The sequence below is a fragment of the Macaca thibetana genome, chromosome 6 (assembly GCF_024542745.1).
Source record: "Macaca thibetana thibetana isolate TM-01 chromosome 6, ASM2454274v1, whole genome shotgun sequence".
NCBI classification, from domain to species: domain Eukaryota; kingdom Metazoa; phylum Chordata; class Mammalia; order Primates; family Cercopithecidae; genus Macaca; species Macaca thibetana.
The window spans coordinates 33393228-33465316 of record NC_065583.1 but is presented as its reverse complement, the minus strand read 5'-3'; the positions used below and the strand labels follow the sequence as shown (position 1 = coordinate 33465316).

Here is a 72089-nt window from a genome sequence, read left to right as displayed (position 1 = left end):
TTGGAATTTGAATCAGATTCTCTTGGCATCACATTTGATGTTTGTTCCATAAAACTAGACTGGAGGATGGATAATTGCATTAAATATTGGTTTTGCTTTCCAGAATAAAGGAATATTTTCCTCCCCTTAGTTATTATTACAAATAAATTCAAATAATTAAAATTAAGACAATAGGGAAAATGGAAAGTCAATGAGAAAATCTTTGAAAATATGTAATTGAAACTTGGAATGCAGAAACGTATGTTTCTGGTGAGCTAAATACTCTTCAAGAAGGAGAATATCTTTGGCCACTTTATGACCAAAGCACAATCATACTTCAAGGTTATGTTTTTCATGACAGAGGCATCAGATGAGCAGGTCCATCATAAGCTATTTCTTTCCATCCTTATTCTTCTACTCTTTCACATTGTAGGGGACAAAGCAAATGCTAGTTTTTAGATCCAAGACCTAGTTTTATCTCTTCTATTCATGGCCTGTGTCACTTAAAGAAATATCATAATACTCTGAGATATTTTCTCATCTGTAAAATACTAGAAATAAAACTAAGCCCTCGGACCCTCCATATCTTATGTATCATTTATGTGACAGTAGCAGATGAATTTTACTACTATGCAAGATTTTAAATGGCTGTACAAGTAAAAAAAAATCAATGAGATTTAGTTGAGAGAGAAGCCAATGTTCACTGTAGCTGGTCATAATTACATAAACAAATACACTTAGAAATTAAGAAAAAAATGGATAAAGGATTCCTGTGATATTATGGAGTAAGCTTGACTACTAAAGCCAAATAACCTTAATGGGTAGTTCAATCAGCTGAGATGGCAGAAAAATATAGATCTGACTATGTAAAGTTTAGTTGCAAAGATAGTCTCAGAAATCAATTGTTATTCCCTTTTCTTCTCTTTACAAAGGTGAATTGAGGTTTAACAGGATCTGGTTGACTAGCACAATTTACCAAAGCATGGATGCTTCACAGACATACTAGATAGTATTTGGGAGGCCATAGTGCCTAACGGCCTTAATGTTGAGGCAGAGTAAAGTGAATTTTAGCCCTGGCACTTTCATTATATAGCTTTGTGAACTTTCTGATGTTTGTTTCACTCATATATAAAATAAACACATAAAGGACTATCTCTGTATGGAGAATTAAATGAGAAAAAGGCATGTATAATGCTTAACATAGTAGATGGGGTATAGTGCATGTTTAACAAATGTCTATTAACATTATTGCCATAATAAAGTTTAATAAAAAGAGTACTAAATTGGATTCTGTCATTGTGAATATTAATCCTTTTTTTGCCTTGCCACTTCCTACGTATGAGACATTAGACAAATCTCTCCTCTTTTGATGAGAGATTGGTACAGTAGAGAATTGACTGAAAATTATAATAATAAATTGTCCCTGGCTATAAAAACCACTTAGAGTTTAAAAAATATAGACTGTCCAGGAACTCTCTGATTTTATATAATAGAATTTTTAAGTGATTGCCCTAAGAATTTGTCATGTTAATAATCACCCATATTGCTAGTTATAAATCAATGAGGCTAGTAATCACTGCTGAAAAAATGAACAGTAACCTTCCTTCACATTAAAAAACAACAACTTGTTTTCTCCTTATCTTTATTATTAGAGATTGTGCTTTAAGGAATTTGCAGTTGTTATCCCATAAGTGTTGACCATCATTGGAGATAGATTGTGCTAATCCACACTCTCTTTGTGGTGCCCTTGGGCTTACATGGAGAGGGATTGGGAAAGGTGTCCCATAGGAATGGCCACAGATCAAAACTCAGCAGCCCATTCCAAGACTGGACTGAGGGATTTTATTATTTAAGTATTTTAAACCACTGAACTAATTAGTCATAAACTAAAATTACACATACGATATTAAGAGGAAGGAAAAGGGAGAGAAACAAGACTATATGTATATGAGATCTTTTCCCTTTTTAAGAATTTAGAGAGACGTAAAAGGAGAAATAAGTCGCAAGAATGAATGAGTTGTTCCTTACCAGTTTACATTTGGGCCAAGTTTTAAAAGTTGAGCAATTTCAAACTCAAAGAACAAACTACAAACTTCATCTCTTTCCCAACCGTCTGTGGCAAAGGCTTTTGGGAGGAACTACATGAAATGAACCTTGAAATGTCAAAGGTAGAGGATACTTTCCAATTCAACTTCTTCAAAGTGAGACCAGCGATGATAAGGTCATTTCCATAGTAAATTAGTGCCTGGGCCAGGACTGTAACATGAATTGCCAGATCCTTAATCCACTTTTTTTCTACCCCACCCTAACCTCCAACAATTGTTACCTCCTCATGGTTCATGTCTTTATATGACCTTTTTAAGAAGTGAGCAGATTAAAAAAAGAAGAAGAAGAAAAGAAAAGAAAAGAAAAGAAAAAAGAAAAGACAAGTATAACAAACAAAAAAACATGCCATGATAGCCAAGTACCAGGAATAGATATTAGGAATTTCCTAATGTTGAAAATCTCACTTTTTGCACATCAATGAATTACAATGTTTGACTTTTGCGCTTTTTTTTTTCAGGTGTCTTCAGTCAGGGAGGACGGGTCAGTGCCTATTTTTCTCTCTTCTTTCTGCCTGGGTAGTGCTTGGCTAGATCTTCACTGGCCAATAAGAATTTGTCTATGGTTAACAGAGCAAAAACAATGAGCAGGCAAACTTTAGGCAGGCATCAGCAGAAATTATTACTCTTTAACTAAACTCTTGTCAGTTTTAAAGAACCTAACCACACATTCTCATACTTTTTTAGGGAAGAATAAATATACATAAAAATAGGAAGTATCTGGGATAAAATTCATGCTCTATCATTGATTTCACTATGTGATCTTGGGGAAGTTACTCAACTTCTCTGAGCTGCAAGTTCCACAATTATAGAAAAAGATAGTATTATTCACGTCATGGAATTGCAATTATATTTAAATTGTGTAAACAATGTGAAAGTATTTGGCAAGCCATAAAAGGCTATATGTGTATTAGTTATTGATTAAAAATTAACATCCTCTGAAGAAGTTAGGATATAGGTTATTGTTTCTTTTTTCAGAAATAAGAACTGAAAGTAGACAAGAAACTAGTTTATTGCTCTGTATTGAGGACACACAGACTGATTCACTCAGATTTTAATAAAATTTGGTTTAAAAATTGGAATGAGCACAAGTTATCTTCATCGTTGGATCTTTTCCCCCCGAATTAGTTCACCAGTGTCTTTCTATCTTTTTCATTTTAACTGTCAAAGGACAACACAAATACTATTTGTTCTGCCAATCCTGCTCCTTTGTCCATATTAAGCATTTCTACTTGGTTTTGGAACCAGTTATTGTTTAGCCTTGGTGTACCTTGTTATGCCTTTGACCTGAAAATTTCTGGACACTACTGCTAACTGATTGGAGTAGGCAGTCATTGGAAATATTTTCCAACCCTAGTGTACCCACTGCATTATATAAGACTGTTTTTCTTTTCCATTTTAGCATCTCAGAAATTAGGATGCATCTTACAAGTGATGATGCATTTGTGTGTGTGTGTGCGTGTACATGCATGTGCACTTAGGTGTATGTCTAACACATGCACATGTGTGTTGGCATTGTCATATGAAACTGTATACCTTAAAGTTGTATTATTATGTTTAAATAAGCATGATAGTATGGTCTATACTAAACGTGAAAACAAACACCCAAGGGAAGGACACAACATCCAGCCAACACATTTCATATCTCATTAGGTAGTAAAATATAGTAAAACCATTACTCATAGAATTAAGAAATATGGAATGTAATCCTAGTTTTCTCATTAACACACACCTTACTTCCCTTCTTTGAAGCTTGATTTCTCAGATTTTTTTTTTCTTACAAACAGAAGTTTTATTGCATTTGGTCCACAGACATATTTCACATTATCTCACAGAGTAGGGACCCTGGGTCGGGGGTCCCTGTGCAGTACTTGGTGGGGTATGTGGCTGGGAGAGATGGAGCAGTATAGCTGGTCAGACCCAAAACGGGAGAAGGAGGGCTGGGGGCTCCTTAAAACCTACTGAAGGGCTGGGCACGGTGCCTCATGCCTATAATCCCAGCACTTGGGGAGGCCGACGTGGGCAGATCACCTGAGGCCAGGAGTTAGAGACCAGCCTGGCTAACATAGTGAAACCCCGTCTCTACTAAAAATACAAAAATTAGCCAGGCGTGGTGGAGCACCTGTAGTCCCAGCTACTTGGAAGGCTGAGGCAGGAGAATCCCCTGAGCCTGGGAGGTGGAGGTGCAGTGAGCCAAGATTGTGCCACGGCAGAGTGTTTTCTAAAGTTTATTTAAATTTTACTACTTACTGATTTTATGCTTGAGAAGGGCCAAAGTTTATAGTTTGTTTGCTTCATGATCACCTGGATTGCTTACTAAATATACAGATCCCCAGGCATCATGCAAGACATTGAATAATAATCAGAAAGATAGGGAGTTTGAGTCTGCATTTTAATTAACTATCCCGATGGCATTTATACATAAGAAAACTGAGCATTTTTCTCTAGGTAAGAGGAGGCAAGCTCTATTGGGAAGCATTGGCTCTGGAGTCAGATAGTACAGATGAGTGGAGTCCTCATTCATACTTACTTGCTGTATGACTTGAAAAATATTGTTTCCGTTCTCATTGCCTTTGTTTCCACATCACTAAGATGAAGGTTTGAATTCAATGATCTCTAAAACCCCTTCCTGCCCTAACTCTCTGAATTGTTATCAACCAAGCCTGCTGTCTCTTCTCCACTCAACAATAAATGACAGGGAAGTTCCTATACTTTTAAATGGCACAGAGGCTGTCATTTCTCTTTTCCATGCCTGGAGGGAGGGTGGAAGTTTCAATGCCAGCAGAAGACACTGAAACTATCATTAGGAGCATGCTTGCACAAGCCTGATCCAGCCAGAACAAAAGGAAGTAAGATTTCCTCCAACACTCAAGTCATTCTTCTCATGCCAAGAATTCTCTACATGATGAAACATCTGATGGGAAATTATAGTTAGCAGTCTGAATTATGGACTTTAAAAAATATCACATTCATTTGAAAAGATTATTCAAGCTAAACAAAATCATGTTGCCAGACTTTTGGAAATCATAGTCCAGTAAAATTTTCCCTGTAAATGTAAATGACTAATATGCTTACAACTCTTTAATTTGCCAAGGAGCTAGATTAAACAGCACAATAATAACTATAAGAGTAAAATAAAACTATTATTTATCATCACTAGCATTTCATTAAGTAATTTCCTGTATAGCACCAAAATGTTTAAAAGTCATATTTTCAGAATAAAGATAGTCCTTTGACTGAATACATTTTGCTTTTTGAATGTATTGCCTTTAATACTTAATATTACTGCATTGCTTTTAATATTTTTATATTTTCCTATCAGGCTCTGTATTTGGGAACCATATCCTCAAAGAGCTGTTTAGATGAATAGTCCGAATTGGAATGAACAGAACAAGCCTTTTAAAAGCAATGATTGGCAACCATTTTCTGTTACAATACTTTTTGAAATACTTGAATTTATTTTTGCTTGTATTTTAAGATAAGAACTGGTGGATTTTCATATCATTGGTAAAACAATGCTCCATGACTCTAATGAGTTTGGAGTTTTTTATTTTTCCTAATTAGCTTGATTTTGCTTAAAATTAATATACTGACAAAATGTCTAAATACGATTTGGGAATGGTATCTAGTACCTATAACTTAACTACAAATTGAAAAACTAAAGCCTCAGAAATGAGGTCTAGCTGACTTACGTCTACCAACAGCAGTAAAGCTGTCAAGTCAGCACTTGAAGACTTCTGACTCCATATGGAGTGAGCTTTCCATGGCTGCATACTGCTTTTAATCAGCAATAGAGGGTCATTGTGTAGTGCACGTGAAAGAGCTTTGAGCAGTACAATTTCTTAAGTAAATATAAGCTGGTGATTACTATTCTCACTTAAGCAAATAATATGATAAGCACATTAGTTGTGTCCACATGCAGGAAGAATTTGAAATTAGGAGGAAAAGGAGGAAGAGACACCATGTTAAAATGTCTCACACAGTGAGTTTAGAGGCTGTCTAAAATTAAAGGAGGAAGTATTTGGGCAAAAGTAGCTATCTCTCTCACCCAGCCGAAGTTAAGGAGATAAAAACTTATTTTATTGGTTCAGACAAGAAATGTTGAGGACTGGTATAGGCAGTAAATTTGGAACTGGAAAGAAAATGAAGTAAAGCAATGAAGAAGGTGATACAAGGGAAAATAAATGGCAGTGTTTCAATCTGAGGGAAGGTTGGAGAATCTGAAAAATGCTGCTATCATGAAAAATGGAAAAAATAGAATATAAAACTAGTTTGGAAAGAAACAGTTGTATTTTGCACATAAATTTCTTAAGTATGAATGAAATTATTGAGTAAAAGGATATATATATATATATATATATATATATGACAATTGAGAGTTAGGGTTTGAGATATTTATAAAAAATCAATTTTAAAAAGTCTGGAATTTTTCAGTACCATATGGGAAAGTATATGTCATTAGGAAGAGAAAACCAAGTATATTAAACTATCTAGGAAATGACCATAATTAATACTCAGGAAGAAAAAAGAAAAGACAGTAAGAGAGAGAAGAAACAGAGAACCAGAGAACTGACATATAATGAAAGTCTGGAAAGAGTTTCAAAAAGGTTGGAGTGATGAAGAGTAGCACATATCATAAGGAAATCATGAAAGTTTTAAAACAACCAATAGATGTATTCTGTATTTTTGAGAGCAGTTTCAATAGAGTAGAAAGGGGAGGGAAATAAGGGTGAGAGGAAGCCAAGTTTGGTAGCAATTAGGAAAACAGATATGGTAAAGAATGGAAATAATTTAACCACATAGGTAGGATTTATCAGTAATAGAAAGAAGAGATGCCATCCTATATCCCAAATCCACATTTGTGTGATTGCAAATTTTCATTGGTTTTATTTGTAAACCTAAAAATGCTAGACTTATGTATGAATAATCCTGAGTCTTTAGTTGACTGACTGACCACGTAAGCTCAAATTTCCAGAAGCATTCTGCACCTTCTTCAACCGCTGGGGCCCACAGAGAGTGGTCATCTCCTGCCCAGTCACCATGTTAAAATGTCTCACACAGTGAGTTTAGAGGGCTCTCTAAAATTAAAGGAGGACGTATTTGGGTAAAAGTTGCTATTTCTCTCACTCAGCCGTAGTAAAGGACATAAGAGCTTTATTTAAAACACATCACGGAAAGTATTCACTGGTAAATCTTGAACCATCAAAGCTAGAAGAGTCCCCAGATACTGTTTAATCTCATAGTGTTGACCATTTTCTATGAGTCACAGAGATCTTTTAGAGCTACTGTAGTTAGCATAGACCTGTAATGAGGTTACTTTCTACACTCCTAATCCAGAACTATTTCAAATATTCTATATGAACTCTTTACAACTTTTATATGACCGCATTTGATCCTTATTAAAACCTTGGGAATCTGAAAATGAAGTATGACATGTGTTCTTTGTTTGCTGTTTTTTGGTTAAGAAAATTGAGGTGCAGGCATTGAGTCCTGTGTTCAAGATAACACAGACAGTCGATGGCAGAACAGGTTCTAAAACATGATTCTCAGCTTACTTCAGAGATCATCGAAGGCCACTAAAATTTAAGAGTATGATATTTATGTGTTCTATGGAAGTTTGTTCATATTCCACTTGACTGATTTGCTTTCATTTATTGAAATGCTTTGCTCTTCCTAGTCTTCTTCCATGGGGCAGAGGAAGAAAATAGTTGGGTGTGGGTTCAGTTGTGCTAGGCCCAACTGAGATAATCTATGTGAAAGTAGCTTGAATATTATGAAGCAATTGATAAACACAAGACAGTATCATTTTAGTGGAACTAGGATAGAGATAAAGCAAGTTTCCTCTCTCCATATATAAATGTCACTTCATTCCACACAGATATATTTGGAGGGGTTCAGCTTAACTATTGCTTATTGTCATTACTCTTGAAATAATGGCTCAAATGTTATTTACACACCAAATGTGGACTTAATTGACATTGTGTTGAAAACAATCTTTAAACTCCAGACTACTTTTGAAAAACAACTGTAGTTGAAAGGATATGTTAGTGGCACAGGTGCAACCATTCCTACTATGGAGCCCATAATAATAATTATTAATCAGGCATAACATATGTTCTCAACAATAATGCAACCTTAGAATCATTTTAAACACAGCAACTTAGCAGCCATTACTAAATGTTTGTAGTAAGCACAAAAGTTCAAATTCCACAGACTCTGAAACAGGGTAAGGTAATAAAAAGACATTAGATGCACCTATAATCTTAGTTACTTGGAAGGCTGAGGCGGGAAGATTTCTTGAGGCTAAGAGTTTGAGACTAGCCTGGAAAACATAGGAAGACTATCTCTGAAACATATATGTGTATATATGTGTGTGTGTATATATATGTGTGTGTATATATATGTGTGTATATATAGCAACACAGCAAGACTCTATCTCTAAAGTATATATATATTTAGTATATAAATATGTATTTATAATATATATAAGTAGATACATTTAGTATCTATATACTTTAGGTATAAAGTATATATATACTTTAGAGATATACTTTATATATATGTATCCTATATATATATTAGTTTATGTCTTTACACATAAACACATTAGAATTTTGTTTTCAAGAGCTTATGGATGGATATTGCATCCACAGGGAAAAGTAACAAGCATCAGGTGATGTCTGGTGCCCATTGTAAGGTTTGTCCATGTTTTGTTTTTGTTTTTGTTTTTATTTTTTGATGGAGTCTTGGTCTGTCACCCAGGCGGGAGTGCAGTGGCGCGATCTCGGCTCACTGCAAGCTCCACCTCCCGGGTTCACCCCATTCTCCTGCCTCAGCCTCCTGAGTAGCTGGGACTATAGGTGCCTGCCACCACACTCGGCTAATTTTTTTTTTTTTCATTTTTAGTAGAGATGGCGTTTCACCGTGTTAGCCAGGATGGTCTCCATCTCCTGACCTCGTGATCCGCCCGAGTCAGCCTCCCAAAGTGCTGGGATTACAGGCCTGAGCCACTGCGTCTGGCCCATCTATGTTTTGATAGCAATACAGAAGGAGTGCTGTTAGAGCACATTAATATGATGTTTAAAAAGTCATTTCATGACCCAAAACCACTCTCAGTTGGAATAGTTTAATGTTGGAGCAAGAGGTTTTACCCATATAGCATTTGACTACATCATTAATTTACTCCTGAATACAATCTGTTTTCCTTGTAATGAGTTAACTGTGACTCAAAGAAAATGTCTCAAGTATATTTAATGTGTTTTACTTAAGCAGATAAGTAGAATACATTGGATAAGGAGAGCAATTTTATATTTCAGAATGCTTTATGTCGCAACTATTTATATATGGCTTTTAAAGTTTACTGTCTAAAGCTTCTGTTCTGAAGGATGATCTCTTAGAATGCACTGATGCCAATGTCACTCTGCTTACTTTGGTAGGTTGACTGTGGTGAGTTCCAGGACCCCAAGGTCTACTGCACTCGGGAATCGAACCCACACTGTGGCTCTGATGGCCAGACATACGGCAATAAATGTGCCTTCTGTAAGGCCATGGTGTAAGTATTATATTCATCAAAGCTGATCCTTGCAAACACAAACTTCCAGAATAAGACTATGACACTTTTTTGAGGTATTATAGAAGACACCCGTCCCTCCCCATAGAGACTGAAGAAGCAAGCTTCAGGCAATTTGATTGAAAACAGATGGGTCAAAAGCAGCAAAAACATTACATACTAAATTATTAGAAAACATAATCTTAATCACTTTACTTTATTATTAATTTTGATTATCTTAGAGAAGTTTTTTAAAACATTCATACATCTTATACAATATAACTTATTTAATAATTTTGATGTTTTAAGGTTTTCATTTGTTTCTAATTAAAACTTGCAATATCAATATGTAATGAACATATGTCTATACTTATATATATAGTATATAACACATCTGACTGATTAATACCAAACTTTTCTCAGAATAAAGTTGGTGGTGTAATATGAGATTTGAATTAATAGATGCATATTACTGAGAGGGCTTGAATGTGTCACTTGCTCTAAAATGTCAAACACCTGAATATCTGGTTCAACTTCTTACGTCTTCTGTCAGAAAAGAACTATAGTCCCTTTGTCATTATCTCTCCTGCGACCTCTACCTTTTTTAATCGTGTACATATTTACTCTTGGAGAATGAGCAATTGGTACCAAAAAGTCTAAGACTTATGAAAACTCTGAGATTTGTTTAAGATTCATGCTTTCCACAGTTGGCCAGATGTCACCTCTGAGTGCATTCAATTAACATTTTCTGAATCATATAAATGGAATTTATGGAATCAGATTATTAAATGGGCAGTGCCATTGTTAAACCTGTTTTGAACTTCTGTGGTGAATACTTATGATAGTGCACTGAATATATATTTGTCTTTCTTTTTTTGTAGGAAAAGTGGTGGGAAGATTAGCCTAAAGCATCCTGGAAAATGCTGAGTAAAAGCCAGTGTTTCTTGGTGACTTGCCAGCTCTTGCGGCCTTCTTTTCTCACTTCTGCTTATACTTTTGCTAGTGGATTCTTTTAATTCATAAAGACATACCCACTCTGCCTGGGTCTTGAGGAGTTGAACGTATGTCTATTTCTCTTGATTCACTTGTCAATAAAGTACATTCTGCAAAAGCATTGACTGTGTTCTTACTTTGAGATCAAGAAAATATATGCATACAACAGAGAATAATTGACCTGGGATAAACTTGGATCAAGAAACCTATTTTCTTTATCTAAGTTAACCATCCAGTCATTGTGAGATCTTGGGAAAATCCCTTCCTTTCTTTTATTCTTAGAATCTCCAGGTTTATAATGAAGGATTTTGGCAACATGACCATATGTTATGCTTAGTTACTTAAAATAAATTTTAAGTTACTATCATTTATTAGATCACATAATATTCATTCTTCCCAATTTCAGAAAAAGTATGTTATATAAAAGTAAAATATTTGTTTTCTACAGACCATTTTTTTAGGCATCTTGAATGGAAAATTTGGACTGTATAATTTCTAAAGACATACAGTGTTTGGTTTTCTGTAATAGCAATATCATAAGGTATACCAGATATAACGTAACAAAATATACAACAAATAGTGAATATTCAATCCAGTCACTTAGCAAATAAAACAGCTCCAGTTAAAAGAAGACTGAAGGTTAAAGCACAGCTCTGTTGATAATAAGCTCAATCTCAATGTACTGCCTCAACACTACGAAAATCCAGTTTGATACATATATATCTTATTCTGAACATTCACATGAAAGTATTGAGAACTCTTTCTTTGAGTATTTTCATGTAGTAAAGCGTGCTTCTATAAATAACACTTTACTTGGGAAACTCAGACAGAATACATCTCTAGCTACAACGTAATAACCATCACTCCAGCAACAAACATTTACTGGGGCCTACTCTGTGGTAGATTCTGTTCTAGGTGCCTTGGATACAGCGTGGATGGGAGTGAGAGGGGCCAATGACCCTTCAATACTTAATGAAGTTTAAATTCCAACAGTAAGAAATAGACTAAAACAATAAATATTATAATAAATGGCATAATAAGATAGAATGTTATAAAGGCTATTAGAAAAACATAATATGTTAATATGGATGAAAAATACTTAGGGAAAGGTGGTAACCATTTGCAGTGCTAAATCAGTTGGTTCCCGTAGTTTTTATTGGAAGACCTAGAGATGAAGAGACTGGCCAAATAAATATATTGAAGAAGAGCAAAAGGAGACACTAAAAAATAGCCATTAAGGTTGTGGAGCATGCTTGTTTTGTTCAAGATTTAGAAAGAAAGCATTGGTGACTGAAGAGGACTGACTAAATGGGCAAATAATAGAAGATGTCAAAGAGGAATGAGCCTAATTCAGGAGAGACTTTGTAGTTACTGTTAATATTTTTTCTTTTACCTTGATGTGTGAAGTGTGTTTCTAACAATGCATATTAAGATTATATTTCTGATTTTAAAATATCAAATATATTTTATCCACATAGATGTTATCCCTAATTGTACATAATTAAAGAAGACTGAACTGGCCAGACTAAGAGATGTATTCAATATCTAGATAAAGAGCCAGGGAATAGGTTATATTATGCTAGAAAAACTATATGAGCATTCTGTTCCCTGGTTAAAGATTATTCCTCTTGAAGGACAAAAATGAACACATAATCTGTTATTTGGGTACAGCAGTGATAAGAGAGGGTATCCTCAAGTCACACAGACCAGAATGTGAATCATGGCTCTGATGTAAGTTATGTGCCTTTGAGCAAGTCATTTAGACTTCTTTGTATCATAGTTTCTTCATCTGAAAAATAAAGATAATAATATCTACATTCTCATTTTATGATGAAGACTAAGGATATGATGCATGTAAAGCACTTAATCGCTAATATGTAACACTACAGCTTACCCTTCAGATTTGGTGAGCATACTAAAAGAATCCAAGTAATAAAGCACAGTTATGTGTCTGCTTGGAATCATTCTACATCACTTTGGTTAGTATTGTCAGCTTAGCAATAAATTTTCCAATCCATGAGTAGAAGTTGTCTTGTGATGTATTTATGTCTTCTCTAGTTTCTATCACAGTGATTTGTAGTTTTCTTTCATAATTGACATTTTGTTGCATGTGTTGAAGGTCAATACAAAGACATTTCAATTTGTACACAATTCTTAAGATACAAACTGAAAATCTAAACAGCCAGGCATTGTGATTTTTTTTAAAAAGGTATTCCAGTGGCTTTCTAACTTAAAATTTGGAGGCAAATTTTCCTTAAGAGGCTATAAAGTCCCAGTATGTTCACATGTTAATAAGTTATCACATATGCCCCACCAATTCACAATCTAATGCACATACTATGTACTCAAAACTTTAATCTTTCACAGCACATTGACAAAGTTGTGAGGAAAACAGGACTAACATGACCAAAAAGATGTTACAGAGTGAACACAATTCTGACAGGGAGAACCATAATCAAGAGTGATTTTCTTCAGGAAACAAACAATTCTACAAAAAACAACATGGGAATAGATGTAATTTAAAATATTGAAGACATTAAATGCAGGACTGTGACTCCATATTACCATTTAGTGTATGCGTTGTATTAGAGGATATAAAAATTAACCCCCCATTTATGGAATGTTAAACTGACGTCTAAGATAGTCAAAGCCTCTCATAATTCAATATCCCACACTACTTTCTGGTTGTACCCAAAAATAACTGCCAGTGAACCATTTCACCTCTTAAATAAAAAGCACTTGCACTTATATAATGGGAAGGTGGGATTCCCTCCTTCTTAAATATGTTTCTAGAGCTATTAAAAAACTTGCATTTACAAAATAATTGATTAAAATATTCCTTTGGATTGTACATGTAGAGAGACAAGGACCACTGATAAAACACGGTATATAGTTTTAATCAGACCTGGTTTCTTTCTCTTTGGCCTCATTAGAAGCTGGACTCTTCTCGGTTTTAGTTTCTCCATTTTAAGCAGGTAAATAGTTTCTGGTTATCAGCTTTGGCCTGTTTTCTCTTTGCTCCCACTTTCTCCTTTTTGTTTTTCACTTTTTTTGGTCTGAAGATTTATCCTTTCCTGAAGCCTTTTTCGGGTTTGTTTCCACTTTTGCAGGAGCAGGTTCACCTGACAACTAGGCAGATCTTGGGCTCTTCCCTCACAGCCCCTACATTAGGCTGAGTTTGGCCTTCTTTTGGGCACGTTTGCCATTGGCAGGACAAGTGCTGGGTGCCTGCAGGCCCCAGTGCACCAAAAGCCTTGGTGAGGTTGAGCTACCTGGCCACTCCCGCTCCTCTGGCAGACAAAGGAACTGAGAACCACGGGGACAGTGGAAGAGGATGGAACTTGTAGTTTTCAATATACAAGGCTTTCACATCTTTATTAAAGTTATTTCTAAGTATTTTAATCTTTTTGATGCTATTGTAAGTGAACTTTTCTTATTTCATTTTTTGGGATTGTTGTTAATGTGGAGAAACACAAGTGGTTTTTGTGTGTTGATTTTGTACCTTGCAACTTCAATATTTTTATTAGCTTTAAACATTCTTTTACAGCATCTTTAGGGTACTGCCTATAAGATCATGTCATCTGCAAACAGAAATAATTTAATTTTTTGCTTTCAAATTTGGATGTATTTTATTGCTTTTTCTTACCTAGTTTATTTGGCTAGAACTTCCAATTCCATATTGAATGGAAGTAGAAAAAATAGACATCCGTATCTTGTTCCTCTCATAAGGAAAAAGCTTTCATTCTGTATCCACTGAGTTTGATGTTAGCTCTGAGTTTGTTATATATGGCCTTTAGTAAGTTGAGAAAGCTTCCTTGTATCCCTAGTTTATTGAGTGTTTTTATCATAAAGTCATGTTGAATTTTGTCAAATATGCATCAATTGAGATGATCATGAGCTTTTTTTCTCCCTTTTTTTCTACTAATTTAGTGTATTTCATTGGCTAAACTTTCTATGGTGAACCATTCTTGCAGCAAAGAATAAATCCCACTTGATCATGGTATGTGATTCCTTTAATATGCTGCTGAATATGGTTTGCTAGTATTTTGTTGAGCAATTTTTGCATTAATATTCACAGATGTTATTGATCTGTGGTTTCCTTTTTTGTGTACTCTCTTTACCTGTCTTTAATATCAGGGTAATACAGAGCTCATAGAGTGAGTTAGACAGTGTTCTTTTTTAATATTTGGGAAAAAATGGTGTTAATTCTTTAAATGTTTGGCAGAATTCACTAGTTAAGTCATCTGATCAAGAATTTTTCTTCAATAGGTGGTTTTGATTACCGATTAAATCTTGTAGTTACAGGTTTAGTCAGATTTTCTATTTATTCATCATTAAATTTTGGTAGATTCTGTGTTTCCAGAAACTTATTCATTTTATTTAGTTAATCTAATTTGTTGGCATACAATTGTTCATAGTCTCTTAATTTTCAAAAATTTCCGTAAGATTCATATTAATATATAACTTTTATTTCTGATCTTAGTAATTCGAGAGCTCTCTTTTTCTCTTAGTCAATATATCTAAAGCTTTATCATTTTGAAAAGCCATGTTTTGGTTTTGTTGATTTTTTCTGTTGTTTTTGTAGTCTCTATTTCATGCATCTTTGCTTTCATCATTATTTTTTTCCTTTCTTCAGTTAGCTTTGAATTTAGATTGCCCTTCTTTGTCTAGTCATTTAAGTTACACAGCTTGGTAGCTGATTTGAGTTTGTTCTTCTTTTTTTTTAAGGCACCAACATAGATATTTCATAACTACCAATCTTGCTATGAACACACATTTTATAAATAGTTTAATTTTTCCCAAAGAACTAATAATTGTTACCTTTTATTTTTTCTTTATCTCTTTAGGGTAGGGATATCTCGAGAGTAGGAGTATTCTTAGTCTTTTATTTATTGTATTCCCAATCTATAATGCAATGAGTGACACATACTTAGTGCTAATAAATGGGATGTGGGATCAAGAACTTAAATTATAACCAAATTTACATTAGAATGTTATTGGAGATTTGTTATATTTAATGGTTAACAACTTTGGCCTATATAGTAAAGTTTTTTAAAAAATCAAATGTCTAGAGTCCAGTATGGTGTAAAGCACCTGGTGATAGGATAATAGAAATTATAAGAAATGTGGTGACCTGTAAACTAAGTGCCCCATCAAGACAAAAACCATAGCAACAAAGATAGAACAGAAAACATGTGAACTAGGCTCAGTCCGTGTATCTCTGCTGCTTTAGAAACTCACGCTTTTCCACTAGGGGAAGGCATGTTCTAATATTAAAAATTATATACTATATATGTATAAATGTGTGTATATGTATATGTGGATATATATATATATATGTGGATATATAAATAATTTAAAACACTTGGGGAAATATAGTTTGTGAATTAAATTACTAAAAAAGAATACAACCAAGATGACTTTTTAATCTAAAAATTTCTAAGGGGATGAAATGAGAATAGGAGATATATAGCAGTCAGAGATGGATTGATATTCAGGAATGGAGTAAGGGTACAAGAGTGGATGCCAACAAACTAGTAGTGAGAAATGAAGAAAATTAACTCTCAATTTTGTTGCCACAAAAGTATATGAGGTCATTTGCTGAGCAACGAAAATGGTAGTAGTAGAAAGAATCTCACAAATCTCAGGTCAGAGCAACAATGGCAATTACCTAAATTACTTTATTATATGAATATTTGACTTAATAAGCACAGTCCTTAAGCTCTCATTTCACAGGAAACTGTTAGCTCATCCAATAAAATCTAACTCATTCTGTGGCACTGATCTTGTTAGATGAGCAATGCTTTGGAAAGTTTTATAGGCTTAAACAAACATCATTAAATACTTTCTTACTGAGTTTTTAAAGTCATATCCAGCCCCTCCTATATGTGTCATAACTAATTATAGGTTGATTTCTGGGACTTACTGAAAACTTTCTTACTGTTTTATATTCACAAACACATAAGAATCTCATAAATACATCACTGTGTATGCATTCCTTCCCACCCCTCTAAGGACACTAGTGTTTTGTTTTTAAAATCCGAGAATCTGGAAAGAAACTCACTTCGACTTGCTAATAAGCAATGTACATACCTGGTTTGTAGGAAGTGCTTGTACTATTGTGCTTGGATGAGAAATATGACATGGTAGAAATACACTGAGAGGAATAGAAATGTGTAGTCTAGTAAGCAGACTGTGTAACGCCAAAATATGTTAAAGAAGAAGGTTCACTTTTAAAAATAGATATGGGGGTACACCTGCATTTTTGTTATGTGAATTTTTGCATAGTGATAAAGTCTGGGCTTTCGATGTAACTACCACCCCAATAGTGTGCATTGTATCCATTAGTTAACTTCTTATACTTTACCTCTCTCTCATCCTCCCACTTTTCTGAGACTTCAATGTTTATTATTCCACTCCCTATATCCATGTATACATATTATTTAGCTCTCACTTATAATTGAGAACATGAGAACATGCAGTACTTGACTTTCTTTTCCTGAATAATTTCACTTAAGATAATGGTCTCCAGTTCCTGTTGCTGCAAAATACATGATTTCATTTTTTATGCCTAAGCAGTATTCCATTTTCTTTATGTAGACGTACACTTATAGACACTTAGGCTGATGGTTGATTCCGTATCTTTGTTATTGTGAATAGTGCTGCGATAAACTTCTAAGTGCAGGTATCTTTTTCATATAATGATTTCTTTTTTGTAGATACCTAGTAGTGGGATTGCTGAATTGAATTGTAGTTTTCTTTTTAGTTCTTTGAAAATCTCCATACTGTTTCAATAGAGGTTGTGCTAATTTACATTCTTACTAACAGTATCTAAATATTCCCTTTTCTCTGCATCCTCATCAACATCTGCTAATTTTTGACTTTTTAATAATAGCCATGCTGGCTGATGTAAGATGGCACCTCATTGTGGTTGTATTTTGCCTTTCTCTGATTATTAGTCATGTTGTGCTTTTTTAAAATATGTCTTTTTGGCCAACTGTATGTGTTCTTTTGGAAAATGCTTATGTTCTTTGTCCACTTTTTTTGTTGTTTGTTTGTTAATTTGTTTGTTTTTCTTGCTGAATTGTTTGAGTTACTTGTAGATTCTGGATATTAGTCCTCTGTTGAATGCATACTTTGCAAATACCATTCTGTAGGTTTTCTATTCATTTTATTGATTATTTCTTTTGCTGTGAAGAAACATTTTAGTTTAATTTAGTCCCATTGATCTACTTTTGTTATTGTTGCATTTGTTTTTGAGGTCTTAGTTATGAACACTTCGCCTAGGACAATGTGCAGAAGAATTTTTCCTAGGTTTTCTTCTGAAATTTTTATAGTTTCAGGTCTTACATTTAAGACTTTAATTCATCTTTTTGTTAATTTTTTGTTTATGGTGAGAGATAGGAGACCAGTTCTTTTTTCTACATATGGCTATCCACTTTTCAAAGCACCGTTTAATGAATAGGGTATCCTTTCCTCAGTGTATTTTTTGTTGACTTGATGGCTGTAAGTATGTGACTTTTTTTCTGGGTTCTGAATTATTGATGATACTGGTATGAGATGCAATAAGTTAGAGAGGATAAGTTGTGAGATTCAATATTTAATACGTTAGTTGAGAATACAAGCTCTCACTTATTATTGCATATTTAGACAATAATTTCACAAATACACTCCAGTACCCCACAACCCTTACATCCTTCAAGTAATTTTTCACAAAGTGAAAGCAATGATCTTTGAAATTATTTTTAATCATGATGCTTTTTATATGACTCTCATTACCTTTATAGTAAGAATAATATAAACCCAAGTCTTCAGCATAAAACTCTAGATTCGACCAAGATGCAGTAAGAGGGAGTGGTTTTACCCTCATACCTAAAACAACTAATAAACTAGATAAAATATACTTAACAATGTTTCTCATACATTGGACACCAGGCACAGGACATTGATTCTCAAGGGAAGAAATAAATGAAGTGAGACCTAAAATGGCACCTGTTTGCTCCTTGGAAATTTTTCAGGTGAAAGCACAGGAAGGTGAAACCTAAGCGGACCTTAAATCTCCATGAGGTGAAGACAAGCAACTAGAGTTCATAGGGCAGAGTAAGAGAGGTTGGGAGCTCTACAGAGACACCCTTTCTAGTCTTCAGCTCGATGTTGATCATGATGTGTGTGTTAGGAAACTACACAAGGCCAAGAAAAGAACACCCCAAATGAAGTACATAGATAATAATCCTTGGAGTTCACACAGAACTGAAAATATTTTGTGGTCCTACCAACAGAGTGAAAAACTTCATAATACATGAGTAGCATGTAGAGTGTTCGGTAGGGCATTGCCTCTGTAGTGTGTGGGTACAAGTGGCCCTAGAATAAAGGCTACTCTGGTTTATCTAACAAAACATTAAAGCAAGTCTTACACACACACAAACATCAAACCCTTTCCAAGTAATTTAATTGTATCCAGGGACAGAGATGAAAAGTATTTAAAGAAAATTTTTTAAAATCCAGTGTCCAACAAAGTGAAATTCAAAGTCTGGTATCCACAGAAGCAGGAAAATATAACCCGTAATATGAAAAAATATAAATCAGGTAAACAGACTCAGAAATGAGACAAATAGTATAATTGATGATGAGGGCATTAAATCAGCTATCCTGTGTGTTCAAGAAGGTAAAAGAAAAATAGAACATATTAAGTAGATTCAAGAAAGATATGTATTTTTTGAAAGTGTATTTTTAAAGATGAGAAAACACAATGCTTGGAGAGGAAAATGTACTATATGGTTATTAACAACAGATTAGACAATGCAGAAAAAAAGTCTTGTAAACTTGAAGACACAACATTAGAAATCAACAAAAAGAAAACAGAAAAAATATTCTGAAGAAAAAAATGAAGAGAGCATTAGTAAGTTGTGGGACTTCATGCAGCTTATGAGAAGTGGTAAAAATTATGAAAAATGTGAAGAAATAACAGAAATAATCTTAATTTGATAGAAACTACAAACTCATAGATACAAAGATCTTAGTAGATCTCAAGCACAAAAAACATGAAGGACACATAAAAACCTTTTTTTAAAGTTCCATCTCTGCATTTGCGTCTAACCATTACTCTCATTTCCAAAAAAAAAAAAATACTTTCATTCTTATTTGTTTTATTTCTATAGTATTCTTTATTCTTAGAATGCTGGTTATTCCTTCAAGTGCTTCAACACTTTCTAATATCTCTGAGGGGCAGGTCCTTTGTGGAGCCTGGTCATGACCATCTCTGCTCAACCACTCCTCCATCCTACTTCCAAGTGAATATGGTCTCTTTAGTAGTCCTCTACTTATTTGTGTATAACTTTAAATAAATTTTTTCTCCTGTTGCCTATGAGCTTCTCTTACTCATCTTTAAAATACTAATAATCAGTAGGTTCCACCCACTAAGTGTTTTAGAAAAAAATGAAGAATGTAAGCTCTATGAATATATCTTTGTTGTTACTATATTTTCAGCATCTAATAATACTTAGAGTAATCAGTCCTCAATTATTATATTCAAAGAAGAAAGGACTTTTCATTGGTTCACATTTGTAAAATCAAATGGTGTCTATGTGCTTCCATGTGCAAAACAAAAGATCCATGAGCAATATCCTAGTGTGTATGCACCTGTGTTTGTATGTATATTTGTGTGTATGTAAGTGTAGATTTGATGGTGAGAAAATATACACATAATTAATGAAATAAAAAAGATAATTTCAGATGTTGAAAAGTATTATGATAACAATAAAACACATTGATTTAGGCTGGAATATTTTAAATAGTTGGGAAAATCTTTACTGAACCAGTAATGTTTGAACTGTTACTTCTGGAAAGAAGAAATGGCCATTTACATTTCTGGCTCAGTAGTTTTTCAGGAAGAGGAAACAGTAACAACAATAAGGTAAACAGTGAATGATGGATTTGAGAAAGAGAAAGAACACAAGTGTGCGTGGCATATATGTACAAGGACCAAAGTCAACCTGTGAATTACTTGTTAAAATTAACACGTAAACAAGACCAAGTAACAAGTAAACCAAGTAAAACAGGTAAACCAAGTAAACAAGAAACTATCATGCATAGGCTGACTAAAAGCAAGAGGCCGAAGGAAACAGCCCCATGATTCACATTCACCTTGAATGTCTAGAGTTTCTAATTCAATGATTGTTGAGAGTGCCCTCTTACTTTGTCCATTAAATCCCCTGACTTCAAAATTCCTCACATCAGCATTTTTATTTCCCTGATAGTTGTGCCACCAAGACTTATTAGTAATAAAATTGTGCACAAATTGTGCAAATCATCCTATAGGTTACTGCATAGTGAAAGCTCTCTGATCCAAGGCTTTACTGGAGGGAGGCAAGTCTAACTTATGCAAATTGGAAGATGATGACTCGATTGTAATTATCACCATGGGCTAAACAGTGGAAACTATGGGTATGTTACTTGTAGTACATTTCAGTCTACCTAAACATTAGTTTTTGACTATTGTTCCTGTCTGTTAAGGCCTGACGTTTCTTTGGTTTCTGGTGTCTCTACTCTTTGGGGAAATACATTACATAATTAAGGTGGGGGTTGTAACTGATTGCCACATTTATAGGTACTTAGATTCATTCATATATCCACTTAAAATACAGCCTGTAGAACGTCAACAGTGAACTCTATTAACATATTTCTATAAACCATGCAGATCTTATTGACCAAGAAGCCATCAGGTACCCTTCTGCTTTTTATTAGTGTGGCCTGTTTATTCCTCTTTGCAGGTGAGTTTTATGGAATTCTGGAACAGACCGGTCAATGACTGAAGTTGTAACATGATTTTCTTTATGAAGATAATAAAGATGGTTAATCATAGTGACTACAAATCACACTTTTAATTTAGAAGGATTTTTTATTTATAAATTAGCTCCTTTAATTTTCACTAAAATGCTAGGGAAGAGATAGCTTTATCCAATTCAAAAAGCAATGTTACATGTAAAAATGAGAAGACCTGCTCAAGGTCAAACAGGCCTCTTAATCTAGGAGTCCCAGGATTAGGAGTTATGTTCCCCTTAGTAAACCACAATTAACAACATACGTTTACAGACAAGTTTCATCTTTAAAAAAATAAATGTATACTGAATCAGAAATTCTCATCTTAAGTCACCTCCAACAAATTATTGTCCAAAGAGCTTCAACCGCTAGAATTTTGCTGAGATCCTCCTATTTTACAAATAGCTGTTGTTATTTTTTACTCTCTGGGTAGGCAAAGTGAAGAGATGACTAGATAGGTAAGTATATAGAGAAAGAGGAGAGAGAGAGAAAGACAGAGAGAGAGAGATTAAGATTAACTTGCATAACACATAGCTAAAAAAGGACAGACACTTTGGGTCATTTGACTCCATTGCTATTGTTGTTTCCACCAAGTATAATGACTACTGAAAGAAAAGCCTTGGTCTATCATTTCACTCCAAGACATATGAAATACATTATCCTCCTCCTTAAATATGTGGGTGTGGTGAGCCTGCTCCAAGCCAGAATTTTGACCTTACTCTCAAATGTGAAGGAGAGTAAAAATGGAAGACAATTCCACAGGTGGGAAAATTTCCATTATTATAAGAAAAATTTAATGTTTCAGTTAAGATAACTGTAGCATCTAAAAAAAATTTGTCAAAAAGCCTTCTGAAATGATTTGGAAAATAAGTACATAAGGAGAGATGGAGCAATCTTACTCCATGCAACCAAGAACACCTTCAACAAATAGACAGTCTCTAAGACCTCAGAGTATGAACTTGATGAGAATTTACTTTATTACTGCCCGACCTACAAGACACTCAACAACATTTATTATTGATATTGCTATTGTGTTGTATCAGCAGTGCTAGAGTTAGAAAAAAGCATGGGCAGGACAGATGAGAGCACTGAGTGTTTAAGAGGCAATTGTTTAGGCAAAATACAAAGGCATCTGTTGTGACCCATTTGTTATTTGGAAATTTACTACATTGAGTTCCATTAATGAATATCTGCATGTGAAAATAACTTCTATAAAATTTACCTATTTTGATAGAGATATAGTAGAAAAAATATAGCAAAATGTTAATTGACTAATCTTGATGGTGTGTGTATTGATTAGCTCATTTTCATGCTGCTTATACCGATATACCTGAGACTGGGTAATTTACCAAGAAAGAGGTTTAATGGCCTCACAGTTTCATGTGGCTGGGGAGGGCTCACAATCATGGCAGAAGGCAAAAGGCATGTCTTACATGGAGGCAGATAAGAGAAGAGAGAATCAAGCAAAAGGGGTTTCTCCTTATAAAACCACCAGATCTTGTGAGAATTATTCACTAAACAAGAACAGTAAGAGAGAAACTGCTGTCATTATTTAATTATCTCCCATTGGGTCCCTCCCACAACATGTGGGAATTATGAGATTCAATAAGAGATTTGGGTAGAGACACAGCCAAACCATATCAGTGGGTTTTCATTGCAGAATTCTTTAATTTTATCTGTATATTACAGCAGATCACAATAAAATTTTTGAAAAATTAACCTGAGCTGTAAGTGTGTATATATATACACACACACACACACACATATACATACACATGTATTTGTTTGTATATATATAAACAATCCATCCATATATGTTTGAGTGTGTATATATATTTATGTGTGTAAAATATATATATATATATATATATTTGTGTGTGTGTTTGTTATATAAAAATCCAACTCTATCTGGTTCCATAAGTTTCCTTTGATACTCATGTGAAATCCAGTCAGTTTAGAAGATAATTATGCAGGGAGAAAAGGTTGCTTTCTTACTATAGGAAACTTAAACTTTGTCTCTTTTGATGCCATAAAATTGCTTGTTTGATTAAAAGAAACCATCTATTATTCTCAAACTTCTCCTTCTTCTAATTAGTTGAAGAGAAAATCAAACACAATCCAGAACCACTAAATCTGAAAGTCTTAGAATTGGAAGTAATTGGAAAAATGGTCTAGTTCATCTCTCCTCCCAAAGTTGAAATTTTCTTTAGAACTCTAAAATATTTATCCTGAACTTCCTTATACTATTTCTGCTCTCTGTAACTAAACAGTTCAAATGATATCTTTCTTCTCCATAGTGATGCCCTTGAGAAGATGCAGCCAATGACCGTAACACTCCTGAGCTTGTGCTTTTCTGAGCTTACATTTCCTACTGCCATAAATCTACTTCATGCTTTATGGTCTCCAGACCTCACATTATCAAAGTTATCTTTTGGACATGCTCCAATTGATTCAAGGTTCTCTTATTTAGAGAAACCAATCTTGAAGACAATATTCCAATGTCTAATAACATTGAGCTTATGACCAACTAAAAATCCCAAGGTGATTTTCCCATGAGCTGTTGTTTGACGTAATAACTTGAAGCAACAATGCCTACTGTGTAATGTTATTTCTTAAACATGAGTTCTACTGTCTCCTGTTACCTCATAAAACTGCATTACTTGTCATCATTCATCTTGATGAATACTGTATGCATTCATTACTACTAATGACAAATATTCAATGCATTTTTACTTGCTTTTAAAAGATAATTTAAGGTAAATAATTGACACATAAATCACTTGAAAGTTTCTCTTGTGGCCATATAAACGTGGAGAACAAATAACACTAACTAAAGATAAGCCATCCCTTAACAATAAAAAAGTGAACACCGAATTTACCACTTTCCCAGATGGGTTTCATCATTTTAATTTTCTTCTGGAAGGAACATATCTAATAGACAGATATTAAAGTTTGAATATTTATGGGAGTTGGGGCATGGATGGAGCTAGTTTTGAAAATGACAGTTTATTCAAGAAGCAATACCTTCCAGTTTGTGAAAATTACTCTGTAATTTATTAAAGACAGTGACAGTGTTTTCCAGTTAGGGTGAAGAATTTTTTCCAATATATAACATGGTGGTAGTGAGCATGGTTTCTTTGAAGAGCACCTACTGCAGAGTTAGGCTTAACTCCACCCAACAGCCAAGTCTGAAACAACTGGCGGTACCATGAGGGCTTTCGTTTTCTTTCTCTTCATGCTCCTGGCCATGTTCTCAGGTAAGAAAGTCACAGTCAATAGCTTTCCTTCCAAATCTCAAAGTAAAGAATTAAAAATGTTAAGTGATTTAGCAATATGTTGTCAAAATATTTAAAAATAGGCAATCCATTAGACAGAGAAATGGAAGAAGGTAAATTTCCAACAAAATAAATGTAGATCCAGAGTCATAAAAACAGTGACTGAATGAAATAAGAGTGAATAGTTTGGTGTGGCTGAAGAGAAACAGATACAAGGGAATAGGAAAGGCAAGACATTAGACTGGAAAGATGAATTTAGACTAAGGGACTTATGAGTTTGTGAATGTTCAAGTTCATAATTTGTAAGGAAATGGTTTTGTGATATGATCCTGGGTTGCATGTAAAATAATAATCTGTTCAAATCCTGATTCTTTTTCCCATTCATGTGATTCGAGAAAACTTGTTTAACCTACTTGAATCTCAATTTTCTCATTTGCAAAATGGAAATTATTATTCTTTCCTATAGGATTGTTTCAGGAACTATACAGATAATAGCTTTAGTTACCATTACTTGTGTTTTCTTAGGTACTTGACTGTCTTAGGTACTTTTCGCTATTCCTTACCTCAGTAAAGTTAAGTGATTTTCAGACATGTAAATTTCTAGCTTTGAGATGTAAATATCTCAAGGTAATAAACAACACAGTTAATATGTTTCTCAAGACAAAAGTTACGATAATGAAGCTGATTCTAATTTATCCCCAAATCATAAGCTCTGACTTGACCATCTTTCTTATACCTAGTGAAATGACATAATAAAAGTAAAGTGCCTCAGATCCCCCTCTTCTTATATTTATAACATCAAAATAGTGGTTCTCTTCTCATTGGAAAAATTGCAAAGCTGTTTCAGAGTTTTGAGTACAAGAGTGATAATATTCATCTTGTTAAGAAATATCCGTCTTGTGGTAATATTAAAAATGAATTACATGTAAGAAAAGTTGTACAGTAATGCCACTGAGGAGCTGCTGAAGTAACAGAGTCAAGAAAAAAAAGGAGAGTTAAGTGATAGAATTAGAGAAAAGAGGAGAGCAATAGGGGTGTGTGTGTGTGTGTGTGTGTGTGTGTTTGTGTGTGTGTGTGTTTTAAGGGGGAAAAACAGATATTCAGATAAAATTCCTTTATAGAACATATATTTCATATTTCATGGTGGCAAGTACTAGAACTGTTGTGACCTTCAGTGCCTTGCTAAGTGCTAGAAGGTATTTTGTGATGGAAGAAAGTGTATTAACTAATACCAGATTCAGTGATTATGTAGATTGGAAGATGAAGAAGAGAGATGAATCAGAAAAGCAATGCAAAGCACATCCTAGAGTTTGTAAAATCAGAAGGGAAGAAATGCAAAATAAAACAAAGCTGAAGATACTTATTTTCCAAGTTTTTAGCTTAAAAAATAGATGGTGAAACCACATTATAATATCTTAATTGCCTCTTATTACTCAAAAATGTACCCCTAGTTTTTATTTAATAAATTTACTTATCTATGTAAGAAATGATGTATTATTAGGATTTTCATTGATTCATTACTTACGATAGCAAAAGAGGGAAATAAACTACCTGTTTATTACTAGAACACTGGTTAAGTAAATTATGGTAAACCCATAAAATAGGATACTATGCAACCAGTGAGGGGAAATAAATAAACATGCTCTATATGTATTGATGTAGCAAAACCTTCATTATATTGGTTGTCCTTGGAGAAAACAAGAACTCTGTGTAGATTGTGCCACCAATTGTGTGGATAATTATATTCATATATGTTTGTAAACACATAGGATATCCATCAAATAATTCACAAAAACCTGTAAATGTGATGGTGTCTTAGGCACTTTACTTTTACCATTTCCTAGGAAATAGGAAATAATTATGTCCTAGGTAGGAAATTATTTTTGTGGGGGATTTGGAGTGGGGGTACAGACCGGAAAGAAAAGGAAAGTAATTTTAAACTGTTTACTCTTTGTATCTTTAGGATTTGGCTCCATTTACTTGTGTCACCTGTTAATAAAACTGAAAATCATTAATAAAAATATGTTGCCAACTTTTTTTCCTATTTCATCCATATATCTACTTTAATTGATTTCTACTTGGTGTTAGTAACTGTTAATGAGCAATGTTTTATTCCTAGAACTGAAAGAATCCATACATGTACTCATCTCTCAGCTAAAGAAAATTATTTTTGCTCACTAATTTCTCTGATTGAATCTTACGTTTCTTATGTACTCCTCCTCCGGGAAGAAGAAAGGATTCCATACTCTCTGCTTCCTTGCTTAGGAGACTATTGTCTAGTTTACTCCTCATATGATAGCACTGATCATTCTACTAGAATATAAAGTCCTACTTATTTGCCCAACTACTCAACTTCTCAGCTTCATGTGGGCAGGGCCATGAATATCTTGTTCATTCCTAGCTCTTTCTAAGGTTCTTTTATAATAACAAATTCTTTAAATTTATATTTTTTGTTAAATTGAATGAATATCTAAATTATACCCACAAACCATATCCACACTATACCACAGTTTAGTTAAGCAGGTTGCTAGCTACTAAGTTTCTGTGTCTTGACTAGGACCTTAATCACCTGCAGTAGTATACCATAGCATGCTCAGTGCATACCAATTGATTATCATTTGACTTTACTTAAATTGACTTGAAGGTACAAATGTGTATATTTATGGAAATGTAAAGCAGAGCAATTGAAAATTCAAGTGAGACCCTAAGTATACATCTGAAATAATCAACATCGGAATGATTTAAAAACGCATAGATTAAAAAAACTACCAAGAAAGCCTATGCAGAAAACAAAATGTAAGCCTAATTAAAACCTTTAAGAGAACCCCACATTAGGAAAGAGAATAAAGAAAGAGGAATTATCAAGCAAGAAAGAAAGGATGAGAAAAATAACACTTCTACCAAAAAAAAAAAAAAAGGATAAGAAGCATAGACCTAATGCATTACTTTTATACTTAGCTCTAAAGTCACTCCATTTGTTTATTTATTGTTTTTTAGATCCTGCTCACTTTGGAATATAATCTGAAAAAACATAAAACATATACACATACACACAATTATATATATTTCATTAGGGCATAGGTGGGCTTCCCAAATAAGTTGGAGAAGCAATAAAACATAGGTTTTAAGAAATAATTGTGATATTTACCATTTTCTTAAGTAGTTTGACTGAAACAGAAAGAAGAAATACAACTACCAGAGAGAGCGTCATTGATCCTAGGCCTTTTGTTGGAAATGGTGAACATAAAGCTGATTGAAAAAACATGTTCTGAAAGAGAAAGAAAACATCTGTTTTGGGGATGGAAATGGAAAGAAAGATGGCTACAGATAACATGTATAGAGATGGAAGAGAGAAGAATAAAGTGGGGCTCACGTCTGCCAGCCTTTTCCTGTCTGGAAAGTTGATGGCGTCACCTTTAAAGTGAAGCTGGAAAATTAGAAATAAAGTACTTGATGTGAAAAAATAAGTTTATAATGAGCATTGAGCAGAGCCAGTTTGATTCATCAGAAAACCACTTAAAGGAATTGGGGTAGAATGAAGGCTCAATTCAAATAATTCAGACTTTATGATTTAGAAATGGGGCAAGTTGGATTGATCCTCTGATTTTTGAAATCCATGTAGTACAGCAAAGAAAAAAAAAAGGAGGAACCCAAATATTCAGGATATGAGGAAGAATAGGAAGATTTTATCTTGGGGTTTGGTTAAAAAAACAAGAAAACATTAAAAACATACTGTATCTTGGACAAATGTTGATTTAAAATTATTTAATGTAAATAACTTTATTTTCATTTTTTCTGGTTGTGTTATTATTCCAGCATCTTCAACCCAGATTTCAAATACCACTGTTTTCAAACTAGAAGAGAATTCAGAACCTGCACTTATTCTGGAGAAAAAAAATGAAGCTAACCATCTAGGAGGACAAAGGGATTCTAATGAGCAAGGAGGTAGTTATACACAAGGAAATCTGGGAACATTTAGTCTTCAAGGACAACCAGGATATTTTAACAAGCTAGAGAAACCAAGAAACTTTAAGCCAGGGAGAGCAGGAGTTTTAAACCAGTCTGAGATTTTAAAAAATTCTGGAAAATCTAACCAAAAAGGGAATCCAGAATCTTCTAATATGCAGGAAAAATCAGGATCTTCTAGCCAACTAGGGAAACCAGGGTTTTCTACCCAACAGGGAAATCCAGGGTCATGTGGCCAACAAGGGAAACCAGGGTCATTTAGCCGGAAAGTGATGGTGGGGTCATCTAGCCAACAGGGGAAGCCAGGATCATCTACCCAACAAGGGAATCTAGGGTCATCTACCCAGAAAGGGAATTTAGGATCTTCTAGCCTACAAGGGCATCTGGGTTTATCTAGCCATCAAGGGAAGCCAGAGTCATCTGGCCAGCAAGGGAAGCCAGGGTCATCTAGCCAACAGGGAAATCTAGGATCTTCTAGCCAACAAGGAAATCCAGGGTCTTCTAACCAACAGGGGAAGCCAGGGTTGTCTAACCAACAAGGAAATATAGGATCTTCTGGCCAACAGGGGAAGCCAGGATCTTCTAGCCAACCGGGGAAGCCAGGGTCATCTAGCGATCAGGGGAAGCCAGGGTCATCTAGCCAACAAGGAAATCTACATTTATCTAGCCAGCAAGGGAATCAAGGACCTTCTAGCAAACAGGGGAAGCCAGGGTTATCCAGACATCAAGGAAATCTACGATTATCTAGCCAGCAAGGGAAGCCAGGGGCATCTAGTCAACAAGGGAAGCCAGGGGCATCTAGCCAGCAAGGAGATCTAGGATCATCTAGCCAGCAAGGAGATCTAGAATCTTCTAAGAATCAGGGGAAGCCAGGGTCATCTAGCCAGCAAGGAGATCTAGGATCTTCTAAGCATCAGGGGAAGCCAGGGTCATCTAGCCAGGAAGGAGATCTAGGATCTTCTAAGCATCAGGGGAAGCCAGGGTCATCTAGCCAGCAAGGAGATCTAGGATCTTCTGGCCAACAGGGGAAGCCAGGATCTTCTAGCCAACCGGGGAAGCCAGGGTCATCTAGCCATCAAGGGAAGCCAGGGTCATCCAGCCAACAAGGAAATCTACATTTATCTAGCCAGCAAGGGAATCAAGGACCTTCTAGCAAACAGGGGAAGCCAGGGTTATCCAGACATCAAGGAAATCTACGATTATCTAGCCAGCAAGGGAAGCCAGGGGCATCTAGTCAACAAGGGAAGCCAGGGGCATCTAGCCAGCAAGGAGATCTAGGGTCATCTAACCAGCAAGGAGATCTAGGATCTTCTAAGCATCAGGGGAAGCCAGGGTCATCTAGCCAGGAAGGAGATCTAGGATCTTCTAAGCATCAGGGGAAGCCAGGGTCATCTAGCCAGCAAGGAGATCTAGGATCTTCTAGGCATCAGAGTAAACCAGGATCATCTAGCCAACAAAGAAAATTGAGGTCACTTTACAACCAACGACAAAGAAAAAATATCGACAACACTTTCAATGGCAATATAAAGGACTTTCAGGTTAGTGTTAATAACTTCTTTTTCTCAGTCAACTTGACCCAGCAATTCTCTTTTCCAAGACTTAAAATGCTTTAAAAACCACAATGTGTTAACAAAAAATCACTTGCAATGACTGATTAAACAAAATGCGAGAACTTTGGAGCTGATTATTTTCATGCATAACACTTATGATTATTAATGAATGTACTGCCCTTCTATTCTTTCATTTCCCTCTATTATTTTCCACTCAAACCTCTCTACCTATACTAGAAAAACTCAAATCCTCATCAACTGAGCCCACAACTTTGCCAAGTTTAGTTTTCATGTCCATTTTTATCCCATCCATAATCTACAAATCACTGAAGTAATATTCCTAAATCAAAAATCCTACCCTACTTGAAATTCCGCAGTGGCTTCATACTACCTAGAAGATGTAACTTAAACTCCTAAACAGAATTTACAGATTTTCATGATTATACTGCATACTGTTTAGCCTCATTTCATGTCACTGTTGCTCACACACCACCCATGTCATACAGAGCCCTTTGATTTTCCACTCATGTATTCCTAATACTAATGATTTCTTCTATTATTAGACACACCTTATTGCTTTGTAATTGAGCCTCTATTTATTCAGCTAGATAATGAACTTCTTGAAGAAAGTACCATTTATTTTCAAACCTGTAACCCCAGAACCTAGAATAAGTGTGGCGTATAGTAAGTTCTCCTGAATTGCATGTTAGATGGATAGTTAAATGCCTGCTACTTGGAAGCCACCATTTCAAATAGGTGAACAGCTATCTGAGGCACATGTCTCCCGTATTCCCTTCTGAGTCCTGCTGTGCTCTTACTTTCACTTGCCTGCCTCTCTTCCAACAATCAGCCTCCTAATTTATTTAACAATTGCTTTGAATATGCCATTTGATACTCACATTCAAAACCATTTTCTAGAACACTTTCTCTAACTTATCATCTTAATGGAAACTTTATTTTTTTTACCTCATAAATTTTCATCCCTCACAAGCCTTCCAGACAAAGTCATTTGTTCTCTTAGTTATTGTCACTTGGCTGGCATGAAGTAGCAATCTCTCAGAGAGACTCCCTACCATTCAGATCTTAATGCCATCACCAACAGGTCTCTGAGTTTTTAGGATGTCACTTAAAATTTTATAATTTTATATTTATTCTAGAATAGGAGAAATAACCATGTCCAGTTAACAGAGTAAGTGCGAAATAAATTGATCTTCATGAAAGGGTTGTATGATTTGGAAAATATGGAGGTATTTTTTATCTCCCTATAACATCTCAGCTCTGAGAATACCACATCCTCTAGCAAAAATGTCTCATCATTCTCATTAATATCTCTGTTCTCACCTGCTAGTCAGAGCTTCCTTATATTCACAGGCTTCTGCCATTTAGCTCACATCCAAAGAAAACGTATCAGGAATTATTTAAATGAATCCTGCATAATCCTACTTCCTGTATTTTTTTTCCATGGATATACCAAAAAAAAAAAGGGAATCAACAAATTATGACTGTATGTGTTTTGCATTTGCTTGTATGACTTTTCCCTGACTATTGTTTTTCCATGTAGAGGAAGAATAGCCTCCAGAAAATTAAAATAGAGGCAGTCTGACATACAGTAAGAGCAGACAACTTGGAGGAGATAACAGAGTTTGAATCACATCTTGGACATTTAATCTACCCATAATGTTAAGCTTGTCACTTAAATCCATTATGCCTTTATGCATGCAGGTATAAAATAGGACAAAATATACTCTTTTTAAATTTTTGTAATTTTTTAATATTTTGAAGGTACATGGTAGGTTTATATATTTATGGGTTACATAAGGTATTTTGATACAGCCATGCAATGTGTAATAATCACATCAAGGTAAATGGAGTATCCATCTTCTCAAGCATTTATCCTCTGTATTATAATCAAACTATACTCTTTTAGTTATTTTAAAATGTCCAATTCAATTACTTTTGACTAGAATCACCCTGTAGTGCTAGTGAATGCTAGGTCTTATTCATTCTATATTTTATACTTACTAACCATCTTCACTTCTCCTCCTCTCCCAGCTACACTTCCCAGCTTCTAGTAAACATCCTTCTACTGTCTATCTCCATGAGTTCAATTAAAAAAAATAGCTCCCACAGATAAGTGAGAACATGTGAAGTTTGTCTTTCTGTGTTTGGCTTGTTTCACTTAACATAATAGCCTCCAGGTCCACCCATGTTATGCTAATGACAGGATCTCATTCTTTTTTATGGCTGAGTAGTACTCCACTGTGTATATGTATCACATTTTCTTTATGCATTCATTTCTTGATGGAAACTTAAGTTGCTTCCAAATATTGGCTATTGTGAATAGTGCTGCCATAAACATGGGAGTGGAGATATCTCTTAAATATACTGACTTCCTTTCTTTTGAATATATGCCTAGGAGTGGGATTACTACATCATAAGTTACCTCTATTTTTAGTTTTTGAGGAACCTCCAAACTATTCTCCATGTGTTTATATTAATTTACATTCTTACCAACAGTGTACAAGGATTCGCTTTCCTCCACATTCTCGCCAGAATTTTTTACTGCTTGACTTTTGAAAAAGAGCCATTTTAACTGGGAAAGAAGATGTATCATTGTAGTTTGTATTTGCATTTCTCTGATAATTAATGATGCTTAGCACCTTTACATATACTTGTATTTACACTTTTGAAAAATATCTACTTATATTTATTCTTTGGAAAAATATCTGTACAGATTTTTTTGCCCATTTTTTAATTGAGTTACTAGATTTTTTACTGTAGAATTTTTGAGCTCCTTACAATATTCTGGTTATTAAGCCCTTACCATGTGAGTAGTTTGCAAATATTTTCTTTCATTCTGTGGGTGTCTTTTCACTTAATTGATTGTTTCCTTTGCTGTGCAGAAGTTTCTCAGCCTGATGTGGTCCATTGGTCCATTTTTGCTATGGTTGTCTGTGTTAGGCATTACTCAAGAAATCTTTGCCAGTCCAATGCCCAAGAGAGTTTCACCGAAGTTTTCTTGTAGTAGTTTCATAGTTTGAGGTCTTAGATTTAAGTCTTTAATCCATTTTGAGTTGATTTTGGTATATGGTGAGAGATAGGATTGTAGTTTCATTTTTCTGTATATAGATATCCAGTTTTCCCAGCATCATTTATTGAAGACTGCCCTTTTCCCAGTGTATGTTCTTGGCACCTTTGCCAAAAATGGGTTCACTGTGTACATACGGATTTATCTCTGGGTTCTCTATTGTGTTCCACTGATTTATGTATCTGCTTTTATACCAGTACCATGCCATCCTGGTTACTATAGCTCTATAGCATAATTTGAACTCAGGTAATGCGATTCCCTAAGTTCTCTTTTTTGTTTCATTTTATTTTGCTTATGATAGCTTTGGTTATTCTGGGTATTTTTTGTTTCCGTATAAATTTTAATATTGTTTTTTCTATCTCTGTGAAGAATGTCATTGGGATTTTGATAGGGATTGCATTGAATCTGTAGATTGTTTTGGGTAGTATAAACATTTTAACAACATTGATCCTTCCAATCCATGAACATAAAATGCCTTTCCATTTTTTAGTGTCTGCTTTAATTTCTGCACCAATGTTTTATAGTTTTTATTGTAGAGATCTTTCACTTCGTTGGCCAAATTAATACCTATGCATTTAATTTAATTTTTAACTAAGGTCAATTGAATTACTTTCTTGATTTCTTTTTCTGATTGTTCACTATTGGCATGTAAAATCCTACTGATTTTTCTGCGTTGATTTCCTTTCCTGCAACTTTACTGAATTTGTTTATCAGTTCAAATAGTTTTTTTGGTGGAGTCTTTAGGTTTTTCCAAATATAAAATCAGATTATCTGCAAACAGGGATAATTTGGCTTCTTTCTTTCCAATTTGGATGCCCTTTATGTCTCTCTTGTCTGATTGCTCCAGGAGGACTTATAGTACTGTGTTGAATAAAAGTTGTGAAAGTGTGCATCCTTGTTGTGTTCCCAATCTTGGAGGAAAGGGTTTTGGTTTTTCCTCATTTAGTTTAATACTAGCTGTGAGTCTGTTGAACACCGCCTTTATTTTGTTGAGGTATAATCTTTCTATATCCAGATTTCTAAGGCTTTTTATCATAAAGGGATGTTGAATTTTATCAAATGCTTTTTCAGTATTAATTGAAATGATCATATAGTTTTTGTTCTTTATTTTGTTAACATGACATATCACATTAATTAATTTGTGTATGTTGAAGCATCCTTGCACCCCTAGGATAAATCCCAGTTGGTCATGATGGATGATCCTTCTAATGTGTTGTTGAATTTGGTTTGCTTGTATTTTGTTGAGAATTTTTGCATCAATATTTATCAGATCCATTGGGCTGTTGTTTTCTTTTTCTGATGTCACTTTGTCTGGTTTTGGTATTAAGATAATACTGGCCTCATAGGATTGGAAGTATTCCCTTCTCTATTTTTCAGAATAGTTTGAGTAGAAATGATATTAGATCATCATTAATTGTTTGATAGAAATAAGCAGTGAAGCCATCAGATACTGAGCTTTTCTTTACTGAGTGACTTTTTCATACGGCTTACTCTCGTTACTTGATATTTATCTATTCAGGTTTTAAATATTGTCATGGTTCAAGTTTAGGTTGCATGTGTCTAGGAGTTTGTCCATTTCTTCTAGATTTTCCAATTTATTTGCATATAGTTGCTTATAGTAGTCACTAATGATCCTTTGAGTTTCTGCAGTATTGTTGTAATGCCTCCTCATTCATCTCTGATTTTATTTACTTTTGAACTTCTCTCTTTTTTTCTTAGTCTGGCTAACAGTTTGTCTATTTTATTTAACTTTTCAAAAAAAAAAAAAAACCAACCTTATGCTTCATTGATCTTTTACGTTGTTTTCTTCATTTCTAATTCATTTATTTCTGCTTTGATCTTTACTATTTCTTTTCTTCTACTAATTTTGGATCTGGTTTGCTCTTGCTTTTCAAGTTCTTCAAGATGCATCATTGGGTTATTTACTTGAAGGCTTTTGTCCTTTTTGAAGTAGGTCCTTATAGCTACAAACTTACCTCTTAGTACTGCTTTTACGGAATCCCATAGGTTTTGGCATGTTGTGTTTCCGTTATCACTTGTTTCAAGAAAATTTTTAATTTTATTTTTAATTTTTTCATGGACTCACTGGTTACTCAGGTATCTTTTGTTTAATTTCCATGTGTTTGAATAGTTTTCAAAATTCATCTTATTAATGATTTCTAGTTTTATTACATTGTGGTCAGAGAAGATGCTTAACATTATTGCAATATTTTTTGAATATTTTAAGACTTTCTTTGTGAGCTAACATATGGTCTATCCTTGAGAATAATTTATCTGCTGAGGAGAACAGTGTGTATTCTGCAGCCATTGAATGAAATGTTGTGTAAATATTTATTAGGTCCATCAGTTCTATAGTGTAGATTAAATACAATATTTCTTCTTGTGTCTTCTGTATGGAAGATCTGTCTAATGCTGAAAGCATGGTGTTAAGTCTCCAGCTATTATTGTATTGGGATCTCTCTCTCTTTAGCTCTAATAACATTTTCTTTATATATCTGTGTTTTCCAGTGTTGAGTAAATATATACTTACAATTGTTATATGCCCTTACTGAATTGACACCTTTATCATTATGAAGTGACCTTTTCTCTTTTTATAGCTTTTATCTTGAAATTTATTCTGTCTAACTACTCCTGCTCTTTCGTGGTTTCCATTGGCATGGCATGGGGTATTATTCTTCATCCCTTTATTTTCTGTCTATGTGTATCTTTACAGATGAAGTTGTACTTATTCTTTTTCTTCTTTCTTTCTTTCTTTTTTTGGGGGGATGGGAGGACAAACTCTCACTGTGTAGCACAGGCTGGAGTGTAGTGGCAAAATCTCAGATCACTGAAACCTCTGCCTCCCAGGTTCGAGTGATTCTTCTCCCTCAGCCTCCCAAGTTGTTGGGATTACAGGTGTATGCCACTACGCCCAGCTAATTCTTGTACTTTTAGTAGAGATGGGGTTTCACCGTGTTGGCCAGGCTGGTCTAGACCTCCTGACCTCAAGAGATCCACCTGCCTCAGCCTCCCAAAGTGTCAGGATTACAGGCATGAGCCACCGCACATGGCCTGAATTGTGTTTCTTGTAGGCAACAGAGCATTGGAAGTGTGTGTGTGTGTGTGTGTGTGTGTGAGAGAGAGAGAGAGAATGAGAGAGAGAGAGGAAGAGAGAGAGAGAGAGAGAGCATTTCACTCTGTTGCCCATGCTGGTGTGCAGTGGTGTGATCTTGGCTTATTGCAGCCTCTGCCTCCCAGGTTCAAGCGATTCTCCTGCCTAAGCCTCTGGAGTAGAGTAGCTGGGATAACAGGTGTGCACCACTACGCCTAGTTAATTTTTGTATTTTTAGTAGAGATGATGTTTTGCTATGTTGACCAGGCTGGTCTTGAACTCCTGACCTCAAGCGATCTACCTGTCTTAGCCTCCCAAAGTGCTGGGATTACAGGCTTGAGCCAGTATGCCCAGCCTCTGGATATCATGAAAAGTCATTATAGTTATTATTTTTGATTGGTTCCTCATTTAGTCTCTCTTCTTAAGATAAGAGTAGTCTATATACCACAATTATGGTGTTATAATATTCTATGTTTTCCTGTGCATTTATTATTACCAGTGAGTTTTGTATTTGCAGATGATTTCTTGTTGCTCATTCACAGCCTTATCTTTCTGATCGAAGTGTTCCCTTTAGCATTTCTTATAACACAGGTCTGATATTGATAAAATCCTTCAGCTTTTGTTTGTCTCATAAAATCTTTATTTCTCCTGCTTGTTTGGAGGATATGTTTCCTAGATTTACTATTGTAGGGTTAAAGTTGTTTTTTTTTTTTCCCTTCAGTATGTTAATTATATCATGCTACTCTCTCCTAGCATGTATGGTTTCCACAGAAAATCTGCGGCCAGACATATGGGAGATCCACTGTATGTTATTTGTTTCTTTTCTCTCACTGCTTTTAGGATTCTTTCTTTATCCTTGGTATTTGAAAGCTTAATTATTAAATGACTTGATATTATCTTCTTTGGGTTAAATCTGCCTGGTTTTCTATAACTTTCTTGTACTTGAATGTTGATAACTTCCTCTATGTTTGGAAAGTTCTTTTATTATCTCTTTGAATAAATTTTCTATTCTTATATCTTTCTCTGCCTTCTTTTTAAGGACAATAACTTTTAGAATTGCCCTTTTGGGGCTATTTTCTAGATATGTAGGCATGCTTCATTGTATTTTATTATTTTTTTCTCCTCCATGTATTTTCAAATAGCCTGTCTTCAAGCTCACTAATTTTTTCTTTTACTTGATCAATTCTGTTACTAAAAGACTCTGATGTATTCTTTGATATGCCAATTGTATTTTTCAGCTCCAGAATTTCCCCTTGATTCTTTTCAATTATTTCAATCTGTTTGTTAAATTTATCCGATAAAATTCTGAATTCCTTCTCTGTGTTATCTTGAATGTCTTTGAGTTTTCTCAAAAGAGCTATTTTGAATTACCTGCCCAAAAGGTCTCTGTTTCTCCAGAATTGGTCCCTGGTGCCTCTCCCTTGGCCCCTGGTTCATTTGGCGAGGCATGATTTCTTAAGTGGTCCTGATGTTTCTGCATGTTCGTTGTTATCTGAGCATTGAAGAGTTAAGCATTTATTTTAGTTTTTGCAGTTTGGGCTCGTTTCTGCCCATCCTTCTTGGGCAGGCTTTCCAGATATATGAAAGAACTTGAGTGCTGTGATCTTGTGATCTAAGCTGTATTTGCATTAGGGGGCACCCCAATCCCAGTAACACTGTGTTTCTTGCAGACACATAGAGGTACCGCCTTGATCATCTTGGATAACATCTAGAAGAATTATCTGGATTACAAGGCACAGATTCTTATTTTCTTCTCTCACTTTCTTACAAGCAAATAGTCTCTCTCTATATTCTGACCTGCCTAGAGCTGGGCATCAGGTGACACAATTATCTCAGTGGCCACCATCAGTAGCTGGGTCAGTCCTGAAGACAGCACAGCACTGGGTCTCACCACTGTAACACTGCTGGGCTACTATGTATGTTTTCTCAGGCCCTGGAACTCTATAATCAGCAGATGGCAAAGCCTGCCAGGCTTGCATCCTTTTCTAGAGGGTGGTGAACTCCCCCAGTCCCTGGACCAGTTCAGAGAGAGGGGCCATCCAGGAGCCAGAGACTGGATTCAAAAAGCTTAGAAGTCAACCGGGTGTTCTATTGTGCTGCAGCTGAGCTGGCACTCAAACCACAAGATGCAGTTTTTAACACTCTTTCCACAGGCAGAGGAGCCTCACCCTGTGGTCACCACCATCTAAGGCCCATGGGGAATCCTGCCAGGCTACCACCGATGTTACCTTAAGGTCCAAGCGCTTCTTAGTCAGCTTGTGGTGATTGCTGCCTGGCCTCAGACTTATCCTTCAAGGGACTTGGTCTCTGCTCTTACCCAGGGCAGGTCCAGAAATGCCACTCAAGAGCCAAGGCCTATAATTAGGGACCCTAAGAGCCTGCTTGGTGGTCTATGTCCCTGTGGCTGAGCTGGTACCTACAGTGCAAAACAAAGCCCTATTTACTCTTCCTTCCACTTTTCTCAAGCAGAAAGAGTCTCTTCCAATAGTCATCACAGCTGGGATTGTATTAAGTCTCACCTGAGGCCATCAAGTCTCAGAGTCTCACTCAAGGCCCTTGGTGTACTACTTGGGAATTGCTGCTGATTATTCGGGGCCCAAGAGTTCTTTATCAGCAGGTGATGGTCCTGAAAGGACTGGATCCTTCCCTTCAAGGCAGAAGGTTCCCTCCTGGCCTAGGGTGTGCCATCTGGGAGCTAGTGTCTGGAGACGGGCCTCATGACTCTAACTGGTGCCCTCTCCTATTGTTGCTGAGCTGGTATCCAAGATGCATAACATCTTAGATATCTTTACTCTTCCCTGTCTTCTCCTCAAGTGAAAAGAAGAGGTCTGTTTTGGAGCTGAGAGCCTTTTAGCCTGGAGTTGGGGGAGGGGTGGTGCAAGCACTCCCTTAGTCACCCTGGCTGATGTCTCAGGTCATGTGCCCCCCAAGTCCAGTGGTTCTGAGCTCTGTTCAGCAGTAAGACTCACCTAGGATTTGCAGTCCTTGAGGTCTAGACTGTCTTTCAAATTTATGTAGAGCCCCAGAGCACGTTAGCCCATGGTAGCAAGGCTTGCCAGAGCTTAAGTTCTGATTGCTGAGATGGGCAATTCTCCTTTGACTAGGCGTGATTTAACTGCTCCCTCCGTGGGTGGGCATCACCTGAGTTCAACTCAGTTTTGCCTTCTGCTGTGACAGAGCAGCACTGATTTCAGTGTCATGTCCCACAATTGCTGTGCTCTCTTTCTCCCATGTACACAGATTCTCTGTCCATGCCATGCTGCCTCTGCAACGGGATGAGAGACGGGTGGCATCAGCAATTCCAGACTGTCTCTCTTCACCTTTTTAGTGCATCTTTCAGTGAAAAAGTTCAAACTAGATACTGTGAGACCTCACCTGATTTTTGGTTCTTACCTAGATGCTGCTTTTGTGTAGATAGTTGTTAAATTGGTGTCCTTGTTGGCGTGGGGAGGAAGATCAGTGGAATCTTCTCTTTGCTATCTTGCTCCACCAAAAAATACCCCTTTTCCAGTTCTGTTGTAAGAATTAAATACAAGAATCAATAAAATAATTTGTTGATTACAATACTTAAAAATTAATGCATAATGAATATTTTTATTACAATATCTGAATTAAATTAATTACCCTACTCCTACCTAATAATCTTTCACATTTCTACAGACTGGCAGTGCCAGCAGTGAAAACTCAATTAGAAAAACAAAATGTCAATCTGTCTACAAACCAGTCTGTGGTTCTAATGGAAAAACCTATGGTAACCACTGCATACTTAAAGAAGCAAAGTGGTAAGAAGGTTTTATATCTCTTTATATGAGGAAGTGCTATTCTGTTTCACAGGGAATAAAAGATGATTACTCTTCATTTCTCTGGATTTTTCTCTTAATAGTACCAAGGCTATTATTTGCCCAAAGAAAACTAAAAGATACTTAAATTAAACCTTGAACAGTAAATTCAGTCAATTCCTGGAAGAATGTGGTTTATTCAGTTATTAAAGTAGAAGTAAGTTTACTTTTGAGTAATTTATTTAGCAAATATTTATTGAATGTCAATTATATAGCAGAAAGTGCTCTAAGAACTGGGCATAAAATGGTAAGCAAAACACAGAAATCCCTGCTTTCATGAGGTTTTTATTCCTGCAATAGAAGACAGACAAATGAAACATAACAGCATGAAAAGGACTGTGAAGCCAATTGATTACTAATTGTTGCCTTCTCAATTTCATGCTAATCCTAAATAACAATAGCAAAGTTTGGATTTGGTGAGTGAATCAAACCTTTGAGTTACGCACTACCTAAAGAAATAAATTTTATAGCTGTTTTAAATTGTAACATGCAGCTAAAAAATGTTACATAATTTAGCTTTTAGAATTTTTGAATGTTCAGCTATGAAAGGTGGGGATAATGTAAGAATATTTGTTTTGTTTTCAAGAGTTCTATAATTTGTAAGTACTTTGTAAATTCTTATTGCAGAAATAAATTAATTAAAAGTTAAGTGTCCCCAGTAGCCATGCTGTTTGAATGAGGAAGGGCATTAGGTACCACTTCCCTCATATTATAGATAAGCCATCTGGCCCAGAGATGAGAAGGAACTGACTCAAAGGGCACAGATTCTTGGGGCAGTCAATGAAAACCGCACAAGCGAGCATTTAGGTCTGTTCCTTTCCAAGTGATTTTTGAATAATCTGATTTTATCTTTATGATGCTGCTACAACTACTCGATCCTTTATTTCTCTCATTTTTTTTCAGGTTGAGTAATGGAAAACTGAGTCTGAATCATGAGGGAGAATGCTCAGCATTTATGTGAACCAAATCACTTGGAAGTAAAAATTCACTGGCAAGTCCCCTTAAACAACGATTTCCCTGGGAGTTCCATTGTGAGATCAGCTTGAATCTTACAGATCTGATGAATCCTGCATACTTTTCAAGTTTTTTCCACATCAAATAAAGTCAATTCCAGAGTAATTTCTGATTTCCTGGATTTTTTTTTCTAGACTTTCCCAAATTGTATGTGTCTGTGATTCCTCTGTTCCCAAAGTGCCAAAACAGTTATGAATTCTGTTCTTTCCTTCAGGGATAACACTTCAGGACCTAGGTCAACAATTTGTAAATCCTAATAGATCTAAGACTCTCAGAATTGCATGTAAAAAAATGAAGATTCCTCACTTTAGGAATACTGATTTAGGGATCTAGCAGAGCTAAAGAAACTGCAATTCAATACCACATTCCAGGTTTCTCTAACAAAGTTTGTCTCTGGACATGATGAAAAACTGATTTAAGATCTTTTTAAGGACACACTGATTGACTCAGAAGGCCCATCAAACCATATACCAAATAAATTTTCTATGTGCTTTTTTCTTAAGAGGGTATCCAAAGCTATTATTAGATTCTTAAAGGGTTCTATGACTACAAGTATATTATAAAATTACAGATCTTTAGTCATTAAAATGTAAAAATTAACATATTTATATGTTAAGCCCATTATAGCCTGAAATTTAGATGATTAGAAGAAATCTCACCAGAATATTAATAATACTGATTAGCAACATGGAGCTCAAGAAAAGGAAAAAAAAATCTAGCAAATGGTAGGATAAGAGGTATTAAAAATGATTTGCAGAAACTGTCAGCAGAAGGGTTGAGCTAGATATGGAGGCCAATGGTGAACGAAAGTACAGTTCAAACTCAGCATGTCCCCTATTCTAATGTCTGTGTTCCTACTGCATTTGTTATGCTGGATCTATATATTCTTAATATCAATTGCTGTCTGAATTCTTTACTGTTAAATCTGGCTTCAGTGATTGAAACCTTGGCTGTAAAATTACTTTCATTCATCAGTTTTTTATTATGTCAATAGATATACACTTCTTACTAAAAAGTAATATGCAGAAATTCCAAAAAAGAGAGAAAAATTAATTCTATAATCCAAAGGCAGCCAATTTTAATATTTTGGCATATTAATGTTTGATCTTTCTTCTTAATTATTACTATAGACTATATTCAAATTTCATATACTAATTTAAATATGTTTATGATTAGAAAAATATTAAATACACCCATTAGAATGACTATAATGAAAAAAGAAAGATAATAAAACATGTTCATGAGAATGTGGATAAAGTGTGTACCCTTATGTTACTTGTGGGAATGTAAGAAGGTACACCATTTTGGATAATACTTTGGATAAAAGTTTGTCAGATTCTTAAGAACTTCAATATATACCTACCATGTGAATCATCCATCCATTCCACTACTGATATTTACTCAATAGAAAAAAATAAATAAAATAAACAGATGTCCATGCAAATACTTTTACACTAGTGTTGATAGCAACATTAACCATATAGCCAAAAAAGTCGAAACAATCCAAGAATCTATCAGTTGGTAAATAAACGACACGATGTAGTTTATCAACACAAAAAATGCAATGCCATTCATTATTTAAAAATAATGAACTACTGATTCACGGTATTGAGTATATAAACTTCCAATGATTATGCCTAATGAAAATGCAAATTGTAAAGACTACATATTCTGTTTATATGAAATGTCCAGAAAAGGTAACACAATAGAGAATGTAGAATTGTAGCTGCTTGGGGATGGGGGTGAGAAGAGGGATTAACTGGAATCAGAAGAGTCTTTTGGGGGTGATATAAATGATCTAAAATTTGATTGCATGATGGTGTCGTATCTATGATATATTCACAAAAAAATCAATTTATTATGTCTAAAATAACTTTTTGGTATGCGAATACCTCAATTAGGCTGATTTAAGTTATTACTCACTTTAATTGTGGCTAAAGTATGGAGTCAATGCCTACTAGGATTTTTATAAGAATGAAGATGACATGTGGGAGGCTCCCTGACACAGCTTTTTCAGATTAATAGTCACTCGATGGAGAAGAGTTTCCATTTTCTAATAGACAATAACTTTAACAGATCCAGTGAATGATCCCAGAGAACAGTGACTGCATCTCCTTTCTCTGATAAACTTGTCTTTATCATCTCATATAGTGCTTGACACATTGTACCCTTTTATGTAATATGGTGAATAAATATATGCAATCTACTCATCTGACAAAGGGTTAATATCCAGAACCTATAAAGAACTCAATCAAATTTACAAGAAAAAACAAACAACCCCATCAAAAAGTGGGCGAAGGATATGAACAGACACTTCGCAAAAGAAGACATTCATACAGCCAACAGACACATGAAAAAATGCTCATCATCACTCGCCATCAGAGAAATGCAAATCAAAATCACAAGGAGATACCATCTCACACCAGTTAGAATGGCAATCATTAAAAAATCAGGACACAGCAGGTGCTGGAGAGGATGTGGACAAATAGGAACATTTTTACACTATTGGTGGGACTGTAAACTAGTTCAACCATTGTGGAAAACAGTGTGGCAATTCCTCAAGGATCTAGAACTAGAAATACCACTTGACCCAGCCATCCCCTTACTGGGGATATACCCAAAGGATTTTAAGTCATGCTGCTCTAAAGACACATGCACACGTATGTTTATTGCGGCACTATAAACAATAGCAAAGACTTGGAATCAACCCAAATGTCCATCAGTGACAGACTGGATTAAGAAAATGTGGCACATATATCCCCATGGAATACTATGCAGCCATAAAAAAGGATGAGTTCATGTCCTTTTTAGGGACACGAATGCAGCTGGAAATCATCATTCTCAGCAAACTATAGCAAGAACAGAAAACCAAACACCGCATGTTCTCACTCATAGGTGGGAATTGAACAATGAGATCACTTGGACACAGGAAGGGGAACATCACACACTGGGTCCTATTGTGGGGAAGGGGGAGGGGGATGGATAGCATTAGGAGATATACCTAATGTAAATGACGAGTTACTGGGTGCAGCACACCAACATGGCACATGTATACATATGTAACAAACCTGCACGTTGTGCACATGTACCCTAGAACTTAAAGTATAATAATAATAATAAAAGAATATGTATATGAACATATCGTATTCAATGAAGAACTATTTTAAAAGCATCTATAAAGAAAAAGGCCAAGCAACTAGGTGATTATATTTTTATGTTCTAATGGAAAATATTACCTTAATGATAAAACGAAGTTACTTACTAAAATAAAGATAACATATTTAACTTTTTTTTGAGTGAGATATTTATTATTTTAATTTGCATTAGGTTTTACATTATCAAACATACACTTAAGATATTTTAAAAACTGTTATTGAATAATTGAACATCAGGAATCAAAATCCCGAAGTCAAAAATCTTAATAGTTGGAAATAATCTTGAACATGCTATGTTCCATCTTGTATTCCACAGAAGATTTCACCTGGACATCTATGAATTTGAGACTCTGATTAATTACTAATTCTAATAGTAGAATCCTTTGCAAAATGGGCTCACATTGATGTCATATGGTTATATAGTTCCATCAAAATTCAGCAAACACCATAATGATAAAATTTAAGTTTTTCACCACAAAATCTGTAGAGAAAGAAAGAGAGAAAAATGCATTATTAAAAGATCAGGTTAAGCTCCTCTGAGAAATGGACCAAATTCTTCTCAGTGAGGATTTGAACTTGGGACAGGACAAGGCTGTGCTCCATTTCTACAAATAGCTGGGACCCACCTGTTCACCACACCTACATTTGTCCCATTGTGGGGACAGTTGACCCTTCCTACTTGCTCAGGCCAGACTCAATTTTGAAACCTGTCCATATTTAAAGGAGAAGATTAATAATTATATTTGTGGTTCTTCAGAAAGAAATTATAGTAAAGGACGTGGAAAGATTTTATGAGAGGAAACACCTTAAGAAAAATGGAAATAGGGGCAGGAAGGCTGAAGGAACCTTCAGAACAACAACTCTTTCAGAGTGAACGAGAGAGGAAAGAGATTTTGGTGGAAGTGTCCTAGATGTCCCACAGTCTGAGGAAGATTTGGAAGGTTGTCCTGAGAGTTCAGGACACCATCAGAGAAATTCCTTTCAAACACGAATGAGCACATTGTGATGAATTTCAGTTTAGCTATAGGTTCTGACTCGATTACACTTTCTGTCACTGGAGATCTGCAAACTTGGTTTTTGTGGCATCACAGAGGTTTACTGTACAGGCTCAGGGCTCCTGAATTTCATCATATTGATCTTTAGTCAGCAATTAATAAATTATAATAAAATTAATTAACCTAAATTGATTGACTAATGCACTTGCAGAATATCCACCATGATTATGTAAAGAGCTCTGATGCAAAACTCTTTTTCAGAAATGAGAATTTTAGGTAAAGCTACAAGTGTTTGCCGTACATCTTTTATAGTTATTACAGTTATTTTGTCTACGTGCTGTGCCAAGTGTATCAGCATCATGAATTTCCCTATCTTTATGCAATGATTCTTTTCATTACTTTTGAAGAACACATATTGACAATAATGTTCTTACTTCTCACTGCAGAAAATACACACATTGCAATAAGTTTGGCCATTGGTTGCACAGATTGTTTGAATCTCCCTGGTGCAAGTATGCAATCCAGATTTCAATAGAAAACAGTTTGGCTGGAAAATATTAAGGCACATCACAAAATTTACCAAATAATTAACATTTTAAGAAACGTTCTTTATTTCTAATATAAAATGTCATACATCAAAATAGGACAAATATATTCTATATGTAGAATATAACCAATGTACACAGTGCTGTTAAATGTAGAATATAACCAATGTAACCATAGTGCTGTTACATGTAGAATATAACCAATGTAACCACAGTGCTGTTAAAATTTAAAAATATTATTATACCTCCTTTTACAAAAAATGTAATTTTGATGAATTTGCCAGCCAAATATTCTTTTTTCTCCTAACTCACACCATCATTTTTCTATCACACTAAAAAAAAATTTTACTTTTTTATTTATTTATTTTTATTTTATTTATTTATTTATTTTTTGAGACGGAGTCATGTTCTGTCGCCCAGGCTGGAGTGCAGTGGTGTGATCTTGGCTCACTGCATGCTCCGCCTCCTGGGTTCACGCCATTCTCCTGCCTCAGCCTCCCGAGTAGCTGGGACTACAGGCGCCTGCCACCATGCCTGGTTAATTTTTTTGTATTTTTAGTAGAGATGGGGTTTCACCACATTAGCCAGGATGGTCTCAGTCTCCTGACCTCGTGATCCGCCCACCTCGGCCTCCCAAAGTGCTGGGATTACAGGCGTGAGCCACCATGCCTGGCCTAAAGAAAAATTTAAACTGTATTTTCTATTTTTTATTTCCATCTTTTACCATAGTTTCAGCACTTACATACATACCCACAGACATGCCCCACCCCTGACACACACAAACAATTTGGTTAGTTTTCATAGCTTGGCAATTTACAAAAATAAAACAATATTTTGTATTCTTACATGACCTGCACTTTGCACTTTCCCGTGACCTTTGTCGACTTTGATGTTCAGGGCTATACTTCACTTTCTTTTTAAACATTCCAATGTACAAATACATGGTGTCTTAGAATAGGTAATTTGGATTGGCTCTTTTTTCTTTTCCTAATGTTTTGATAGGCTAAACCTTTATATGCTTAACAACATTTAACCTGTCTTAGATGTTTGTGTGCAATAAGATTTATGCCCCTAAACGAAATTTTTGAGTAATAAGAAATGCACATTTTCACCATATCAGGATAATATAAAATGATTTTGCGTTTCTGGCAAGATGCAATTTCTTGAACTTAATTTAATAATTACAGATTTTTACTTTTTGAAGTTTCACCAAATCGCATTTAAGAAATCCCCATAAGACCTGCAGTACTGAAAATAATGAGATGACATATTCAAAGGCACTGGACAAAGAAATCCTGTCAATTAAGAATACTGTATCCAACAAAGCTATCTGATATGGTTTGACTGTATCCCCACCCAAATCTCATCTTGAATTATGGATCCCATAATTCCCATGTGTGTAGGAGGGACTCTATGGGGGATAAGTGAATCATGGGGGCATTTTTTTTCCCCATACTGTTCTCGTGGTAGTGAATTAGTCTCACAAGATCTGATGGATTGATAAGGGACTTGCCCTTTCACTTGGCTCTCAGTTTCTCTTGCCTGCCACTATGTAAGATGTGCCTTTTGCTTTCTGCCATGATTGTGTGACCTCCATAGCCATATGAAAATGTGAGTCTGCTAACCTCTTTTTTTTTGTTTATAAATTACCCATTCTTGAGTATGTGTTTATCAGCAACACAATGGGCTAATACACTATTCTTTAGAAATGAAGGAGAAATAAAAACCTTCTCAGACAAAAAAACTGGGGGAATTACTCACCACTAGACTGGACTTACAAGAAATGCTTAAAGGAGCACTACAACAATGAAGGACCTCTTCAAGGAGAACTACAAACCACTACTCAAGGAAATAACAGAGGACATGAACAAATGGAAAAACATTCCATGATCATGGATAAGAGTAATCAATATCATGAAAATGGCCACACTGCCCAAAGTAATTTATAAATTCAATGCTATCCCTATCAAGTTACCATCGACTTTCTTAACAAAATTAGAATAAAAACTAATTTAAATCCCATTTGGAACCCAAAAAGAGCCCATATAGCCAAGACAATCCTAAGCAAAAAGAACAAAGCTGGAGGAGTCACACTACCTGACTTCAAACCACACTACAATGCTACAGTAACCAAAACAGCATGGTACTCTAACCAAAACAGATACATAGATTAATGGAACAGAACAGAGGCCTCAAAAATAACAACACACATCTACAACCATCTGATCTTTAACAAACCTGACAAAAATAAGCAATGGGGAAAGGATTCCCTATTTAATAAATGGTATTGAGAAAACTGGCTAGCCATATGCAGAAAACTGAAACTGGACCCCTTCCTTACACCTTATACAAAATTTAACTCAAGAAGGATTAAAGACATAAATGTAAGACCTAAAACCATAAAAACCCTGGAAGAAAACCTGGGCAATACCATTCAGGACATAGGCATATGCAAAGACTTGACTAAAACACAAAAAACAATGGCAACAAAAGCCAAAATAGACAAATGGGATCTAAGTAAACTAAAGAGCTTCTGTACAGCAAAACAAACTATCATCAGAGTGAACAGGCAACAGACAATATGGAAGAAAATTTTTGCAATATATCCATCTGACAAAGGACTAATATCCAGAATCCAAGGAACTTAAACAAACTTACAGGAAAAAAACAACCCTATCAAAAAGTGGGCTAAGGATATGAACAGACAATTCTCAAAAGAAGACATTTATGAGACCAACAAACATACGAAAAAAAGCTCATCATCACTGGTCATTAGAGAAATGCAAATCAAAACCACAATGAGATACCAACTCATGCCAGTTAGAATAGCGATCATTAAAAAGTCAGGAAACAACGGATGCTGGAGAGATGTAGAGAAAAAGGAATACTTTTACACTATTGGTGGGAGTGTAAATTAGTTCAACCATTGTGGAAGACAGTGTAGCGATTCCCCAAGGATCGAGAACCAGAAATACCATTTGACACAGCAATCCCATCACTGGGTATATACCCAAAGGATTATAAATCATTCTACTATGAAGTCACATGCACACATATGTCTATTGCAGCACTGTTCACAAGAGCAAAGACTTGGAACCAACCCAAATGTCCATCAATGACAGACTGGATTAAGAAAATGCGGCACATATCCTTTGCTCACTTTTTGATGGCGTTGTTTGTTTTTTTCTTGTAAATTTGTTTGAGTTCTTTGTAGGTTCTGGATATTAGCCCTTTGTCAGATGAGTAGATTGCAAAAATTTTCTCCCATTCTGTAGGTTGCCTGTTCACTCTGATGGTAGTTTCTTTTGCTGTGCAGAAGCTCTTTAGTTTAATTAGATCCCATTTGTCAATTTTGACTTTTGCTGCCGTTGCTTTTGGTGTTTTAGACATGAAGTCTTTGCCCATGCCTATGTCCTGAATGGTACTACCTAGGTTTTCCTCTAGGATTTTTATGGTATTAGGTCTAACATTTAAGTCTCTAATCCATCTTGAATTAATTTTCATATAAGGAGTAAGGAAAGGATCCAGTTTCAGCTTTCTACTTATGGCTAGCCAATTTTCCCAGCACCATTTATTAAATAGGGAATCCTTTCCCCATTTCTTGTTTCTCTCAGTTTTGTCAAAGATCAGATGGCTGTAGATGTGTGGTATTATTTCTGAGGACTCTGTTCTGTTCCATTGGTCTATATCTGTTTTGGTACCAGTACCAGAGGATGTGGAGAAATAGGAACACTTTTACACTGTTGGTGGGATTGTAAACTAGTTCAACCATTATGGAAAACAGTATGGCGATTCCTCAAGGATCTAGAACTAGATGTACCATATGACCCAGCCATCCCATTACTAGGTATATACCCAAAGGATTATAAATCATGCTGCTATAAAGACACATGCACACGTATGTTTATTGCGGCACTATTCACAATAGCAAAGACTTGGAATCAACCCAAATGTCCATTAGTGACAGACTGGATTAAGAAAATGTGGCACATATACACCATGGAATACTATGCAGCTATAAAAAAGGATGAGTTTGTGTCCTTTGTAGGGACATGGATGCAGCTGGAAACCATCATTCTTAGCAAACTATCACAAGAACAGAAAACCAAACACCGCATGTTCTCACTCATAGGTGGGAACTGAACAATGAGATCACTTGGACTCGGGAAGGGGAACATCACACACCGGAGCCTATCATGGGGAGGGGGGAGAGGGGAGGGATTGCATTGGGAGTTATACCTCATGTAAATGACGAGTTGATGGGTGCTGACGAGTTGATGGGTGCAGCACACCAACATGGCACAAGTATACATATGTAACAAACCTGCATGTTATGCACATGTACCCTAGAACTTAAAGTATAATAATAATAATAATAATAAAAGAAAATGCGGCACATATACACCATGGAATACTGTGCAGCCATAAAAAGGATGAGTTCATGTCCTTTGCAGGGACATGGATGAAGCCGGAAACCATTATTCTCAGTAAACTAACAGGAACAGAAAACCAAACACTGAATGTTTTCACTCTAGTGGGAGTTGAACAATGAGAACACATGGACACAGGGAGGGGAACATCACACACCAGGGCCTGTCAGGGGTTGGGAGGCTAGGGAGGGATAGCATTAGGAGAAATTCCTAATGTAGATGACAGGTTGATGCGTGCAGCAAACCGTCATGGCACATGTATACCTATGTAACAAACCTGCATGTTCAGCGCATATATTCCAGCACTTAAAGTATAATAAAAAATTTAAAAAGAAAAAAAGAAAAAGAAAGACAATAATTCATACCATGAAAGTACAAAATTCACTAGTTTAGGTAAATCTATAGGCATACTCAGAATACCCCAGTGCTATAATAGTACTATATAAATCTCTTACTATTCTATTCTAATGGTTTAAAGTCTAAAAGGTCAGAAACATGAACAGCTACATTTAGTGTTGAAAAGTTCACAAAATATAAAAATATAAATTAAGGCAGTTAAAGTACAAATTGTGAGCGGGAGGGGAAAAGGTGTAGAATGTTTTTATGTAAAAAAAAGTTAAGTTGTTATTAGCTTAAAATAGTCTATTATAACTAAAAGACTCTTTTAGTCCCTTGGTAATCATACACACACAAATACAGTAGGTATGCAAACAAAAGAGAGAAAGGAAACAATGCTTAGCACTATAAAAACCACCATATCACAGAGATAAACATCAAGATAGGAAGAATGAAACAAAGAATTCACAAAACAACCAGAAAGCAAAAACTGACTGGAATAAGTCCTTACCTATTAATAACAATCTTGAGTGTAAATGGGTCAAATTCTCCAATTAAAAGATAGGGATAAATCAAAAGTCAACATGGTGGATTAGTATCCAAGATGAAGTTGCTTTTGCCTCCATGCTTGTCAATAACGTCTGCTGAAAAATTTGAATGGACACATGCAGAAGAATAATACTAGACCCCACCCCTCACCATATACAAAAATCAACTCAAAATGGATTAAAGTCTTAAATATAAAATGCCAAACTATGAAAATACTGGAAGAAAACATAGGTGAAATGTTTTACAACATTGGGTTGAGCAAGGATTTTTAAATAAGACTTCAAAAGCACAGAAAATCTAAGGAAAGATAGACAAATGGGATTACATTCACTAGAAAGTTTCATTTTGGAAGGATACATAAGCTCTGTATTCTTCCCTTGAAAAATTGCTAACAGAGTACATTTTAAATGTTCTCGCCATAATAATAGTAAGTGAGGTGATAGATATGTTAATTTGTTTGACTCTATCATTTCACAATATGTGTATCTATGAAAACCACATGCACCATCAATGTATACAATTTCTATTTATCAAAATGAATAAACAAATACATAAATTGTACTACTGGATAATTAAATAAATTGATACATCTATGCTCTATTAATTTTTGGCAAGTCAAAAAATGGCAAAAGAATAGTCTTTTAAACAATGGATGTTTTGACAATTAAATAGGCAAATGCAAAAGAATAAATTTGGGTCTATTCTTTACACCGTATAGAAAAATCAATTCAAAATGGATCAATGAATTAAACAGAAGGACTAATACTATGAAACTTTTAAAAGGAAACATAATAAAAATATGTATTACTGGATAAATACATAAATTGATACATATATGCTATATTGATTTTTGGCAAGCATAAATATTCACCATCTTGGATTTGACAGTGATTTCTTTTATATTATACCAAAAGCTCAAGAAGCAAGGGAAAAATAAGTTAGGATAAGTTAGAATTCATCAAAATTAAAAAACATTTTGTGCATCAAAGGACACAATCAAGAAACTGAAAAGACAATCCAAAAATGTGAGAAAACATTTGCAAGTCATATATCTGATAAAGTTCTAATATCCAGATTGCATAAGGACACTTCAAATTCAAAAATAAAAATACAAATAACCCAGTGTAAAAATCAGCAAGGCGTATGAATAGACATTTATCTACAGAAGATGTGCAAATAGCCACCATACCCATGAACAGTTGCTAAACGTTGTCAATCATAAGAGAAATGCAAATCAAACCACAATAAGATACTACTCACATCTACCAGGAAGTCTAAATTTTTTTAAAATGAAAAATAACAAGTTTTGTTGAGAATCTGAAGAAATTGGAACTCTCTTGCAGTTCTAGTGGGAAAGTGTAATGGTTCAGCCAGTGTGGAAAACAATTTGGCATTTCCTCAAAAAGTTAAAATAGAGTTATCATATAATCAAGTGATTTTATTCTTGAGTCTCTACCCAAGAGAAATAAAAATATATGGTCACACAAACACTTGTACAAGAGTGTTCATAGTCACATTGTTCATAACAGCCAATAAGAATAAACAACCCAGATGTCTGTTTATGAATATATAAACAAATGTTGGTATATCCACACAATGGAATATTATTTGGCCATAAAAAGGAAAGACATAGAGACACATGTCACAGTATGAATGAACCTTGAAAACATTGTGCTAAAGGAAAGAAATCAGTAACAAAAGACCACATACTATGTATATGTTTCTAACATATTAAAGTTATACAAATATTGTATTATTTATTTATGTAAAGTTTTCAGAATAGAAAAATCCATAGAGACAAGAAGTAGATTAGTAGTCGCCGAGAACAGATAGAGCAGGGAATTGAGAAGTGCATAGGTTTCTGGAGTGGGGTAAGTGATAGAAATGTTCTACAATCAGATAGTGATAATGGTTGCACAATATTGTGAATATGCTAAAAGTTATGTTATTGTAAACTTTAAAAGAGTGAACTTTAAGTTTAATACATTTTATCTCAATTTAAAAACACTTTTTTTCTTACCAAAGTTCAGTTTTCAAATATTATTACATTTCCTTGGTTTCACTCTCATTCTAGCTAAAATATGAAGCTAATGTGTGTCTAACAAGATTCTCATGAGAAATAATTACATAACGTGCAGGATGTGGGAAATTAACTCAGAGAGCTTGTGTGGAAAATAGTCATGCAATGAGTTAGTTTCCATTCATTAATGGGTACTAACTTCTGTCAGTACACCGAATGTTCCTAGAGCAGGGGTCCCTAACCCCCAGTCCATGACTGGCACCAGTTCATGGCCTGTTGGGAACCCAGCAGCACAGCAGGAGGTGAGCAGCAGGCCAGCAAGCATTGCTGCCTGAGCTCTGCCTCCTGTTAGATCAGTGGGACATTAGGTTCTCATAGGAACGTGAGCCCTATTGTGAACTGTGCATGTGAAGGATCTAGGTTGTGAGCTCCTTATGAGAATCTAATGCCTGAAGATGTAAGATGGAACAGTTTTATCCTAAAACCATCCCCACCCAACCCCCTGTTTGTGGAAATGTTGTCTTCCATGAAACCAGACCCTGGTGACAATAAGAATGGAGACTGCTGTCCTAGAAAATAGTGACAATATCTGCTTTTACTTAGCACATTTTTGTTAGCGTTATTGATAGGGCCTTATGGATACTAGAGGTTTTTTTTTTAAACAGTATGTTGAATGTAATAAAAAAGTGTGAATTTACTAGTATTCATTGAGTAATGTTTTTATGCATGCCCTATATAATTAAAAACAGAATATGATGTTGGCTGAATACATTTTTAAAGTGTAGCTCTAAAAATGTACATTCATCAACAATGAAGACTACATAGATAGATGAATAAGTAACTCACACACATCACTGTTTTAGATGTGAAATTTTTCACTGAAAAGGAGAGCGTGCCTGATATGGCATATATGGCAGATTTATAGTTATCTTCCAGTAGTCAATCTACGTTTCTGCTGCTAAAATCAAGTTTTAAATGATCATGTGACCACCCAAATAAAGTCTTCTTCTTGTTGGTTGAGAGATGAGAGAAATGGAGGCACATTGGACTTGGATCACAAATGGGTATCTTAAGTTAAGGAAGGCAGGCCAAGTTGTCTGGCATGCTAGGATCTCCACCTTCTCTCTCTTGACTAATTTGTGCATGGAAAAATATACATACATAAATTTTTTTTCTCCCAATCCTCAGAAATCTTACAGTATCTGAATAGACTCGACTCTGCAATGCATTTAATTATAGAAATGTACTATGTACGTTTACTTAGATGTACTTAGAATTTAAGTCCGTGTTACCTAACGTTCATGATCAGGAGATCCTAAGATTAACCTGGAATACTTGTTAGAATTCAAATTACCAGATACCTCTCCTAGAAGTTCTGAATCTTTAGGATAAATAGGAGCACATTTATCCATACTTTTGATAACCACCCCAGTAGTATATTATTTGGCCATCTTTAAAAATGTCTTTTTAGTTATAATTACCAAAAGTATTTATGTATACTAATGTACTACCCAGTAAAAGAAAAAATGTTTTAATAAAGCTAATATTTAACATTTTGAGTTAAATATTTATGATTGTAAATTTCATTACATTTTACAATATCAAACACATAACTAAGATAATAGTTTTTCAAACTATCATTGAATAATCAAATATAGAGAATAAAAATTATTTAATCACAGGTTCTTAGAGTCAGAAAGAGTCTTCAACATCTTATATTTCATCTTATGAGCTATAGAAGGTGTCAACTGGTCCTCTAAAAATTTAAGGTTCTGATTGAGAAGGTGCTAGTTTGTTGTAGAATCCACCATAAGATAGGATTACAATAAAATCCTCAGCAATGTTTAGCTCAGGCAAAAAGTCAGCATCTGCCATAATGATGAAATTCAATTTTTCCTCCACTTTCTCTGAAAATAAAAAATAATAGAGAAGGAAAAATAATTTATTAAAGGACTATTTTTTAGTTGCCTGGATATTGCATAATATGTTTCTTAATAAGGAAGATTTGAACATAGGACAGTTTGGAAAAATCTCTGCTCCACTTCTGCAAGCAGTGGGATCCCAGCTGTTCCCTGCACAAGTTCTATTGCCATCTGGGGCTACCTGGCTTTTTCTATATGCCTAGTCTTGATTCAGTCTTCAGACCTCCTCTGACTCAAGACAGGAGAAGATTAAAGATTGTCTTATGTGTGGTTTCTGTAAACACAAAAACCAGTTAGAAAATTAAATGTGCAAAGACTTTATGAGAGGAAATAACTGTGAGAGAAAATGTGGAGGGAGGGAGGGAAGAAGGCTGGCTGAACCTTTAGACTGCAAACTCTTTCAGAATGCAGGAGATAGGAAGGGAGATTGAGTGAAAGTGTCCTGGACTGCCCTGAGCTCCAAGGAAGGTCTAGAGGCTGTCATGGAGTTCAGGTGACAAAGTAGATCATCAGAGGAGTCCCTCCTTAGCATTAATGGGCCCATTGTGATGGACTTCAGATTTCTGTATTAGATTTCTTGCTCAGTTATACTTTCTATAGTTTGGCGCTGCATCATGGAGATTACCATTCAGCACCTGGGCTTTGGAATTACATTATTCCGGTCACTAGTTTACCATTAGTAATTCGTAATAATTAAATTAAATTAATTGATTTGTACTTTTATAGAATATTTACTAGAGCTATGCTGTGAGGTCAAATACAAAAATACTTTTAGAAATGTGAATTTAGAGAAAGGTACAAGTGTGTTCCTTTAACTTTCACAGAGCTAGTACAGTTATATTCTGTGTAAACTTGTACCCAAGTCATTAGAAACATGAGTTTTCCTATAATTTTGTGATGGTTTCTTTATTACTTTAGAAGAGCTAATATTTAATCCTGTGCACTTACAATTTTTTACGGCAGAAAAGGCATCTATTGTTATAAGTCTGGCCATTGGTTGCACAGATTGGATCCATTTCTCTGGTGCAAAAAACTGATGAACTGGCATACACACTACAATCTGGCTGTTAATCATAAAGAGTAAACAGAATTTATCAGATAATGAACTTTTTGAATAAAATATTATTTATTCCACATACATAATGCTAAACAGTACATCAAAATAAAATAACTGTATTTTATATGGAGATTTCAAAGCCATACAAATGACTGAAGTTGTGTGTATAATTTAGCCTCCCTGCCCCCACTTCTCCTTGGAGCCAGATCAACTATCTGCCATTATTTCATACCATAAGAAATCATAACACTGAATTTTAATTTATCATTCCCTTGTCTTCCCAATGATTTTACTTCATACTTATGTATTCATACATGTGTGTTTGCATGTATTTGTACAACCATATAGATAGTTAGTTATATATACTATTTCTTGTTGGAAGTACTGGTAATTTACAAAAAAATGCTGTCTGTATTCTTAAATAATCTGCTTTTTCAATGTTTTGTGACCTTTATTCAGATGTTCAGAACTATAGTTCATTTTCTTCACCTCTATGTAATATTCTACTATGTGACTATATGAAAATTATTATTTCATTTACCCTTATTTGTATAACTTTTTAATGTTGTTTTGCTAGAACAACATTTCTACTTTAAACATCCTTTAACGCATATTAGATGATTATGTGCAAGACTTATACCCATTAATAAAATGTTTGAATAATAAGATATTTTTACCTTGCTTATAATGCCAAATCATTTTATACAGTTGGCAGATGCTATTTCTTAACTTTAGTGTAACAAGAACACAGGAAAGTTCTTTTGATTTTTTTTTTAATTATTTTTGTCTTTACTTGTCGAAGAATCATTCTGTTATACTTTTCGTTTCATGAAATTTGCTTTTAAAATTTATAATATAAGAAAGTTGAAAGACAACTTCCATTTTAATCAGTATTAACTTACCATATCACGAAATTTTGGTGAAGGTGCAAAAGAAGTTTCTGCAACCAATGCACAAAGGACAAATTAAAATTAAGAAGAAGCAGTGGGGAAAGCATAATTTCTTATGGAAGCACATGTACTTCTTAGTAACAGAAAAATATGTAAATTCTTTACTCATGACCCTAACGGTAATAAAGTAAGCTTTTGTGGCAATATTGATACAATACATTCCTAAAATGACTTCAAGGCTGTAAATATTTTGTTAGTACCAAATTAAGATCACTTGTGACAAATAATTTTATGCATTGTTTAATAACTCCCCAAATCTCCTTTTGAAGGTACCATACTGGATTTTTTTTTTTCATTTTTACAGATGAGACAGCCAAGTTAGACAAGTCAATGCCTAAATGACTTACTTAATATGAATACATTAATTAGTACTCAGTTCTAATATAAAGGATCTATCCAACACCTCACAGTTGCTTTATTCTGATATTCATGAGCCACTTGGAGCTTTAAGAAAGACAGATAACTTGTCAGCAGAAGGATCGGTGAGTCTTCTTACACGAGGCCTTGACTTTAGTCGACTCAGAGCTGACAAGCAAAAAATCAGATTGTCAAGGAATATCGGGAAATGAGAAAAGCAATTCACTAATTCAATTTTTTATAAAGACACTTATTCCCTACTTCATTTTACCAGTTTAAGAATGGCCAATCCAACAAAACAGGCCCTTCATTCCTAGGTTAGAGCAGTTATTTACTACATTTTCTAAGAAATGTGAAATACTTCATGCAGGACTGAAAAATTTACTCACCAGAGTGAAGAAGAAATACCAAGGCAATGATGAAAATAGCTTTGATCCATGATGAGAAGAAATACATTTTATGATGTCTGTGGATGAAACCTTTAGAAATATTTAAAACACATAGAACAGGAAAAAATTACCCATTTCTAAATGAAAGTTTCTCAGAGGTAAAGGAACTATTCTAACCCTCCAGATTACTAATCATTGTGGGCTCTTCCCTTCATTCTTCCCCAACCTTCGGGAACAGCAAGACATGACATGTGATTAGAAGGCTCTGAAAGACTTGGAAACCTCAGGAAAAATCCTCTTCACACATTTAAGAAAAAGCTGTTCACTCTCCCAACCCTCTGGGTTAGCCAACAAGGAGCCTGGCTACATTTAAGGCAATATCCGCATTGAAATCTCAATTTTCCTCAGAAAATAGAAACCGTTATTTCAGGAAGGATGAATCTGGAGCAGTGCTCACGACAACCAGACACCAGGGCTGTGAACTCCGACCCCACACATTGAAAATAGAAAAGTGGTGGTAAATGAGGCCCACAGCTCTAGAGACTGTGTTTATTTCATTTACCTTTTACTTCTCCAGCACCTCTACCTAGCTAAGGAGTCTCCTTTACTGATCTGTTGATGAGCTTTATGGGGGTAAGACAGACAGATGGCCCAGGGCAGATAACACACAGAAGTATGAGGATTTCTGCCTGGAAGCTGTGAAGTAGCTCCTGTGACGTACCTCACATTTTTCTCAGCAGATCTTCACTCAGCAGGAGGTTTGGGACAATCTGATCTGATGTATCCAGAAGTCATAAGAGTACTTAGAGATCCAAGATAGAGGGCAGATGTGAAAGCTTTCCAAGAAGCTGAGTTGGAAAAGGCAACAGCATAAAAGAAAAAGAAAAATGAGTTTGGGGAATTGTAATTAATTTAGACACTTAGTATTTTGCAACCTTAGAAACTTAATTGGAGATGTGGATTTTATTAGACTTTTTATTTGGAAGTAAATGTAAATTTACATAAAATTGTAAGTACAAATGCAGAGTCCTTGGGTTCCCTCTTATCAACTTTGTAAATGAGAACATCTTGTAAAACTAGAGTACAAATTCATAACTGAGAATAGACATTACCTAGAGACATTTAACTCGCATCCAATTCCAGGTCCTAGAGTCCGAGGAGTAGGATAGCTTTCTGTGACTGTGGTTAAAATGCCGGAGGTATGGGTGTTGCGATGGTGGCCACAAAGTTAGGATTCATCATGCAGGCACAGAGAGAAATTCAGGCTCCACAGCCTGGCACAGTGCCAGCCCAAAACTGCAGTTGCTGCAGTGCTCTAGGCTTGGACGTGTGCAATGTGGTCACATAGCTGGAGTCTGAAATATTGACAGTTGTGAAGGAGCTGTGGAGCTGAGATCTGGAGAGTGGGCATGAGTGAAAATGCTGTGACTCTTGGGTTAGGAGCTTGCACAGGGTTGGGAGAGATAGAGTGTTACATCAATGCCTGTTTATTGGATGTGAACTCAGTTAGATCTCCTGTTGTTACCTTCACCGCAAGAGATTCCAGTGGCTTCTACAGACCAGGTTAGTGAAGGTTACATGACTGATACTGATACTGATAGTCATCATCCTTCTTCTCTGTACCTAGCCTTCTCTAGACGTCTAACCAATCTCTCCAAGGAGCCTTTCTGTGTGGTTACTCTCCATTTTTTTGTTTGTTTGTTTGTTTGTTCATTTGTTTTGTTTTGCTTCACTGTGTTACTGTGGATTTTTTTACTAAAATTTTATTTTATGTTTAATTTTTGTTTAATTTCCTTCTCCACCACCTCTACCTAGCTAAGGAGTCTCCTTTATTAATCTGTTGATGAGCTTTACGGGGGTAAGACAGATAGATGGCCCAGGGCAGATAACACACAGAGGCATGAGGAGTTCTGCCTGGAAGCTGTGTGAAGTAAATTTTGTATAATTTAATTTATATATAAATGCTAGGTGTATATATTTATGGGGTACACAGGATACTTTGATACAAGCATGTAATGCATAATAATCATATTACTGTACATTCTTAATTGAACCCTTGGCCCTCCCTTCAAAGGCTATTTTTGTTTGTGGATAACTGTCTTTGTGTGTGTGTGTGTGTGTGTGTGTGTGTGTGTGTGTGTGTGTGTGGATGAAGGCTGGTATCTGCCACTCCACCTTATTGCTGATGAGACTCCCTACTAGCTTTTATTGAGTAACTTTTTGACAATATGACAATTCAGAGTTGTGTTTCTTCACAAATTAAAAGGCATTTCTTCTGTTTGAAGAAGAATTTAAAATGCCTTCTGTTTAAAGGCATTTCTGAATCTCCACATGAGAATTATGTCTCAAAGATTTTGAGGTTGTCCCTGACTTATGATGAATTTACTTATGTTTCTTTGACTTTGCAATAGGTTTATTAAGATTAACCCCGTTGTTAGTCTAGGAGTATCTGTAAAATTTTTCAACTTTATGATGGGTTTATCAGGGTATTAAATACATTTTTGTCTTATGATATTTTCAACTTATACTGAGCTTATAGATACATAACCCCATCGTAAGTTGAGGAGAATCTGGAGTATGTTTATGAGTAATTTTTTTGTCTCCTAGTAGTTAGCAATTCAATTTTGGTGGGTTGGATCACTGTTGTGGAATCTGAATGGTTTATCAGACCAAATAACACAGTCACCTCTATTTAGATATTTGCATTTACTCTTGCTGTTAACATTATTCTTCAAACAATTTAAGCAAAGCTCTAGTACAAATTGTATCATAGTATGTGTGTGATTCTTTTATAGAATGGTGTTGCCTTTAAAAATGCAGGGCTTACAAGTGCAATGTTACAGTGTATGATCATTTATACACCATGATTTTAGATTATTATATTATAATTTATATGTAATTTATACACTCATGATTTTAGATTATGTTTATCCTGAACAAGTTGAGTTAAAGTACCCACTTAGATAAAATTGGTTAGATTGTTTCATGAGGCAGTTTCTAAAGTCGAGTACATGGTCTTTGAATAGGTGTTCTTAAAGTAGATGAAGATAAAATGAAGTTTGATGGTGACCAAGAGAACTTTACAGAAATCTCTTCTGGAGGTTCTGAATCTTTAGAACAGAGGAAATCTAAAGTATCTGTACATTTTATAAACACCTAAGTAATGTGAAACTTGATCTTTGGAAAGTATTTCTTTGTTTATAGGTACATATACACATGTCTTAACCTACTACCATAAACAAAAAGGCCTTTTAATGAATATAATAAAATATTTTAACATTTTATTGTGCAAAATATTTACATATATACATTGTGTTGGGCTTTATATTATCAAACAAAAAATTAAGATAGTTTTTTAAGCTGTCATCGAATAATTGAAGATAGAGAATAAAAATCTTGCAATTATAAGACCTAAGAGTTGGAAAGAGAAGAGCATTGAATATTTGGTATTTCATATTGTGTCCTATAAGAAAAATGACTTGCTCTTCTAGGAATCAAAGACGCTGATTGTGAGACTCATTGATTATAGAATCCACTGCAAAATGATATCACAATAAAAGCTATGGGAATGTGCAGCTCCAGCAAAATGTCAGCATATACGATAATGAATAAAATTAAGTTTGCCACCACTTTGTAGAGAGAGTCAGAGAGAAAAAAAAAAAAAATGAATCATTAACAGAACACTCTGAACTCCCTGGCAGTACACAGAATGCTTCTAAATGAGGAGGATTTGAACTTGGAACACAATGGAGAAGATATGCTTCACTCCTACCCGCAACTGGGCCCCACCTTCTCTTCAACCCCACTTATATCCTTTCCTCATTATGGGGATACTTCCCCCTTCCTACTTGCTCAGTTATGACTCAATCTTTAGAGAAGACCTACAAAAAATTGGCATTCTATTATGTTATTCTAGGTCCTCCATGAGACAAACATAATTTTGGGATTAAATGGGCAAAGATTGTATAAAAGGTACCTCCTATATAAGAAATTTGGAAGTAAGGTATAAAAGGTTGGGAAAGCCTTACACCACAAACTTTTCCGGAGTAAAGGAAAGAGGGAAGGTAGTCTGGCTAGAAGTGTCCTGGACTGCCTTGAACTCTAAGAAATGTTTGAGGGGGGGCGGAGCAAGATGGCCGAATAGGAGCAGCTCCAGTCTCCAACTCCCAGCGCGAGCGACACAGAAGACCGGTGATTTCTGCATTTTCAACTGAGGTACTGGGTTCATCTCACTGGGGAGTGCCGGACGATCGGTGCTGGTCAGCTGCTGCAGCCCGACCAGCGAGAGCTGAAGCAGGGCGAGGCATCGCCTCACCTGGGAAGCGCAAGGGGGGAGTCCCTTTTCCTAGCCAGGGGAACTGAGACACACAACACCTGGAAAATCGGGTAACTCCCACCCCAATACTGCGCTTTAAGCAAACAGGCACACCAGGAGATCATATCCCACACCTGGCCGGGAGGGTCCCACACCCACGGAGCCTCCCTCATTGCTAGCACAGCAGTCTGTGATCTACAGGCAAGGCAGCAGCGAGGCTGGGGGAGGGGTGCCCACCATTGCTGAGGCTTAAGTAGGTAAACAAAGCCGCTGGGAAGCTCGAACTGGGTGGAGCTCACAGCAGCTCAAAGAGTCCTGCCTGTCTCTGTAGGCTCCACCTCTGGGGACAGGGCACAGATAAACAACAACAACAACAACAACAACAAAGCAGCTGAAACCTCTGGAGAGGCAAACGACTCTGTCTGACAGCTTTGAAGAGAGCAGTGGATCTCCCAACACGGAGGTTGAGATCTGAGAATGGACAGACTGCCTGCTCAAGTGGGTCCTTGACCCCTGAGTAGCCTAACTGGGAGACATCCCCCACTAGGGGCAGACCTACACCCCACACCTCACATGGTGGAGTACACCCCTGAGAGGAAGCTTCCAAAGCAAGAATCAGACAGGTACACTCGCTGTTCAGCAATATTCTATCTTCGGCAGCCTCTGCTGCTGATACCCAGGCAAACAGGGTTTGGAGTGGACCCCAAGCAATCTCCAACAGAGCTACAGCTGAGGGTCCTGACTGTTAGAAGGAAAACTATCAAACAGGAAGGACACCTACACCAAAACCCCATCAGTACGTCACCATCATCAAAGACCAGAGGCAGATAAAACCACAAAGATGGGGAAAAAGCAGGGCAGAAAAGCTGGAAATTCAAAAAATAAGAGCGCATCTCCCCCTGCAAAGGAACGCAGCTCATCGCCAGCAACGGATCAAAGCTGGACGGAGAATGACTTTGACGAGATGAGAGAAGAAGCCTCCAGTCCATCAAACTTCTCAGAGCTAAAGGAGGAATTACGTACCCAGCTCAAAGAAACTAAAAATCTTGAAAAAAGAGTGGAAGAATTGATAAATAGAATAATTAATGCAGAGAGGACTATAAACAAAGTGACAGAGATGAAAACCATGACACGAGAAATACGTGACAAATGCACAAGCTTCAGTAACTGACTCGATCAACTGGAAGAAAGAGTATCAGCAATTGAGGATCAAATGAATGAAATGAAGCAAGAAGATAAATCTAAAGAAAAAAGAAGAAAAAGAAATGAACAAAGCCTGCAAGAAGTATGGGATTATGTAAAAAGACCAAATCTACGTCTGATAGGGGTGCCTGAAAGTGAGGGGGAAAATGGAACCAAGTTGGAAAACACTCTTCAGGATATCATCCAGGAGAACTTCCCCAACCTAGTAGGGCAGGCCAACATTCAAATCCAGGAAATACAGAGAACGCCACAAAGATACTCCTCGAGAAGAGCAACTCCAAGACACATAATTGCCAGATTCACCAAAGTTGAAATGAAGGAAAAATCTTAAGGGCAGCCAGAGAGAAAGGTCGGGTTACCCACAAAGGGAATCCCATCAGACTAACAGCAGATCTCTCGGCAGAAACTCTATAAGCCAGAAGAGAGTGGGGGCCAATATTCAACATTCTTAAAGAAAAGAATTTTAAACCCAGAATTTCATATCCAGCCAAACTAAGTTTCATAAGTGAAGGAGAAATAAAATCCTTTACAGATAAGCAAATGCTTAGAGATTTTGTCACCACCAGGCCTGCCTTACAAGAGACCCTGAAGGAAGCACTAAACATGGAAAGGAACAACCGGTACCAGCCATTGCAAAAACATGCCAAAATGTAAAGACCATCGAGGCTAGGAAGAAACTGCATCAACTAACGAGCAAAATAATCAGTTAATATCATAATGGCAGGATCAAGTTCACACATAACAATCTTAACCTTAAATGTAAATGGACTAAATGCTCCAATTAAAAGACACAGACTGGCAAACTGGATAAAGAGTCAAGACCCATCAGTCTGCTGTATTGAGGAGACCCATCTCACATGCAGAGACATACATAGGCTCAAAATAAAGGGATGGAGGAAGGTCTACCAAGCAAATGGAGAACAAAAAAAAAGCAGGGGTTGCAATACTAGTCTCTGATAAAACAGACTTTAAACCATCAAAGATCAAAAGAGACAAAGAAGGCCATTACATAATGGTAAAGGGATCAATTCAACAGGAAGAGCTAACTATCCTAAATATATATGCACCCAATACAGGAGCACCCGGAATCATAAAGCAAGTCCTTAGAGACTTACAAAGAGACTTAGACTCCCATACAATAATAATGGGAGACTTCAACACCCCACTGTCAACATTAGACAGATCAATGAGACAGAAAGTTAACAAGGATATCCAGGAATTGAACTCATCTCTGCAGCAAGCAGACCTAATAGACATCTACAGAACTCTCCACCACAAAGCAACAGAATATACATTCTTCTCAACACCACATCACACTTATTCCAAAATTGACCACATAGTTGGAAGTAAAGCACTCCTCAGCAAATGTACAAGAACAGAAATTATAACAAACTGTCTCTCAGACCACAGTGCAATCAAACTAGAACTCAGGACTAAGAAACTCAATCAAAACCGCTCAGCTACATGGAAACTGAATAACCTGCTCCTGAATGACTACTGGGTACATAACGCAATGAAGGCAGAAATAAAGATGTTCTTTGAAACCAATGAGAACAAAGATACAACATACCAGAATCTCTGGGAAACATTTAAAGCAGTGTGTAGAGGGAAATTTATAGCACTAAATGCCCACAAGAGAAAGCTGGAAAGAACTAAAATTGACACTCTAACATCACAATTAAAAGAACTAGAGAAGCAAGAGCAAACACATTCGAAAGCTAGCAGAAGGCAAGAAATAACTAAAATCAGAGCAGAACTGAAGGAGATAGAGACACAAAAAACTCTCCAAAAAATCAATGAATCCAGGAGTTGGTTTTTTGAAAAGATCAACAAAATTGATAGACCGCTAGCAAGACTAATAAAGAAGAAAAGAGAGAAGAATCAAATAGACGCAATAAAAAATGATAAAGGGGATATCACCACCGACCCCACAGAAATACAAACTACCATCAGAGAATACTATAAACATCTCTATGCAAATAAACTAGAAAATCTAGAAGAAATTGATAATTTCCTGGACACTTACACTCTTCCAAGACTAAACCAGGAAGTAGCTGAATTCCTGAATAGACCAATAGCAGGCTCTGAAATTGAGGCAATAATTAATAGCCTACCAACCAAAAAATGTCCAGGACCAGATGGATTCACAGCTGAATTCTACCAGAGGTACAAGGAGGAGTTGATACCATTCCTTCTGAAACTAGTCCAATCAATAGAAAAAGAGGGAATCCTCCCTAACTCATTTTATGAGGCCAACATCATCCTGATACCAAAGCCTGGCAGGGACACAACAAAAAAAGAGAATTTTAGACCAATATCCCTGATGAACATCGATGCAAAAATCCTCAATAAAATACTGGCAAACCAAATCCAGCAGCACATCAAAAATCTTATCCACTATGATCAAGTTGGCTTCATCCCTGGGATGCAAGCCTGGTTCAACATTCGCAAATCAATAAACGTAATCCAGCATATAAACAGAACCAAAGACAAAAACCACATGATTATCTCAATAGATGCAGAAAAGGCCTTTGACAAAATTCAACAGCCCTTCATGCTAAAAATGCTCAATAAATTCGGTATTGATGGAACGTATCTCAAAATAATAGGAGCTATTTATGACAAACCCACAGCCAATATCATACTGAATGGGCAAAAACTGGAAACATTCCCTTTGAAAACTGGCACAAGACAGGGATGCCCTCTCTCACCACTCCTATTCAACATAGTGTTGGAAGTTCTGGCTAGGGCAATCAGAGAAGAGAAAGAAATCAAGGGTATTCAGTTAGGAAAAGAAGAAGTCAAATTGTCCCCGTTTGCAGATGACATGATTGTATATTTAGAAAACCCCATTGTCTCAGCCCAAAATCTCCTTAAGCTGATAGGAAACTTCAGCAAAGTCTCAGGATACAAAATTAATGTGCAAAAATCACAAGCATTCTTATACACCAGTAACAGACAAACAGAGAGCCAAATCAGGAATGAACTTCCATTCACAATTGCTTCAAAGAGAATAAAATACCTAGGAATCCAACTTACAAGGGATGTAAAGGACCTCTTCAAGGAGAACTACAAACCACTGCTCAGTGAAATAAAAGAGGACACAAACAAATGGAAGAACATACCATGCTCATGGATAGGAAGAATCAATATCATGAAAATGGCCATATTGCCCAAGGTAATTTATAGATCCATCAAGCTACCAATGAGTTTCTTCACAGAATTGGAAAAAACTGCTTTAAAGTTCATACGGAACCAAAAAAGAGCCTGCATTGCCAAGACAATCCTAAGTCAAAAGAACAAAGCTGGAGGCATCACGCTACCTGATTTCAAACTATACTATAAGACTACAGTAACCAAAACAGCATGGTACTGGTACCAAAACAGAGATATAGACCAATGGAACAGAACAGAGTCCTCAGAAATAATACCACACATCTACAGCCATCTGATCTTTGACAAACCTGAGAGAAACAAGAAATGGGGAAAGGATTCCCTATTTAATAAATGGTGCTGGGAAAATTGGCTAGCCATAAGTAGAAAGCTGAAACTGGATCCTTTCCTTACTCCTTATACGAAAATTAATTCAAGATGGATTAGAGACTTAAATGTTAGACCTAATACCATAAAAACCCTAGAAGAAAACCTAGGTAGCACCATTCAGGACATAGGCATGGGCAAGTACTTCATGTCTAAAACACCAAAAGCAACGGCAACAAAAGCCAAAATTGACAAATGGGATCTCATTAAACTAAAGAGCTTCTGCACAGCAAAAGAAACTACCATCAGAGTGAACAGGCAACCTACAGAATGGGAGAAAATTTTTGCAATCAACTCATCTAACAAAGGGCTAATATCCAGAACCTACAAAGAACTCAAACAAATTTACAAGAAAAAAACAAAGAACCCTATCAAAAAGTGGGCAAAGGATATGAACAGACATTTCTCAAAAGAAGACATTCATACAGCCAAAAGACACATGAAAAAATGCTCATCATCACTGGCCATCAGAGAAATGCAAATCAAAACCACAATGAGATACCATCTCACACCAATTAGAATGGCAATCATTAAAAAGTCAGGAAACAACAGGTGCTGGAGAGGATGTGGAGAAATAGGAACACTTTTACACTGTTGATGGGATTGTAAACTAGTTCAACCATTATGGAAAACAGTATGGCGATTCCTCAAGGATCTAGAACTAGAAGTACCATATGACCCAGCCATCCCATTACTGGGTATATACCCAAAGGATTATAAATCATGCTGCTACAAAGACACATGCACACATATGTTTATTGCGGCACTATTCACAATAGCAAAGACTTGGAATCAACCCAAATTTCCATCAGTGACAGACTGGATTAAGAAAATGTGGCACATATACACCATGGAATACTATGCAGCCATAAAAAAGGATGAGTTTGTGTCCTTTGTAGGGACATGGATGCAGCTGGAAACCATCATTCTCAGCAAACTTGCAAGAACAGAAAACCAAACACCGCATGTTCTCACTCATAGGTGGGAACTGAACAATGAGATCACTTGGACTCTGGAAGGGGAACATCACACACCGGGGCCTATCATGGGGGAGGGGGGGCCGGGATTGCATTGGGAGTTATACCTGATGTAAATGACGAGTTGATGGGTGTTGACATGTTGATGGGTGCAGCACACCAACATGGCACAAGTATACATATGTAACAAACCTGCACGTTATGCACATGTACCCTAGAACTTAAAGTATAATAATAATAATAATAAAAGAAAAATAACTTGTCATTTACATTATGAATAAGTGATTTTCTTATATAATGCCTTAATTTTGGAGATTCAGAGTTGATAATTAAAAATAAATAAAACATCAGATTGCCAAGGAATTCAAGATCTAGAAGAGATTATTTATTCCTTGAACTTTGTATTTAGCATCCATGGAATCTAATTTTCCAAAAATAACAACAACAACAGATTAGTCAAAATTTTTTAGTTTAGCAATAGACAAAGAACTAAATTCTATTGCCCATACTAAGCCTTCGCTATGGCTCCAATTTCTGAAGAGGGAAATTAGAAAACACAATGCACTGATGAAATATTTTAAAATAATTTATAATATGCTCTGTGTCATTTTAGTAATAGACAAACACAATAAAACAATAAATAAAATAAAGTAAAATAAGTAATAAAATAAACACAATAAAACAGCCACATTTTTACTAAGTTACACCAGCAAGTTTACTATTTCAAGGATATATAAAGTGTTCCACTATGGGATGAAAAATATGCTCACCAGAATAAAGAGCAAAGATCAAGATGATGAAAACAGTTTTGGTCTATAATGAGAATAAAGACATTTGAGCAAGTCTGTGGAAAAAACTCCTCAGAATGTTTATTAAAATGGCACAAGGACATATGACCTATTTCTAATGGATGATCAAATGGAATCCAGGGTTCAATTTTAGTTAAGTTCTTACTTGTAAATAAACTTCTCCAATTCACCAGATTCCTAGGTAATGGAGACTGTTTGCTCTCTTGTTTTTCCAACCCTATTTTTCAACAGAAATAACATGTAAAGAAAAGGCTTCCCTAGAGATGTGAGAGAAAACCCAAGAAAAGTCCACTGTAAAGACATGAGAAGGAGCTCATACCTTTCTCAACACTTTGGGTGGCCCACAAGGAGCCTGGCTGCATTTTAAATAATCATTTGAAATTGCGTTTCATTCAGATATAAATAGGAAAAGATATTTCTTGAGCAGTCCTCACAGCAAAGGTATACACCAGGGCGATCTCCCTAGATTCCCCACATGACCTACCTCCCACAGAGAAATAATGTACTGTGTGAGCCACAGCTCAGGAGACTGTGATTACTTGTTCACCTTTCCTCCCTAGCCACCTACCTCCCTCCGGCTAACTCTATTTTATTGATATGAGAGTGAGAAGCTTTATGAGGTAAGATGAATGGCTCTGGGCAAATGAGATAAAAGTATTCTCTGGCCTCCCTGAAGTCTGTAAAGTAGATCATGAGAAGTGTCTCACAGATGCTTCTCAATAGATCTCCCCTCAGCAGGAGGCTTGGGGATAATTTAAACTGATGAACCCTGACATATGAGGAAAGGAGAAGATAGTAAGTATGGTTATAGATCCTGAGATAGAGAAGATATGTGAATTATTTCTTCTAAGGAGATGAATTGGAAAGGGATAAGAGAATCAAGCAAGAAAAAGAAGAGAGAGTGGAAATTTTAATTCAAAATGTTCTAAACCGTTAGAAGTTTTTCAGACTAAATGTATATTAGAATCACCTGGAGACAGTTTTAAGTCTGTAAGATGCGCCATGGTACCATCAGGATTGTGAACCAAGGGTTCATAAATGAGTCCTCGTCTTGGCATGTGTTTTAGGGTCCTAGATGAAACTTAGCTGCAGTCAGGTGTGGGAAAGCCTGAGAAAGTGCACAGAATGTATAATTAATAAGAGGTAATATGAAGGATAAGTTCATTAGCATAGAAATACAGACGCTAGCAGTTGGAAGTGGTCAGAGGAACTGATTCGAAAGGCCCAAAAGGACCTGAGCAGAGCACTGACAGCACTGCAACATCATAGTGGAGATATGAAGACCTGGAAGCTGAGAAACAATGATTAGAGACATAGATTTGGGATACATTGAAATAGAAGAAGAATAAAAATTCATGAGAGTAGATGAGATCACTTAGAGAACTAGAGAAAAGAACAGTACACTCAGTACTAGCACAGACATAACAACAAAGAAAAATCAATAAAAGGTTCTGATAAGGAGTAAGAAATGATATATGAGAAAAACCAAGAGAATTTGGTATCATGGGAGCCAAGTTTTCTAAAGAGTATCAAGAAGAGAATAATAAACCATATCAAAAGCTGCTGGAAGATAACAAAACTGATAAATGAGAATCCACTCTTATCTTAAAAAATATAGACGTCATTACTGACCACAATAAGAGTCTGCAGAATGACACATGTGAAAACCTGATTAGAATGTGATTAGGAGAAAATGAGCTGAAGAGAAATAATCCACCTTTCCAATGTAATTGAGTCCATTGGCATTTGTATAACAATGGACAAGTTTTCCAGTAGACACATATCCTCATCAACATTTGGTATTACCAGAAAAATTCTAGCCACTTTAATGAAGGTTTAGTGATATTTCACTGTGGTTTAATTTTTATTTCTCTGTAGCCAATGATGTTGGATCTCCTGATGCAATGCAGTATGATAGAAGCCACCTGTTGAAGACTGAACAGCTTCTATCAAACTGTTTCTCTGAATACTCGTCCAATGGAGAAACCCACTTCCCCAAAATTTGGAACCACTTTTGATTGTTTATGTGAGCAAGAATGTATGTCTGTTGTGTATCCTGAGCCATCGTACATGTTTAGGATTATTTGTTACCTGAATTTGCTTGCATTAATAAGAGACATTGTCATTGTCATAATCATTGAATAGTGTCCAATTTTCATCAAAATGTCCATTTTAACTAAGGTAATAATTAGACATTAATTTTTAAGCCTATGGATAATACATTTATTATTCACTATTAATTTCAACTATTTCCACATGTATTTCAGACTACATAGTCTCTAATTCCTTAGAATTTATTGAGGCTGCCTATATGACCTAAACATGGCCTATTTTTAAAATAAATTTTCTCTGTGTGCTATAGAGAACATTTACTCTGGTTATTTGATTTAAATTTCTGCATTTATCTAAGAGCTCAAGCTAATCATATTTATGTACAACTCATGTTTGTTTTTGGCAATAATTATTTTCATTGGTTTCTAGTGTTCTGATCTTTGTCTTTCTTTCGAAGTGATAGTGCTTCTTAGCAGCCTAAGTGATTTGCTGTAGAAGTCCATGTTCCAATAATTCTGACGAATAATATAGACCAAGGAAGGGCTCAAGTCCAGGCTCTCATCTGTGTTCTTCCTGGTAACTATGAGATGTGAATGTAAGTCCAAACGCAGAGAGGCCTGGAGAGAACCTAGACAGAGAGACCTAGACAGAAATTCAGTTGTCTGCTTCATATGCTATCCCTAAGTCTGGGACCTCCTCAGGTCAAAGGTCAGTTGCAAAGCATTGTGAATGCTTGCAATTTAACCTTAACTCTTACACAAATACAACTGTGGTAATAATAATTACCTTGGGAGTTTGGAGGGAAAGAAGTTGGAAGAGGGAGTATCCAAGAGAAAATTATCAGCTTACTCCTATTTACATCAATTCCAAGCCAAAGCAGGACTTTTGCACTAACATATTGTTTGCAGACACTACTGGCCTGAGCTGTTGCTGCTGATGTCCATGGCCTAGAAGAAGAAGATGTCTGCAGTCATTGAGTATATTATTAACCTTCATATTAGGAAGTGTTTGTCAAATATAGGCTCCCTCAGTCTCTTGGGTGGCATCATGACCTGGAGCACCTGCAACCTGATTGCTGCCCGTGCCAGGATCTCTTTACCTCAGCATGTCTTATAAATACTATTTCTTGTGTGGGCCATGATATGAAAAAGCTCGGGCCAGGCACGGTGGCTCACGCCTGTAATCCCAGCACTTTGGGAGGCCGAGGCAGCAGATCACGAGGTC

At 35.8% G+C, this 72089-nt stretch overlaps 2 protein-coding genes across 2 annotated transcripts in view; both read left to right on the top strand.

Annotated features, from left to right (window-relative positions):
* The window catches only part of SPINK6 (serine peptidase inhibitor Kazal type 6), an 11476-nt gene extending 732 nt beyond the window's left edge, over positions 1-10744 (top strand). The window contains exons 3-5 of the mRNA XM_050794052.1: positions 2543-2565; positions 9518-9633; positions 10512-10744. Coding sequence (XP_050650009.1) covers positions 2543-2565; positions 9518-9633; positions 10512-10557 — 185 coding nt within the window. The 3' untranslated portion in view covers positions 10558-10744. The remainder of the gene's footprint in view (positions 1-2542; positions 2566-9517; positions 9634-10511) is intronic.
* Positions 10745-24649: 13905 nt separating this feature from the next.
* MARCOL (MARCO like) lies at positions 24650-45293 on the top strand. The gene is made up of 4 exons (XM_050792967.1): positions 24650-24698; positions 28533-29159; positions 29691-30220; positions 45177-45293. The coding sequence occupies exons 1-4, from the start codon at positions 24650-24652 to the stop codon at positions 45291-45293; spliced, it is 1323 nt and encodes a 440-aa protein (XP_050648924.1).
* Positions 45294-72089: the final 26796 nt, after the last annotated feature.

Coding starts and splice junctions, on each gene's coding strand:
- MARCOL (XM_050792967.1), top strand. CDS start 24,650: ATGAGGGCTTTCGTTTTCTTTCTCTTCATGCTCCTGGCCATGTTCTCA. Junction 24,699..28,532: donor GCTCCTGGCCATGTTCTCAG/GTAAGAAAGTCA, acceptor TTATTATTCCAG/CATCTTCAACCCAGATTTCA. Junction 30,221..45,176: donor GCAATATAAAGGACTTTCAG/GTTAGTGTTAAT, acceptor GTGGTTCTTCAG/AAAGAAATTATAGTAAAGGA.